General features: G+C 36.8%; 2 protein-coding genes across 3 annotated transcripts; one reads left to right on the forward strand and one right to left on the reverse strand.

Annotated features, from left to right (window-relative positions):
- Positions 1–3,168: 3,168 nt before the first annotated feature.
- LOC127092286 (uncharacterized) lies at positions 3,169–4,997 on the forward strand. The gene is made up of 3 exons (XM_051031452.1): positions 3,169–3,695; positions 4,519–4,570; positions 4,682–4,997. Exons 1-3 carry the CDS (start codon positions 3,303–3,305, stop codon positions 4,792–4,794), a joined length of 558 nt encoding a protein of 185 aa, XP_050887409.1. The 5' UTR covers positions 3,169–3,302; the 3' UTR covers positions 4,795–4,997.
- Positions 4,998–18,654: 13,657 nt separating this feature from the next.
- On the reverse strand, positions 18,655–29,028 carry LOC127093173 (DNA mismatch repair protein MLH1). 2 transcript variants are annotated; one of them, XM_051032394.1, is made up of 16 exons: positions 28,580–29,028; positions 27,894–27,966; positions 27,296–27,430; positions 26,958–27,168; positions 26,639–26,787; positions 25,641–25,739; positions 25,491–25,523; positions 25,107–25,176; positions 24,879–25,014; positions 23,877–23,971; positions 23,049–23,157; positions 22,669–22,834; positions 20,686–20,847; positions 20,157–20,328; positions 19,328–19,488; positions 18,655–18,957 (listed from the first exon to the last, which is right to left on the reverse strand). In XM_051032394.1, exons 1-16 carry the CDS (start codon positions 28,966–28,968, stop codon positions 18,913–18,915), a joined length of 2,205 nt encoding a protein of 734 aa, XP_050888351.1. In that variant the 5' UTR covers positions 28,969–29,028; the 3' UTR covers positions 18,655–18,912. The 2 variants fall into 2 exon arrangements, with proteins under 2 accessions (XP_050888351.1, XP_050888813.1); XM_051032856.1 differs by lacking the exon at positions 25,491–25,523.
- Between the last annotated feature and the right edge of the window lie 43,061 nt (positions 29,029–72,089).

The following is a 72,089-nucleotide window of genomic DNA, read 5'->3' on the forward strand; positions in this document are numbered from 1 at the left end:
AAAGATTCTTCTTTGATCCTGGAATACAAGGCGAATTCACTAATTAAAATTTCAAGGTCAATGGACACTACCCAAAGCTACTACATAAGAACCCGACTTTGGAAGAAGAGAGTTTAGAAGAACTCTCTTTGGGAAAGTCTAATTATGCAATCACTTATTCGCTTTGACTCCTCGGGTGTGTTCTTTCCTTTCTTTCACTCTTATTTTATATTTATGCTTTTTCATTGAGGACAATATATGTTTTAAGTGTGGGGGAGGGAACCATTTACTGTTTTGTTTTCTTTGTTTTTTCTCTGTTTCGGTTTTGGTTTGCTTTCTTAAAAAAATTGCATGTTTTTTCCTTTGGTTTTTGAGTTACAATTATGAGTATTTTTCTTAGTTCTCTTGACTAAAGTCTTGCGTTGTGATGTGAAAAATTTGCTGTGCATTTTTAGTATGATAGAAATGACTAAACTCTAAATTGTACATCATTTGTGGTAGATCAATTAACCTTGTGAGATTTTGAGCCTTATATGGATAACATACAAAAATCCATCTCGTTATTTCTTGTGTGGTTCACTCATGTCTGTTAGTCTCTAGAACTTGAATTGACTCTTGTTGATGCTATTGTTTACTTGTGCACACTTATATGATAAAGACAGTTTTGTTTTTTGTTTTTTAGCCAGTTAGCCAAAAAACCAACCCTGAAATAATATCATCCCTTGTTTGAAACCCCCTTGAGCCTATTATCCTTTTTTTGTTTAAAACCCATTATAAACCGAGAAGTGAAAAACAATATTATATCAACTTATTCAAAGGGTTGAAAGAGTCTTGTTTGGAGTTGTGTGGGGTTGAATAATTATGTTTGCAATACTTCAGAAGTTGGTAGAAAAAGAAAATAGAAATAGAAAAATAAAATAGAAAAGAAAAGAAATGAATGAAAACAATAGAATGATGTATACATGTCAATACATACTCCTTATGAAAAAGAAAAAAAGAAGAAGAAAAAAGAGAAAGGAGAAAAAAGATATGAACGAAAACAATTAATATAGAGTTGTTGAAGTGAATGAAATATTTTATAAATTCAACTCCCGCAGTTTCTTTCAAGTCTCTTTTGTCTCTTTGAATTTTAGCCTAGTACCCCTTAGGATTTATCTCACCCTTACCTTGGCCAGTTACAACCAAATAGAAGTCCTTTTGTTCTTTGTGTGCATGTATTTCAATTATGGATGTTAGAGTCATTTCAAGCTTATGGTAGTACTAAATTTCATGTTGTGCTTTGAGTGTAAATAGTTAATCTAAATACTTGAGAGTTGAGTGAGTTATATCTTGTGAGGATCTTACTGCTGTTGATGTATTTTTTGGTAATCTGTTTTTTTATCTGCTTTGAATGTCACAAAAAGTTGCTTACTAACACCATATTCTTGAAGCTTAGACTTAGAATTATGCTTATACATTGTATCTTGAAATTTTTTGGAAGTGCATGCTCTGTTTTCTTTCCTTTTGTTTTGAAATTGTAATTTTACTCGGAGTGCAAAAGTTCAAGTGTGGGGGAATTTGATCAGTGCATTTTGATGTACATTCTTCTATAATTATACTTAAGCATTTATCTAATTTATTTTGCTTATTTTACTATTTTATTATGTTTTTAGATTTAAGTTCATGTTTGCCTTTAATCTATTTTCGTTTGCTATTTTCAGTTTTAGCGGTTATTTGATACATATCCACTGTTCTGATCATAACTTGAGCTACGGAATGCCGTTTTGCAAGTTATGATATACGTTAGAAAGCTAAGAGAAAGAGATATAACTTTTATGTTGAAGCCAAAAGCTGATTCGGAGTGCAGACGTCTCAAATAATTCGTTGAAGTTTTGTATTTTAGGAAATATTTTCTTTTGGGCCATTTGTTAGGCCGAATTTAAGTTTTCCGGCCCAGTTTGAATTATAAGTGAAACCCTTATTCTGTTTAAAAGGGCAGCCGCGGTACTGTAGCAGATACACATTATTCACGATAACTTTTTGCTTTTGTGCAATCATGAAGAGGAACTAATCTCCTAAAGTCAATATGCTATAACCGAATTTCCAAGGCTTTGAGGTTTTTATTCTATCAATTTAATTTCATTCTCTTTCAATTCTATTCTATGAAATTTCATTTGCTTAATCTGTATTTTGTGGAATGGTTTTGATTAAATTCATATGATTGCACTCCTAACTATTAATCGCCGTTTTCGTCCCTTTGTCGTTAAATTGCGTTTGTAAATCGTGTTTGCTTAATTCACGATTATATTTATCCGTTTACTTAATTTGGAATATAGGAATATAAATCTGTCATATATCTATTGCGGTTGTCAATCGAATTTGAAACGAATAAAGATCAAAGCCGCTTAGGGAATTGGTAGGTAAAAACCAATGATTAGCCGGAAAACGAAAATAGTAGATTGGCTTATCTTATAATCACTTATTTTAATCACTTATTTTACTTTGTTTTCTAAATCGACCACTAAAACATAAACCCCCTTAAATCGATTTTATTAGGATAAGAATAATATAAGAATCCTTGTGATACGATACTCGAGGTGTCGCTTCCTGTTTACTATATTTTATTACTTGTTTTTGACCCGTGTGCGACAGCGGATCACACCTCCTCTTGATCCACAAGGGATGCGCGGGTTTATCTGGCGCATCCTCTTTTAAATATGGTTATTTTAGAAAAAGATTTAAAAAAATTATTATTTTAAAATTAATTTTTGAAAATGTTGGTTATTTTAAAAAAAATTGTGATATAATATTCATAGAATGAATCAAACAATATAATGAAATCATATTTCATTCGGCTCTATTCCATTATAATGTGATATTTCATTGTGTCTTGTTATATCTAACTTTAATGATCTTTTTTTCATTTAACACTAATTTTGGAATTCATTTTGATTTTGTTAATAGAGCTTAATTGTTATGCATTTTTAGTGTAAAAATTACACGGTCAATGCATCACAATCATTTGTTTGATTACTTTTTAAGTGTTTAAAATAAAAATTAAATATTTTAAATAAACCAATGATTAAATGACTGTGTAAACAATTTTTACACTATCGATGTATATTAATTAATCTCATCAATTATAATTTTTTAACTAATCATTTTCCGAACAATAATTAATGATTTCTTTTTAATTACGAGATTAAAATGAAACGACCGAATAGACTTTCTGTCTACTTCTTCTCTCACTTTCTTTCCTTCCCATTTCCATCAAACAAAGCAAAGGATAAGATTCAAAAATTCCTAGAAAACCCATCATCACCGACAGCACCCAAGAGAGAAAAATGGCAGAACAAGGTCCACATCCACCACCAAACGATCTATGTTCAATCTGCCATGGAAACTTCCAAATCCCATGTCAAGCAAATTGCTCCCACTGGTTTTGCGCTAACTGTATACTCCTTGTTTGGCGTCACACTTCCGGCATTCAACCGTGCAAATGTCCGCTCTGTCGTCGACCGATTACCCTCCTGGTTCCGACGAATGACATAAACAACGATTCGCCGCAAATTCTGTCGGAGATTCAGATTTATAACCGGACTTTTGGTCAGCAATCGAATGCTCCTATTGCTCAGAGAATCCTTGATCTTCCGTTTCTTTTGAAGAGGCTTTTTAGGGATTTTGTTAACCCTAATAATTCGCTTCCTCTTGTTATCAGAGCTAGGGTTTTCCTTTCGGTTAGTTTTCTTCCTTACTCAACTGTTTAATTGATTATTGTTGTTGATTGTGTTCAAATTCATGTCTTGATTTGAAATTGAATGAAACAAAATCGATTAGATTTAGGGCTATGAAGCACGGACACGGGAAACACGTTGACACGTCGAGATTAGTATTAATTGGAAAATAAATAAATAAATAAATGTAATGTAATCACAAGTTTCTGATTTGGACACTGACTCTGTCACTTTTTTTTCCAGATGTGTCGGTGCTACTTAGGGATTTTAGAAGTGGAAAATTGAGTTTTGCATGTTTGGTTTCGCTAAAGTAGAATTACTATTGTCTTCAGAATTGATTCTATTCAAAGTTAGGATTTATAATTTGTAGTTTGAGTCTAAATGTGATTTTAACACCGTAATTTATTGTTCAAATCACTTTTGCACGAATGTATCCAATTATAGATCACCTGACCTTCAACTTATTCTTATAGTATGTTTGGTTTAACGTTGAATTTTAAAAAATCACGGTAGCTTTTCACGTTTACACAGAAGCTACCTTTTGGAGCTTCTAGAAAATCACGGCAGGGTGGCATTTGAACGTGAGCTTGATTGGTGAAAAGCTAAACAAAATATGCTATAATCGAAATTAAGTTTTTAGAATCAATTCACTCAGAATCAATATTTGTCATCACAGAACCAATGACTAGCTGAATTGATTTTGTAAAACCGATTTTAGTTTAAATGATGATTTATGTGTTAAGATACAGCAAAAAGTGATTTTTGTTTTTGATGCAACACATTTGTAGTGTGAATCCTGGCACTGACTTTGTCTCTTTTTATACAGATGATACTGAGTGTCATATACATCTTCAGCCCGATTGACATCATTCCAGAAGGTAGTGTAACTAAGCATATTGATGAATGATTTCAATTACTTGTTATATCTTTGCATTTTGTTTAATCTGTGAAATTGTTCATGTTAGAGTTTTCTTCTGTTTTTTCTGCAGGAATATTGGGAGTGGTTGGTCTCTTGGACGATGTTCTAATTGCGCTAATCTTCTTCCTACATGTTGCTACCCTGTATAGATCAGTTCTTTACAACCGTCATGGAGGTTCATGAGTAAAGTAGTGAAATGAGATATTGTTGCATTTACATCCCTCGTGTGAAAATTGACTATAGTATACCCTGTTTTGTACATAAGATAGACAAGCTTCGGAACGGTTTCAAATATTGGATTTAGCAAGAGGTAAATCCAAAAGCTCTTTAAATTTCAAATATCTTGTAGAGCCAAAAGAAATATCAAAGTTTATCTTTCTCAATTACGATAGTTCTTACATGTTGCTGGCTATATAAGTATGTTCATTTTTTTGCATTAAGTTACCTAGACAAAGCATAAAATGATGTGAGCATGGAAACCTGACTTTATTAGTTAAGTTCTAAAAAAATCCGAAGAAAAGTATGTTGCCTAACACCTGAGTGATTCATATTTTTTTTATATAAATTGAATATCCTCTTCATGCAACTGTAGAGATTGATTAATCTTCAAATTAGCTCTGTCAAGAGAATCATAGTTGCAATATGATCATAGTTGCAATACGATCGAGATGCACAATCAATCACGGTGTGATGTCCTGGACTAGGTGTTTTACTTTAAAAAAATGTTGATCAAGTTAAACTAAATGGGACTAAGTGAGTATTAAACGAGACTAAGTGAATATTTATTGCTTCTGTTCCTTCCAAATCACTTTTCTTTATTTTTAACTTTGAAGAATTCTAGGGTTGATTCTCCTTTGATTGTTTAGTTCACTTGGTCTATCTTCAAATTTATGACAATTATCAATTTTTATTAAAATTATGGGTTCTACCACAACATTGTTTTTGGGATTTAAGGTTGAATAATTAGGGTTTATTAGAATGAGTTTTAATTTCTTATTTAAAAAAAAAGTTTTAGAAATCAATTTTAAAAAGAAGAAAACTTAGATATAATTTTTAAGTGTGGTTTTTACTATTTTTCAATGAAAATATGATAATATATAATTTCCTCTTTTCTCTCTCCCTAAATGATATTTAAATACTTGTCATATTTTCATTGAAAAATAGTAAAAATTACGAAATTTTATTCAAAATAATCAATTTTTTTTTAAAAAAATCGAAAATAATCAATTTTTAAAAAAATATACTAAAATAACCAAGTTTGGTAGAGGATGCGCCAGACGAATTGGCGCACCCCCATACCAGTAAGAGGAGGCGCCAGAAGCATTGACGCACATGCATTGGGCCTCATGAGGAGGCCCCAATGTTTGTGGCACCTGCATTAACCCTCTATGAGGAGGCGCCAGTCTATGCGGAGGCGCCAATGCCTCTGGCGCCTGAGTGTCTTTTGTGTGGTGGGTGTATGCGTCAATTCATCTGGCGCATACACACCCTTATAATATTTTTTTTTTATTTTAATTTTTATAGTTATTTAATTTTTTTAAATATTTTTATTTTTAATATTTAATATTTATTATTTAATACATAAGAAATAATAATGAAAAAAAATTAATTCATTAAATATATAATAATTGGTTACATTGGAAAGACCAAAAACCTAATGACCCGCCCGATTATAACGTCCTCCAGTTCCACATCCCGGTGCGTTAGTTTGTCTCTGAGGTCTCCCACGATTTTCTTGAGGTGCTTGTGGTATTTGGGTGCTGATCTGATCGAGCGATGGTTGGTTGGAAGTTCCGGCGGTATTTGACAGATGTGTCATCATTTGCTCCTAATATCCGGAGGGGCTCTGGCCAATGACGCTTCCGTAATGGAGTTCGGTGCCCATGTCATCGTAGTTAGGGCGTTGGGATTGGGTGAATTAGGGTAGTTGTCCAAATTGGGTCATTGAGTCATCTTGAAAACGAAGCAATGATTCCTGGGGCGTACTATAGTTAAATAGTGGTTGGTTGTTCATTGATGGGGGGGCTACGATGACGTGACCCATATGAATCATCTGGGCTATAGACGGTTGTGGTTGGGGGGTTTGATTCTTGGTTTTGTGTTTGGGTGGGTGGTATGAATGGATTGCGACGTTGGATGGTTGGTTGTTGGGTGGTTGGCATGAACACGTTGCGATGTTGAGTGTGTGGTTGTTGTGTGTATGTGATCGGTTGATGTTGTGTGGTTGGTTGTTGGTGTTGGGTGGGTTCACATTGGTGTTGGGTGGGTTCACATTGGTGTTGGGTGGTGAATTGATGTGGGGCATACGATGACGAAGCAAGTTGGCGCAGATCCATCAAATACCGTGGCTCAGATACAAATTGTTGAGTTGTTACAGACCTAAACCATGCCATATATTGTTGAGTCGGTCTTGCACCTTGGATGACTGGTTCGTTCAAGATGTGTTGTCGTCGATTCCTCCATTGACGACACATGTCTTTTGCAAAGTCTCTCCAGTAAGAATAATCCCACTGTTCATCGACCCTTTTTTAATGCCAATTCCCCAAACACGTGGGAGATTCTGGAATATGTTGTAGCATTCTGAACTGCAGTTTGACCCGGTCACTTTGGTGCATTTCAACTGTAGTGAATCGGATAATCGGTGTCTTCGCTGTTCAAACTGTAACATCGTCATGGTTCACATCATGATTCAGACCCATATATGGCCTCCAAACAAACTGGAAGAAAAACCAAATCGTTAGATGGAAAATAATTTGAGAAGTATTTTTAAATTAAAATATAGTTTGGTAGGAGTATTACATCATCATGTCCAATGTGGTCCAATAGATTTCGATAGACTACAATAGCGTGTTTCAGACACCTATTGTAGTTCATTCCCCTTACTGACCACCTAAGATAATAAAAAGAAGTGAAAAATATTATTTACTGTTAATTTAAATAATAAATATAATTAACTAAATGGTGAATTGTAAAGTGTTAGACTTACTTGGTTGTAAAGGGGAACACGAATGGACGCTCATTTATCGGGGCGAGCGACGACATTCTAGACCACCCCCAAGCTTGAAGCAAATAAGCACATGAAAAAAAGTACATGTATTCTTTTTTGCAGTTCTACACATCGCACTATATAGATGGGCCAGCACAGCTGAACCCCAACTATAAGTGTTTACCTTATTAATGTTGCGTAATAAAGGTAAATACATTATATTCACAGAATTACCTATACTTTCTGAAAACAAAAAGTTACCAAATAAAATCATAATATAACACCGAGCTTTTATTATTTTCTCATACTCTGTTGAATCGTCGGACAATACTATACTGGCATAATATTGTTTAAGATATTTTAAATTTATACCTTGCCCCCTTGCTTGACCGGATGTGTCTCTCTCAGTTTCGTCGTCTAACAAAGGGGCACCCAATAATTCATTGCATATATTTTTGTCTTGGTTAACTTGCACATTCACTGCCTTTCCGTCTATACGGAGACCCAACAACATGTACACGTCCTCAAGTGTGACGGTACACTCACCAATCGGAAGGTGAAATGTGTGGGTCTCGGGTCTCCACCTCTCCAACAAAGCCAAAATGAACTTGTAGTCCACCGAGTACGAAACAATGTTTAGTAGATTTCCAAATCCACATCCTCTAATATATGGTTCTATTAAAGGATTGTGTGATACATATTCATGTACACAGCATCTAAACTGCTTCGGATCCTAATAACAAAAAAAATAAGAAAATACAATTAGAAGAAGAAATACACACTCAACAAACACACATCTATAAAAAGTAATCCAAAAATAGAAACTAAAAAGAGAGAGATTACAAAGGTGTAACACAAAGAAGATATGTATTAGAAGTAATCCAAAAATAGAAACTAAAAAGAGAGAGAGATTACAAAGGTATAACACAAAGAAGATATGTATTAGAAGTAATCCAAAAATAGAAACTAAAAAGAGAGAGATTACAAAGGTATAAAACAAAGAAGATATGCATTAGAAGTAATCCAAAAATAGAAACTAAAAAGAGAGAGATTACAAAGGTATAACACAAAGAAGATATGTATTAGAAGTAATCCAAAAATAGAAACTAAAAAGAGAGAGATAACATACAAATGCCGAGATATTCTTGATTATGCCTCTGTGTTCATCGCCCATAGTCAACAAAGACATGATTTAAATTTGCAAAGCTTGAGTTTGGTAGATGAAAGAAATGTGGAAGAAGAAAATACTTGAGTATTGATGAAGATGATTTGATACTGTTGATATGAGAGACTATTTATAGATGAATGAGTGAGTAGGTTTGGAACCTAAAAAGAGTGTGATTGGTTGCATGGAAAGGCAAGAGGAGACAAGAGAATGACAAAATTCAGCATGGAAGAGAAAGTTAGCATGTGAGGAATCTTCTTGGCGCATGTGAACAAAGCACATGCAAGGGAAGAGGAGCCCTTGAGTTTGGCGCCTACATGTGATTTCTCACATTCAAGAAAGAGGCGCCCTTCCTCTTGGCGCCTTAGTGTAGGGCAATTGGAAGGGGCGGCCTTCATAGTGGCGCCTAAGTGTTGTTTTGTGAAGAGGCGCCCAACCCTTTGGCGCCTCAGTTACTTTATGGCGCCTAGGGAGTGGGCGCCTAGGTTGGAATCTTATGGCACAGAGGTCAGAGATTCTTTGATTCCCGTGCGCTTATGTATTCTTTTCAATCTTTTCTCTGCGTGCTGGATTCCTTCAACTGTATGCATGGTCAAGTCTGAACAGACAATTACCAAGTTATCAATGCAATGACCAACTTACCAATGACCAACCTATTTATGATGTGCAGTTGAACAACTTAGCAATGCATTCAGTTTCAATTCCATTCAAACTATCTACATATTTAATATTTCAACACAATGTCTTCCACACAACATTACACGATCAGTGCACATGTCGAAGGTGAAATATTTGATCATCAATTGTTCGGTTTTTGTTTTCGAAACACAGAGGTGACTCGGTTTACAATAAACCAACGATCAAATTTTTCACATTTGAAACAAAGAATAGAAAAGAAATTGCAGTGCAATAATATGGGTCAGATCATCTATAAAAATCCGGTTTGGTTTGCAGAAAACCAGGTAAAATTTTATCAGAAGAAGATTCCAGATGATGATGATGTTCAACATATGTTTGACAGTCACGAATAATCCGGTTACAACTATATAGAGTTGTATATATAACCATATCAACAACAGGAGTCTCAGTACATTGATCAGTCACAAGTGTTTTGTGAGACTGATGACGAACAAGCTGAGGTGAATGTTCCAAACGATGAAGAAGAGGAACCTGAGATCATGGTTGATTCGATGGTGAACGCTGAAGAGGAAGAGGAGCCAATAGCAGCAAGTCATGTATATTGCCCACCCCAACACATGACAAGGTTAAATTTGGGTTCAGATGAACCTGGCAGATGTATGGTACAATCCTTATGTGCAAATGCAAGGAACTCTGAAACAAGGAGACATATTTCGCACAAAAGAGGAATGTGTAAAAGCCATTAAGAAATTCCACATACAACTATCAGCAGATTTTAGAGTAGACAGAACCGACGCATAGAGGTATAAAGTTTATTGTCCGAATGAGCACTGCCTTTTTAGGTTGTCAGCTTCGTACCAGAAGAGGAGCGAGTCTTGGGAGATTGGATTAATGGGTCCAGATCACACATGCATGCTAACAAACCCAATGCAGGATCATCGTAAATTAAGCTCTCAACTAATATGCGATGAAATATTGTCTGTCATTGGCGATAATCCGTCGTTAAAGGTGAGTACAATAATCTCGCATATTAGGGCAGAGTACGAGTACACTCCATCATATAGGAAGGCATGGATAGCTAGAACAAAAGCTGTTGAAAAAATGTTTGGCAATTGGGAGGAATCTTACAAACAACTTCCAAAATATCTGTTGGCTCTAAAATACTATGCTCCCGGGACAATTTTCAAGATGGAAACATTGCCCGCATATACACCAGATGGTATGTGTGATGTTGGAAATAAAATATTTCACCGTCTATTTTGGGCGTATCAACCATGTATCATAGGTTTTTCTTTCTGTAAACCAATTATACAAATTGATGATACATGGTTGCATGGAAAATACAAAGGAACGTTACTGATGGCAGTGGCACAAGATGGGAACAACAATATTTTTCTGATCGCCTTTGCCCTAGTTGAAGGGGAGACTGCTGAGGGATGGAGTTTTTTCCTAAGAAATATCTGATTGCATGTTGCACCTCAGCCTAACTTGTGTTTGATCTCTGATAGACACCCCTCAATCATCAGTGCATATAATAACATTGACAATAGCTGGCAAAATCCTCCTTCGACGCATGTGTTTTGGATTAGACATATTGCTCAGAATTTCATGCGGGAAATCAAAGATAAGACGTTGCGTAAGAAGGTTGTCAATGCAAGTTACGCATTATCAGAACCTTCTTTCAAACACTACCGCGAGGAAATAAGATTGTCGAACGAAGATGCAGTTCGGTGGATCAATAGTATTCCGTTGGAGAAGTGGACTAGGGCATACGACAACGGTCAGCGTTGGGGCCACATGACAACAAATCTTGTGGAATCAATGAACTCTATCTTCAAAGGCATCCGTAACCTACCGATAACTGCTTTGGTGCAAGCTGCATATTTCAGGCTAGGGGCATTGTTTGAAACCAGACGCTCAAAATGGAGTCCAGTGTTGCAATCTGGACAGTTGTTCAGTGATGCTTCAATGAAATTCATCAGACATGAAGCTGCCAAAGCAAACACACACGTGGTTACGGTATTTGATCGAACTAAAGGTTGGTTTAGTGTTGTCGAGTCCATGGATCGCAATGAGGGCATGCCGATGGGAAAATACAAAGTCGAACTAGATAGAGGTTGGTGCGACCACGGAAGGTTCCAAGCCTTTCGTACCCCCTGCTCCCATGTCATTGCGGCGTGCTCAAACGTTCGAAGGGATCCATCCTCTTTGCTATCTGAAGTTTACAAAGTCGCCAGCCTTTCAAATGTTTATAAAATTAGTTTTTCGGTAGTGGCAAAAGAGGATTATTAGCCAGAATATCAAGGGGACATCGTCTGGCACAACGAAGTTATGCGAAGGAAGAAAAATGGTCGCCCTAACAGCACCCGGATTTGAACCGAAATGGATACGGCGAACAAAATGGTTAGGCTATGTAGTTCATGTCGTCAACCAGGTCACAATCGTAATAATTGTCCTAGTGTTGGAACGAGCACAACCAGATAAATTCAGATGTACCTCTGTTGCTATATATGGAAAACTAAATTTATTTCAAAGTACCTCTGTTGCAATATATGGAAAACTAAATTTGCTTCATAGTAGACGTCTGTGACGAAAAGACAGCTGTTCATAAAAAATAGCACAAACAATTAAAACAACTAGAATACAAAAACTATGCGATTACAACCATCAAAACAATTTTGAACATGTAATGCATCATCCTACGAGCGTCTTGGTTGGTCTTAATATCCACCCATTCGCGCACTTCTCCGTGTTGGTTGAACGTGGACACAAGTCATTGTATTCTTCTAATCTGTTCACCCTCTCCAATTTCTCCCTCTAACCAACTGTACAACGTCCGATTAAGACGTTCAAACGTATCTGTGTTCCAAAGCCGAACCTGTATCAGAACCGCAACGGCAGAAAATATTACATCAACATTTCGTTTCTGAATGTATGTAGACATTGTTGAAACAAAGAAAATTGAAATTGATGTTTGAACTAGACTAGGAGATGAATTTGAGTGAAAATAATTGTATGCAAGGCGTGGTATTTATAGAGACGGAACATCTATTCGATAAAACACGTGGGCGCCAGTTGAATTGGCGCCCACCATACAAAACACACTCAGGCGCCAGAGGCATTGGCGCCTCCTCATGAGGGCCAATGCAGGCGCCACAAGCATTGGCGCCTCCTCATGAGGCCCAATGCATGTGCGCCAATGCTTCTGGCGCCTCCTCTTACAAACTTGGGGGTGCGCCAATTCATTTGGTGCACCCTTTACAAACTTGGTTATTTTGGTATTTTTTTTTGAAAAATTGGTTATTTTCGATTTTTTTTTGAAAAATTTGGTTATTTTGAAAAAAAATTCAAAAATTACACCTAAAGTATTGCATATAAAATTTCTCCTTTTAAAAAAAAAGTATTTGATTGCATTATTTTTAATAATTATTTTAAAGATGCATAATATTATAAATTTGTCGTCAATGAAAAATATATTATTTTTTTCTTTTCTTAATTTTCAAAACTACAAATAAAAAATAAAAAAATTTAAGACATGCGAGGGTTGCACAATACGCATCAATGCGATGGGAGAAGAGTCAGCAGGTTTTAGATGCTCATGGTCCCTCTGACTATGCAGAGTCATCTACTTCTAGGGTTCATGCTTCTCCTCATGCTTCTCCATTATCTTTTTTCCGTAGGAGACGAGTTTCACGAACCGACACATTTATCCCTCAATCCTCCAACATGCGTCAGGTTTCACTTAGTCAGGCGTCTGAGGTACCTGAGTCACCAATGGTACCGGAGGTACCAGATGGTTAGGTTGTTGATCCCAGTGCCACCTCTGAAGGATGAGACTGATGCGAATGTTGAACCAGAGGCATTTGGAGGAGACCTGTAGATTTGTCATTACTACCTCTATACACATACCATACTATCAAACATATCTGGTACGAAAAAGTAGCATTAATTGGATTCATTCTTTTTTATTTACGTTAATTTTAATTGAAAAATGTCTGACATTGATTTTTTATTTTTTCAAGAGAGTGATACGCAAAAGTTTATTAACCACGTGCATAAGATTACTAGTTTGTCTCAGCTGAATGAGGATTGGTTTCAGGTAGTTTTGTCCTTATTTGGCCTGAAGGACTTGTGCATGATCGGTTATACTATAGTCAATCACGGGAGACCTCGTCATTTCATCTCCCACTTGGTGAGATGTTTATCATACTCGACGATGTCTCGTGTTTGCTATATCTTCTGATTAAAGGGAGACTCCTAGATCATGAGAGGATTACCAAAGACGAGGCACTCGAGGTGATGGTAAACTATCTAGGGCTGACCCAAGGGAGGCGAATGAGGAGTTGGATAAGACCATGAAGGGTTCATGCTAGATTTGAATACCTGAAAAAGGTATATACATAGGAGATCCAAAGAGCACATCAAGCTACAGATGATGACCAACATGTGACACTCCACAAAGCGCATGCTATGAGAGCATACTTGCTATATTTGGTTGACACTGCGGTTTTTATAGACAAGAGTGTCACTTATATAGATGTCGTCTATCTACAGTACTTCCAGGATTTCAAGCGGATCAATGAATACAACTGGGGGGTTGCTTGTTTGGTCTACCTCTACTCGATGTTGAGAGAGGGTTGTATGTGAAAGACGAAGCAGTTCAGCGGCAACATCACACTACCGACGGTAATAATTATCGGTCTTTTAACATTTCTGCCATTTTCATTTCATTTTTGCAAAGTCATTACTAATAATTCATGTGTTCCAAAGTTTTCATTTCCAGGCTTGGATCCTTCAGCACTTCCCGCGCATCTTCGGTTGGGCGAGTCTTGACACTTACACTGAGGATATGTCGTATGTTACTACTTTTTTCTCGCTCAGATGGAACCGGGCGACTGAGCCTTTCAGAGTGTATCTTGACCATTAGGTTGTCGAGGACATGCATCTCAATAGCTATGTTGGTCACCGTCATACGCGACCATTTGACGAGATAGTGTTATACTTTGAATGGTTGGCATACAGATTGCGTCTCACTACTCCTCATCTGTCAGACCGCGTCATGCGGCAGTTTGACTACACTCAGACCATTCCCAGACACCCTGTTGTCTTTACTCCTCTTGTTTTGACATGTAGACAGATAGATGACATGTTTGATTATTATGAGAGTAATTTGGTACCTGGGCGACTAGAACTACGTCGAAGGGTATATCAGATGGTTCTTTAGGGTGTCACATTTGTACGTGGTGCATGCTACTCCATGAGATTCGTCAAGACCAGCTCATCGGGAGATACTATAAGAGGAACAGACACAGTTAGATCATGCTGAGGATGTCTTGCCTAGATGTCGTCACATTGTGGAGATTGCGCAAGCAGACATTGACAAAGGTATCTTCCTTGATGGGTCTGATGTGAGGCAGGTTATAAATGCCATCATGACGGAGGCACGAGGGGCATTGATGTATCAGAGACAGCGCCGAAGGACGGGGGGACTGATGGCCGAGGAGGCAGATGCAATGTAGTTCGACATACACAGTAGTGCATTAGTATATAATATCAATACTATGAATTGTATTATATTTTAACATCATACTACTTTATTGTTGTTATCGACTTTTTTGTCATTTGTTGGTCTTTTATTTATATATGTCATTTTTGAACCATCTGGACTTATGTACGTCATTATTTGTATATCGATTTTAGGGTTTATATTGTGTCACATAACAACAATAAATCTTCATCTGAATACACGTAAATAAGAAATCAATTAGGATTCATTTTGTGCTGATACATTACGGAGATGTATATCCGACATTATTACGGAGATGCATCTCTAGAATATTCTAATGTTCAATCAGGATTGGGTGCATTCGGAGATGCATCACCGAAATCTGGGGGCATTTTAGAATTTTTACATGGTGGCTGAGAAACATATAAGGTTCATTAAGAAATCCTCTTCATTTTGTTGTCTTTATCAAAACTATATAAAAACTAAACTTTTTAGAAGAGAAAACTTTTCGGTAAGAGTGATTGAGCAAGATGCCATGGTTATGTCTAAGCTTGACTTCAATACCTAAGAGGAAAAGATACAATGGAACATGTTTTTCAGAACGTATTGCTGTATTTGAACGAAGAAAACCAAAGTTTACTTGCTATCGAGCTAATGTTTATTGTAAAGGCCCTATTTACCACTGAGACAGTAAGATTTTGTCAAACTTATATTTTTTCTTCTAAAATTATGGTAATAATATATTTTTTAAAGACTACTTAAGATGAATTTTTCTACCATTTGCAATAGATTTAAATATGTCAAATGATGATAGTCAGAAATGTGGGAATGCAAGAAAGACATATGAAAATATCATCAACGATTTGATTTAGTAAAAAAATATTATAAAAATAGTTTACAAATATTGGATTTCTACACTGCATTGAAAAGATGTTTAAAAAGAACTAGAGAGAGCCAATTCTTATAACAATTCTCCCGTTGGAGGAAGAACTTGGATAAGAAGATAAATGTTATACAAGAACATTAGGAGAATAGAAGGTTTTTAAATCAGCGGATGATCTTTTCATTGGGGAATTCTTTCAAAAAATTTAATATAGACAATAAATACTAATGCTTGAGTTCCTACATGTTAGAAGGAACAAACTTGATATTTGTTAGTTGTTTTGATATGTTTTGTTGTGGTGATATCTGTGGGTGGCAGGAATGACATATATATGTCTTCACACTCAAATAAAAAGAGAATAAAGTGCAAATTGACATACGGTGATTCTCTTGTACCGAACAACTTTATATAATAAAATCTCATGTTATTTGAGTTGCATTTTGTTTGAGGTTAATATAACATATTAGCTCTATTTAATTTCATGGGATCCTTTGGATTCGGTCCAAGATTTTTTTTTTTAATTTTACATTTAATATTTTCTAAATAAATATTTTAAAAAATTTAATTGAAATTATTAATTTATTATATAAAAAATATTAAATAATAAATTATCCTAATTATTATTATCACGTTATTAAAATTAAAATTTGTATCTAATTATCAATGTTGCATATGCAAATCTAGAAAGGAATTAACTATATCTAACTTTTAAAATTCAGAGATCAAAAACCTAATTTTTAAATTTTAAGGACTAAAGGTTAAAAAGTATCAAAATAGAGAATCAAAATGCATTTAAACCTTTCTATTTTTATTAAAATTGTAGGGTTTTTTCTTATATTTTCATTAAAATTGCATGTTTTTTTCTTCTGTTTTCATTGAAATTATAGATTTCTTTTTTTTTTTTCTATAAATTTTTATACCATTATAATTCACTTCAATCCTCTATCGTAAGCAAGGCTCTTTTCTTGATAAATGGGATAAAATCCATAGAATCCACATGTCAAATCCTAAAGTAAAGGATATAATAATGGATTGTTTCAAACGGATCTTCTGAGATGAAAGTGCTAAAAAGATAAAAAAAAATATGATTTTTAAATATTTCTTCCCTTCTCCTATAAAATTAAATAGTAAATTAAAATTAAATTTTATATCCTAATCATCAATATTATGCATGTAAATTTGGAAGACAACCAACTAAAAATGATATAAAATTCTTAAACCAAAAGACTAGTTTTAATTTGGAGGAGAACCAACTAAAAATGATGTAACATTCTTAAACCAAAAGACTAGTTTTTAAAATGGAAAAATTAAAATTTAAAAACCATCAAAATTGTAGTTTTTTTTCTTCTGTAAATTTCAATACAAATAACTAATAACAAAAAAGTCAATTCCACTATTTAAAAATATATTTTTTTTAGGATAGAAAAAAAAATCCAATCTTCTAAATTTTTGTTTGAAAGTTGGGAAGTAAATTTTGTTTCAAAGTTAGGAAGAGGTTTCGATGGTTAAAAAAAGTATTAGGTGAAAATAATAGAACTATTTTGATAGAGTAATTTTCCTAATTTAAAGAAAAAAATATTCTATTACAGAAGATGTTTGGATTTTTTTTTAATTTAGACAAATTATTTAGATATAATTTATGTTAAGATAGAATTTCAAAAATTAAAAATATATTAATGAAAAATATTCTTATATCATTTTATATATAAAAAAAATTAAAAACATCAAAATTTTCTTTATAGTTTTAAATGTCATTCTTCCCTTCCCTCCAAATTTCAAAAGCTGAAATCCATAATTTTCTTTAATATTTAAATTAAAGTAATCTTTATTTTACTTGTATACTGAAGTTTATTATTAGTATCCTATAGGAAAAAGAATAAGGGCCCTCTTTGGATCTCTTCTTAATTTTAGTTTTTAAAATCTGTTTTACAAATCTATTTTGTAAATTTGTTTTTGAGAAAATAAAATAAAAAGAATTTATTTAGTTATTCAATTTTTGAAAACTGTTTTAAAAATTAAAAAATGAAAAAATATGTTTGATAGTATAATTTGTAAAAACTGTTTTTTTAATAATCTATATTTTAAAAATCTATATTTTAAAAATCTATTTTACTAAATAAAAATAATTGTGATATATTTTTTGAAAATATTAAAATTCAACTAATATACATTTAAGTTTATTAAAATATTTTTAATAATTAATAATAAAATATACAATTCACTTAATGTATAAAAGTTATATTTAAGTGTTGGTTTGAATATATATACGCAATTCATTTAATGTATAAAAATATACTATTCACTTAATGAAGATTAATTAGAGAGAATAATTGAGTGAGAATTTTAATTTTCATTAACAATATATAAGGATTAACAATAGATTGAAAGTGAAATATTACAAATTAAAAAATATTGCAAGTAATTATTATAATCCGATTAATGAAACCGTATTTTTTTTCCAACTTACCTCAATTGAAAATTAAAAAGTAAAACTGAAAATTGAAAATCAAAACATATTTTGATAGTTTCAGTTTTTTAGATTTTAAAACACTGAATTTTGAAAGCGTTTTTAGAAATAGTTTTGAGAAACAAATGTATTAAACAAATTTTTTGTTTTTCAATTTTAAAAAATCATAAAACTGTTTTTTAAAACCTTTTCAAACGGACCCTAAGTATTTGAAAAAACATATTATACGTAAATGAAGATAAAACTGTGGGCTTCTCAAGTGTTTTGGAAATGGGAAAAGTTTCTCCCCCTATAATTCCAGTCCATGTAGTTTGAAGCCTAATACAATTACTTAAATCATGCTAAATTCATCAACTTTTCCTGAAACCAACTGAAATTCATCATCACATACTATGTATGAGATACTAAATTCATCAACTTTCCATGAACCAACTGAAATTCATCATCACATACTATGATATACTAAATTCATCAATTTTCCATGAACCAACTGAAATGATGCCTATACATTTGGAACTGCTTAACAAAAAACATGAAGGATCACTAGGTCAAAAAATTCTCTAGAAGGCACTTGAATCTAGTTTATAGATAGTAGATACATATTCACATGTGTGAGCAATAAAAGTTTGTAGTTTCACAAAACCAACTTGGTTGGCTAGCATCTTTCAAAAATCTTGTATAGCTTTTCCAATGAAGCAACCTGTAAAAAAATAGAAAGGAGAAAATGAAAACTTGCATGTTTCCTCACTCTACTTCACTAAGATTATATTAAAAATAAAATCAGTAACTCTTAGCTTAGTGGCTCATGCCAAGCATAGGAAAAAGTAAGAGATTGGTAATTGATCCGGTGCTAGATTATTTGATGTTTCATAGAAAATTTAAAAACAAGAGGCTAGATTATTTGATGTTTCATATAAAATTTAGACACAAAACTTCGCTGGCTCAATTTGAAATTTTGAAGTAGCATTGGTAATCATCAATAATATAATTGAACCTGGCCTATAATTAAAATTTTATAATCAAACTAATAGCAAAAGCATTTTTTTCTCGAATAGAATCACACACATTACCTTAACAAATGTTCCATTAGTAGCCATAGAAGCAGGTGGTTTGAAAAAAAGTCTCAAGGACGGAAAAAGCACATGTTGTACTGACCATTCACGCTGGGCCCATGCTGTTTCAGCTTCAGAAAGTAGTTCTTGTTCAACATTGTTGTCAATAACATCACTCTCTGAAAACAAAATTCACTTCCTTCATAACCAAGTAACATTCATCAAAAACTTTAATGGAAGAATAGTCTATTTTAGAACATCCCCTGATGAAGTTTTCTCAATAAAAGTTTCCATAGATCTTTCCCAATTAAGAACCAACAAGTTTGTAGGTTTTGTGATGAAAATTTGAATCAAGTTGAATTGTTCAAGCTTTTACAATCCAACAAACATGGTAAATGAGCATTAAATCACAGCATGCAGTATCGGAAAAAAAAATATATGCAATATGCTGAGTACAAGGTTGAAAAGCATTGAGAGTGAACAATGTGTGTTCTGTTCCTAATATTTTTGTTTTCCATTTTGTTTAAGTTATAAGAAAAATAGAATTGATAAATGAAGAGGCGGATGTAATTGTGAAGAGAGTTCTATAGAGTGGAAGCAAAATATTGTGATACAGCATAAAACATCTGCAGGTTCGTATGAACTCAGCAATTATAATGTGACACACCGCATCCAAAACTTAATAAGAATAGTTCCAAAACTTATCTCCCACAAAACCTAGTTAGGTAGGTTATTATTTTTCTCTACATTGAGAGTGTATGTATTTCAATGATAATGATGAGTGTGGATATGTATGCACATATATGAGTGCGGGTGATCTAGAAAGTGACAAGCATAAAGTCCATACCAGTAATATCACAGGTATTCTCCGGAGCACAAGTGTCGAACAGTTTCCTCTTCTTGTAGAAAAGCATTCCCTCACCAGATGGATTGGGCAACAACGGTGGATGCAGAGCATAGAAACTTCCTAGAGCAGCTGAAACTGCCTGAATGCAGTTCCTTTCATCTTCCCAATCAACCTATCATCAAAATGCATACCACAGTTTTCAACATCTGAAGAAAAAAATGTGAACGGAAAACACTGCCTGTTCAGAATTAGCAAAAGGCATGCACTTAAATGTTTGGTTGGCAAAAACTCTAATGGAATAACAGCTAGATTAAAAAGATGTTTGCTCCCAAAAAGTGTAATCAGGATGCAGAGACAGCGTGCAGATGGTGTGACAGTATTTATCATTTTGGAGCAAAACTGAATTCAGGCAACATATAAATAGCTGATAATATTACCAACATGACAGACATTTACATGAGGAAAACAAATTTGCGGAGAATTCTCCATAAACAGCTTAAGAGATGGAAGATAGAGTTTTATGACTAACATCATTGCCTAAACTAAGCACGAACTCAGGGATGCGATCCATGTCAGGAGTATACTGATCAAGTATCACAGGAAGTCTACAGATATTTCCATGATCATCAATATTAATGCCAAAATACTCCTCCAGCATTGCAGCCTTTTCTTTCAGCAGATCTGTGTTCATCTGGAAAATAGGAAAAAAGATACCCATAAATATGCATAAAGGAAGATACAAAAACAAAGTATCAAATGAAAATATGCATGTCCAAGATGTTAAATTTCCAACATTGACATTAGCAATCGAATTGCATTAAATAGTCCACCATTAAATTTAAATTCTAAAGGAGCCGGAGTAGTCATCTGAAGATAGATGTAAAATAATTTTTTTATAGTGAGACCAACATAATTAAAAGTAGTTGATGTGACAGTTTGAGCTTTGAGGTGCCAAATCTGAGGATGGTGCATCAGACGGTCTGAGGTGCCTCAGGTTGTCACATGAGGTGAGGTTGAAGCACCCCATTTCTGAGATGGTATGAAGAAGCATTTGACACTCCAACTAATAACTACCAGTTGTGCAGTGTTCATTTGATATCCATTGATCCTAAGTTATTACATACTTTTTGACCTCTAAAGGACCTATATTCTCAATGAGAAACACTGGAGCTAGAACTCTGCAAAATTTCAAGGGTCTGCAATAACACACAACCTAATCTAACTAACTAAATGAATAAGGGTTTATTTATCACTATCCTAAACTACAGGGTAAACAAAAGCTACAATTACTGGAGATATATACTATTCATAAAATTATGTTTGAAGATCAAATCCTAATAATTACTAATAAGATCAGAATTAGCAAATCATATCAATCCACATTTATTGTATTTATTCTGTATGCTATTATAAATAGAAGTGAGTGTAGTCTGATTTAGACACACGAATCCCAAATTTAACATGGTATCAGAGCAGAATTCGATCATGTGACTCGTGGGGTTCATTGTAGCAGCTTCCGGCGGCAAGTTGCAGCCACCAAAAAAGTTTTCCGGCAAGTTTTCCATATTTTTCAAGCGCTTCTGCATCTTTTTTCTGTCAGCCTCCCAAACAGTCAATTACTTCTTTACAACGACCCTCTTCAGGTTTTTCGTTTCCCAACTACACATCTTTTCTCCGGTGGACCTTTCTCCGGCATTATCACCAGTCACCGCCGTGATCATACTGTTGTCTTGTCATCAATCCAGCCACCTAAACTACACCATCATCGTTGCAGCCACGTGCCGCCCAGCTCTCTACTGCTGTCATCCTTTTGGCATGTCTTCAATTTCTGTCGTGCCTTGCTTTTGGCATGTCTTCAAATTCTCTGCCGTGCCATCCTTTCTACGTGTTTAGAATTTCTTCTGCTGTCATTCACTCTCTGCCAGTCAACATTTCTGTCCTGCTTATGTCAAGTTGTGTATGTTCACTGTAATTCATCCAGTTATTCTCTTTTCCATCAGAGTGTTTCTCCTTGCATCCAATTGTGATTCAACCAGCTGCGCCTTCTTTGATGAGACTCGTCTCCAAAAGCCATGGTAGTTAAAATCCCAATTCAAATTGTCAAATCCCACGATTGTGACTATGCTTTCCCTCAACGATTGAGTAGACGCGTAATCTTATTTTGGTCAATCAAAATCGGAATGGGGAAGTAAAATCGTAAATTGTGGAAGTGTAAGGGGCACCGGCACTTAAGGAATTAAATATAGTAATAACGTCTAGGAAATTGCGTAATCAATTCTTTAAAAGTCTAAAAAAATGTTATTTTCAACGTAACTTTCTTTTTTTGATTCCTAACAAGTGCCTTAGCATCACCCTATTTATTATTAGAATTAGAATCAGTAAATCATATCAATTAGCTTTTATTGTATTATTCGATATGCTACTATAAATGGAGGTGAGTGTAGCCTAAGTTGGACACACATAATTACTATTTCAACAAACTAGAAGTAATAAAAAGCCAAAGTGAGATTACTTCTGCAATCTTCTCTTTAAATGTGTCATCGTCATTACTTTCTGAATCTAAATCCTCTTCCTTCAGTGCCAATATAATCAAGTCTTTCACGGGGGCTGGATCACTAAGCTGGATGGCATTGAAATGACCAAAACGGCTCAAAACTTGCTGATACATAAGCTCTTTGCTGCAAATGAAATAAGGACAGACTGACAATGATCAATTTTCAAAAGCAATTAGATAGATGGCAAAAGATATTTATGTCACAAACATGCTCCATCATATAAGAGCTCATTGAGTCTGGAGTCTGAATACTGACAGGCCTGTTAACCTCGTTAACTTCCTTATTAATAACAAAAACTGTCAATAACAGAATAAATTAACAAAAGCAAAATGCCTACCTCAAGTTTACAACATTTGCAAGATAAAGATGAGTTTTATGCTGAAGCAAAGCAAAAACATCATCTGCCATTCCAACATATGTGCAGTGCTTTACAATGTCCAACATTCCTACAAGGTAGATCTTTGTTAATAACATTTTCCAAATCAACCTACATCACAGAACAGAGTTGGTGCAGCGGAAGGAGAGATTTGACCTTGAACCAGAAAATATTTGTTTCAGACTGATCACAAACAATAAGACCTCAAAGGTTTTAAATAGAATGCATAATAATATGGAAACTAGTAGTAAGCCAACATAAAAAGGGAAACTATTTTCAGAACATAAGAAAATACCTTATAATATCTTGGGTTTATATTAGAGCATCTTAGTTTATCTCTTAGGATTAATCTTAGAGTATCTCTTAAGATTATTGTCCATATTTCTTAAGTATTATCCCAATGAATAGGGGTTGGCGCTTAGTCTTTTGTATCAAACTAGTATTAAATCGTCATCAATAATATTACATCATCATCATATTCAAAGTTTTATTATAAAACCCATAACTTCAACAACTATGAAACTAACTAACTCGAAACATCAAAAGAGAACTCTTAGAATTTAGGTAGGGTCTAACTCAAACCTACAAAACTGGTTTGTATGGTGAGGGATGCCTCCCAATTCTAAACTCCTATTCAAGTCATATCTCATCCAATTTGGGACTCTTAACACGAACCAAAACTGAAACTAATTATAGGAAACTAGGAAAAGGATTATCTTATAACAGAGTAGAGATTAATGGTCACATGCCGCATCAATAGTCATCATTATGATTAATCTAGAAGCATACCAGGGTCATAGGTCTTATTGATCTCTTCAAGAAGCTCTTCTACGCTAGTGAGTTCTATAGAATCTTTTAGGTTCCTTCTTTGTCTAACTGAGGACCTGACAATGTACAAATAAAATTCCAAATTCATACACTCCAATAATTACATAGGAGTCCAATATTTACGTATTACTAGCGCAATTGAGTGCACAAAATAAAACATGAATACAGTCAAATAATAATTATTTATCACAAATATTTAGAAATAACCAACTAATTCTAAAAGGATGACACTATACATGAGTCCCAGCATAAGTCTACTAGTTAAACATCAAATATAACCCAATCTCCCAAATAAGGGGAAGAAATTAGTTTAATAATTTAGTTGTTCTTTTAGTTAAAGTGTACAGTTGAATATATATATATATATATATATATATATATATATATATATATATATATATATATATATATATATATATTATATATATATATATATATAATATATATATATATATATATACTGTTTACTTTATTAGCTCATTGGGCTAGGAGTTCATTAGAATCAATTTACTAATCAATAGATTGATTGATAGATTATGCGGTTGTCTTTCCTAGCATACGCAAACCTGTACTCTGTAAATATTCTTGAGATATATGGAATAAAGCAATTCAGATTTCTGACCGTTTTCAATTCTTCTGTATTGTACCTCTCCCATTTCTATTTTTGCTTAAATGGTTTGTTTGCTTCAAGTTTATATAGTTTGTATAACTTGTAGATTCTATGCTTAAGAATGATAATAATTGCATGGATCAGTATAAAAAAAATGTTGAGATGCATAAAGTGCGTGAAGAGCACAAGAAGTTTCAATAGCAGACAATAAAAATAAAAGGGCATAGAGAAGCTTAAACATGCTGAAAGAAGTAAGAAGTTACAGCAAAGTGCAATTTGTGCATATGAAAATCAATTTAAAAATGAATATTATCTTGTTAGATACAAAAATGTACAAGAAAAAAATCAGTCACCTTACTGCACTCAACGTGACATTCTTTTCTAGTTGTCCACTAGGCCTAACTTGCATGTAGGCATGTAATCTTCCTGCAGGATCTAATGAATCTGTTCTAATGAACTTATTCACTGGCACTTTCGGTGCTCTTGAGCCTATCATCGATAAAAGATGAAACACATTAGGAGTATAAACCGAAAACAAACATAAGGTATGCAATACAAAATGACAGGAACATTTCCCATACCCGGTGGGGTAGGGCTGAGATTATCCTCCTTGCTCTTATTAGTATGAGAAATAGAAGATTGTCCAGCTGTCTGCCACAAGTATGAGACAATACACAGAAAATACAAGTACTACATAAGACTGTGATTTAATAAAACATGAAGAAAAAAAGCAGAATCTGCACTTGTGTTTGACTCAACTAATTATATTGCTATAGTGCAAGCTGCAATAGTGAAGTTGAAAATGGTTTTGCATTCTAATCATTATCAAGGCTTCTAAAAAGAGACTACACTGTACATCCATGGTGTCGAATCGAGTAAGCACTAGTGATGAAAGTTTGGTGAAAGGAAAATCGTGGAAATTGTAAAAGTTGATTTGCAAACAGTTCAAGGAAAAGTTCACTCACTGCCAGTTTGTAAAAAAACAATTTCGCACCTGCCTTTTTTATCCATGCATCCAATTCAAGAAGGAAAAAGCAATATACTCAAAATCAGCAACTATTTCTAACTATATACTAAAAAAATAGAAAGTGTTGAGCATTATGGTGTAAACATACTTGATCTTGAAATGTCCGTGTTTCATTGGAACTTCTCAATGTTGATTCAATCACCGATTGTATCTTCTCAATGATAACTTCCTGATTTAAGAGGCTCACCTATATGCAAACAAACACACTGTTTTCCATAACAAAGAAGAAATAACTAATAAATGTAGTGTTTACAATTTTAACAAATGCTTAAACTCAATGCTAGTTACATAGTAGGGTAACATGGTATCAATCCCTTGGTAATAGAACTTTTATCCACACAATTTTTTAAATAAGATTGTTCCCTAGCTTGTTTAACAACTATCACTCTAGATTGTGTCTTTGTCCAACCTGTAAAAAGTCAAATTTCATAACAAGGTAAAGTGGGCCGGTGGATGCTTTTGGAAAAAAATGGGCCTATTTGTTGTCTACGCTTCAAGCATAGAGGGTTCTTGCAAGAGAGGATGTTTGATATAAACCCATTCATGAGCCTTTGTATAACAGACTAAGCTCTTGGGAGAGTTGGTTCATGACATGATATATCAGAAAACAAAGACTACCTAAAGCTTTATTCATTGTCTTGCAACATAAATTAATGAATAAATAAATAAATAATAATACAAGTCAGGAGAAAAAATTGTCACTAAACCAGTATAAAATATGAGTAATTATGTTGAGAAAAGACTAAACCAAAAATCTGTTCAAAATTACAACAAATGAAAAAGAAAGTAAAAAAGAAATGGTTAACCAACTTGACAACATCATAAAAGATAAACGACATTGCCGGCTACATGGAACTTTGTTTGGGCAAGAAAGTGACTTCATAAATAATTATAACAAATAAAGAATGTGCTCTATACACAATCATATTCTTGATTACGCTCGTACCAACTTGACAACATCATAAAAGATAAACGACATTGCCGGCTACATGGAACTTTGTTTGGGCAAGAAAGTGACTTCATAAATAATTATAACAAATAAAGAATGTGCACTATACACAATCATATTCTTGATTACGCTCGTACCTCTCTTTTTGTTGGATGCACATTGACATCAATATTCTCAGGTGGTAAAACAATTGAAATATATATAAAAGGCTTAGATGCTTTAGGTAGTGTAGCTGCATAAACAATTTCTATAGCTCGCTTCAACGCAGACCACTCAACCAGTCTATCTGAGGAAAATAGAGAAGAAAACTTTCATGAGAATGTGTAAAGAATTAGTCATTAGCTTTCAGATTTCAGATTAAATATTAAACATTCTTCAATGAAAAAATTCAAGTAAATAAAATTAAGTACTTGAGCAGAATAGCTCGCTTTGATGTTTTATATAGCTAATGTATACCATTGATGAAAAGCACCATAGTGATTTTCTTGGCAGCATAGTTAGCATTAGACGCATAACCACTCATCTCAAAAACTGAAGAAGACGGATCATTGTCTGAAGCTTCAACTTCAACCAGATTGCGAGCAGCTGAGACCCCATAAACTGTTCTGATGGAATCAAGCCTTGAAGATGTGGCCATGGTGTGAACATCTGCTTTAACAGCTCCGTGCTGATAGTAACAGTAGTCGCAAATGGTCAACGAAAATTAATTAACATATATAACTCACAACACATGTGGCGATAAGAATGTATTGGTAAATAAGCTTAGTTTTATCTTTCAAGATACAAAAACCAACCTTTCTGCAAGAGAAACTGACATTAGTATGATGAATCGCAAACCGACTGACAACGTCTACTATCTTTGAGTAATCGTCTGAAGAATTTTGTAGTGTCTTCTTCCTTGCAGCCATGTTATAGAATAGATTCTCAACCTGACAGCACAAGTGCAGGTAGGCACGAGAACCTCAATCATTTAAATTCAAAATTTAATTCCAAATTGAGTGAATCACTAAATTAATCCCTGATATTGTAAAAGTCAGACAATTCTCAGATCTTAACAAAACTTCAAAAAGATCCTTAAAATGAAAATTTCCTCGATCACATTATCAGGAACTGAACTGACTAATCTAAAAGAACAAATGTGATCGAGATTCGAAAATTTCAAGAACCAAATTACTCGCCACCTAGAATTGACGATTAATCTTATCTCAATTGCTTATTTAGAAGAGCATGAGCACTTAAGTACAGCTTAGTTCCAAAAAAATCCTAGCATTTATAACAATTAGTAATCAACATACAATATCCTAATAAACTTCTACTTTGCTTTATTATATAGACCAATAATTAAAATCAAACATTAATGACAATATATAATATAAAGATAATATAGTATACCATTATTTGTGTTCCTTTTACAGCAGCACACGGTCTAGGTTCATGCTCCATGACGCCATCTCTATAGGATACTCTAAACCATAGTAAACAAAACTAAAATCATTAATCAATACTCAATATCATCATAATCAAACACATTATTCAAGCATATCTATTGCCATAAGATTTGTGACACTGTTTGGAGACTTAATTAAAACAGCTTATGACATTTTTCATAAACTTTTTCTAACTCATTTTTATAAATTCTTCAAGATAGCTAATGGAAATAACTTATAACATGTATAAAAACAATTTAAATTCATTTAATATTTTGTCATAAAAATAGCTTATGTGAACTTATTCATAGGCGTTTATTTTGATAAGCATCTTTACTATAAGCTGCAAATAAGTTGTTTATCCAAACAGGTCCTTTATCTATTGACGTAGAAACATGTGAGACTATTTACAAGAGCTTATGAAAACAACTTATGATACTTGCAAATGCTGTTTCCAGCTTATTTTCAAAAACTCTCCCTTATAATCTATATGAAAACAGCTTAAAGCTGGTCTAGAAGCCGTTTTCGATTCCATTGTATCTATTATAGAAATAACTTATACATAAGCATAAGTGATTATGTTTTTAAGCGCTTAATTTAATTGTTCATCCAAACAATGTCTTATTATACATGATTGAAAGAGAGAATAACCTGTAACCATGCAATTGGCCTTTGGTAATGGTAGTGACGGTTACGTGAGCAACATAGGTCATGCTAGCGAGAGCTTCTCCCCTAAACCCCATGGACTTGATGCTCTGCAAGTCCTCAAACGCAGATAACTTGGAGGTCGTGTGCCGCTCGCATAATATCGGAAGATCCTCGTACCGGATGCCGTGACCGTCGTCGGAGACTTGAATGAGTTTGAGGCCGCCGTCTTTGATGGAAAGGTTTATGGAAGTGGATCCGGCGTCAAGGCTGTTCTCGACGAGCTCCTTGACGGCGGAGACGGGACGCTGAATGACCTCGCCGGCGGCGATTCGGTTAACCACCGACTCGCTGAGTCGCTGGATTTTGGGTTGCTCTTCCATCTCCTCCGTCATTCGTACAGACAGGAAATGAAATTAGTTCGCGCGCGTGAGAGTGAAGCTGGCGGGAGGGAATCCATATCAATTCATATATATATATATATATATATATATATATATATATATATATATATATATATATATATATATATATGGAAAATACAGTGGATAAGAGCTTCCAATGCGGCGGAGCCGGAGTGTACTTGTAAGCGGCAGAGCAGGAGTGTACTTGTAAGTTAGCACTTTGACGCTCACGTCAATAAATGAACTAATAGAGAGTATTTAAATTGTATTTGAAACTTCTGGTCTGAAATTGCGACATTAATAACAACTTCGCTATCTTTCACCCACAGAATGCGGACCATTAGATGTTCATGAGGCGTAAATCCCTTGTTGCAAGGTATAGGATAGTCCTATGGTAAGGAGAAAACTCTGAAAGCATAAACATGTACCTGGTCAAGGGGTTTTGACTTGAGACAAACTATCTTATGGTGGTCGGTTTAAGGGGATTATTGTTGGCCCATAATAGTTGCCCCTTAAAGCCTTCATGGTTGGGACAAATAGCTTAATCAGTGGACTGATAAGAGATTAATTCTTATTTAAAGAGATTGATCATTGTTAATCAGAACATGAAAGCACATTTTAGTAACATTAATAATTGATCAATTGATATAGTAGTAAGAAATATCAAAGCAGATATTTCCTCTCTAACTTCATTTCCCAACTCTGTATGTGTCTTCATGTACTCGAGGTGAGTTCCTGGTTAGATTATCCTTAGGGGGAAAATTCGTGTGTGGAAAACTAGGGTTTTGTGTACTAATAGCATGATCATGAGATTAGATGCTAATATTTATTCTACTTTCTAATTAATGTTGTATTGGAACTATGATTTGTGTTGTTGTTTTTTGATTGCGGTGTGAATGCTTGATGGTGTTAGAATATGATTGGATATGGTTTAGATGATTAGAGGTAGAAAAAAATGGGTTCAAAATTGAATTTTTTTTGGAAGAAAACTGAGAATTTCGGTTCATCCAGGTTTGATTCTAATAAAGTGTATTCTCTTATTCGAATCATAAAGTAATATTCTGCAGAAAAACATTTTGTTGGGATTGATTCGAATCATAGAGTAAAATTATGCAAAAAAACATTCTATCATAATTGATTCGAATCAGGAAATACACATGATACGAATCATAAGAGACAAATTTTGTCCTTACCCTGTTTTCGTCATAACTTGAGTTTTATAATTCGGGATAAGGCACGATCAATTGCGTTGGAAAGCTAGTTTAATGCTTTAATTCTTGGTGAGATAAAATCATGATTATATGTCAAATTTCACTTGTTTGGTGATACTATAATAGCATGTATGCTTATGACTTGTTTTCCTGTTTCCACCATAAAACGATACTACCAACAAAATCAGCAAAGACAGAGAAAGCTTGAGAGAAGGTTTGACCATGTCACAATGCCATATAGTTGTTTGCTTTCGTATTTATTGCATGGATATTTGATGTAACTAAGAGAGATAGGACCTCCTCTAGCAATTCTCCCTCACGGTTATGACGGGAATGCTTGGTGCGAATTCCATTATGGGGCACCAGGTCATTTTGTTGAAAACTGCAAGGCACTAAAGTATAAGGTGCAAGAACTAATCGAGTCCAAGGCTATCACGTTCACTCCGAACGGTCCAAATGTGAATAATAACCATATGCCTTCGCATAACAAACCTACAGTAAGCATGATAGAAGAAATTGAAGGAAAGAAGTTGGTGTCCAATGTAGATGAATTGGAAACTCCTTTGTTTGATGTTAAGAAACAATTACTGATGAATGAGCTATCTCCCAGTTGTAACGTTGCTTGTGAACATTGTTTGATGAATCTGCAAACTTGCGAAGTTTTAAGAGATGGTGTGCAAAAACTGATGAGTCAAGGGGTTGTATTGGCAGAGCATCTGTCTACCATTGAAGAAGTTGCAACTTTGGAAACTCCTTATGATCAAACTCAACCATTGGAAATCCCTTATGACTTGACTCCAATGACAATATCAGTTGACCCAATCACTCCTCTGACAATAAATGTGTCTACTCCTTTCCCGTATGAAAATACAAAGGAAATTTCGTGGAACTATGACTTTGTAGTCTACATCCATGGACGAAATATGGAGGATGAGCGTGGTCCAAAGAGTCAAGTGTCAACATTGCTGAAACAGGGGGATCAACTCGAAGTGACATAATATTTACACCAATACCTCCCACAAATGACAATAGTGGAGCCTCAAACCAAGACAAGGGAAAGCAAGTTGAGAGCAATGAGCAAGGGTAAGATCCCACTCAAAGAGCAACTCCGGTTAGTGAAGTAGAAGAATTCATGCGTATCATCAAGAAAAGTGATTATAAAGTGTTTGATCATCTCAACCAAACACCATCCAAGATCTTGATGTTGTCCTTATTAATGTGTTATGAAGCTCATATGGATGCGCTGGTAAAATTCTTGAGAACAACTCATGTTCCCCGAGAAATTTCAGTTTGCCAATTTGAAGGAGTTGTGAACAACATTGCCTCCAGTATCAGCTTGGTTTTAATAGCGATGAACTCCCACCCGAAGGAAGAAATCATAACAAAGCCATGCACATCTCCATTGAGTGTGTGGACACGGTCTTATCTAGAGTTCTGGTGGATACGGGTTCATCTTTGAATATTCTGCCGAAGAGTTCTTTATCGAAGTTAGCCTCAAGGGATTGGTAATGAAGCCCAATGAATTGATAGTGAGAGTTTTTGACGAATCTATAAGAATAGTAATTGGAGAAGTAGACCTCCCTGTTAAGATTGGACTGCATAGGTTCTTCATCACCTTCTACGTGATGAACATTTATCCAACTTATACCTTGGATTCATTCGGTTGAGCAGTCACTTCGACTCTCCATCAAAGGCTTAAGTTTCTAATCAACAATAAGATGGTGGTCGTGGAAGGTGAGGAAGACATTATGGTGAACCATTTAGCATCATTCTGATATGTCGAGGTAGGAGGGAAAATTCATGATACCCCATTTCAGGCCTTTGAAGTGGTAAGCATGGTGATGGTTCCTCCTGTAAAAGAAGCCAAGAATGTTGAATTTCCCATGGTCTCATGGAAGTATGCAAAGACAGTGATCGAGACTGGACACCCTGAAGGTTGGGGTAGGGTTCTTGAATTTCTAGTGAACATGGATCGTTCTGGTTTGGGGTACCATTCCCAACAATCAACTCTCAAGAAGACAATGACAAATGCAACTGAGGGAAATGTGATCCCACTGCCAGACATTTTCACCAGTGTTTGACACCTTGTTGATGGTCAGATCAGTGTGGTGGAAGAGGAAAACGGTGTCGCTGACACAGTAGGTCTTGTGTATCAAAAGATTGAAGGCCAAGAGCTCACCAATTGGAGAAGTATACTTCCCTGTTAAGATTGGACCGCATAGGTTCTTCATCACCTTCTACATGATGAACATTTATCCAGCTTATACCCTGGATTCATTCGACTGAGCAGTCACTTCGACTATCCATCAAAGGCTTAAGTTTCTAATCAACAATAAGATGGTGGCCGTGGAAGGTGAGGAAGACATTATGGTGAACCACTTAGCATCATTCTGATATGTCGAGGTAGGAAGGGAAATTCATGATACCCCCTTTCAGGCCTTTGAAGTGGTAAGCATGGTGATGGTTCCTCCTGCAAAAGAAGCCAAGAATGTTGAATTTCCCATGGTCTCATGGAAGTATGCAAAGACAGTGATCGAGACTGGACACCCTGAAGGTTGGGATAGGGTGCTTGAATTGCTAGTGAACATGGATCATTCTGGTTTGGGGTACCATTCCCAACAATCAACTCTCAAGAAGACAATGACAAATGCAACTGAGGGAAATGTGATCCCACTGCCAGACATTTTCACCAGTGTTTGACACCTTGTTGATGGTCAGATCAGTGTGGTGGAAGAGGAAAATGGTGTCGCTGACACAGTAGGTCTTGTGTATCAAAAGATTGAAGGCCAAGAGCTCACCAATTGGAGAAGTATACTTCCCTGTTAAGATTGGACCGCATAGGTTCTTCATCACCTTCTACATGATGAACATTTATCCAGCTTATACCCTGGATTCATTCGACTGAGCAGTCACTTCGACTATCCATCAAAGGCTTAAGTTTCTAATCAACAATAAGATGGTGGTTGTGGAAGGTGAGGAAGACATTATGGTGAACCATTTAGCATCATTCTGATATGTCGAGGTAGGAGGGGAAATTCATGATACCCCCTTTCAGGCCTTTGAAGTGGTAAGCATGGTGATGGTTCCTCCTGCAAAAGAAGCCAAGAATGTTGAATTTCCCATGGTCTCATGGAAGTATGCAAAGACAGTGATCGAGACTGGACACCCTGAAGGTTGGGATAGGGTGCTTGAATTGCTAGTGAACATGGATCATTCTGGTTTGGGGTACCATTCCCAACAATCAACTCTCAAGAAGACAATGACAAATGCAACTGAGGGAAATGTGATCCCACTGCCAGACATTTTCACCAGTGTTTGACACCTTGTTGATGGTCAGATCAGTGTGGTGGAAGAGGAAAACGGTGTCGCTTACATAGTAGGTCTTGTGTATCAAAAGATTGAAGGCTAAGAGCTCACCAATTGGAGAAGTATACCTCCCTGTTAAGATTGGACCGCATAGGTTCTTCATCACCTTCTACGTGATGAACATTTATCCAGCTTATACCCTGGATTCATTCGGCTGAGCAGTCACTTTGACTCTCCATCAAAGGCTTAAGTTTCTAATCAACAATAAGATGGTGGTCGTGGAAGGTGATGAATACATTATGGTGAACCATTTAGCATCATTCTGATATGTCGAGGTAGGATGGGAAATTCATGATACCCCCCTTCAGGCCTTTGAAGTGGTAAGCATGGTGATGGTTCCTCCTGCAAAAGAAGCCAAAATTTTTGAATTTACCATGGTCTCATGGAAGCATGCAAAGACTGTGATCGAGACTGGACACCCTGAAGGTTGGGGTTGGGTGCTTGAATTGCTAGTGAACATGGATCGTTCTGGTTTGGGGTACCATTCCTAACAATAAACTCTCAAGAAGACAATGACAAATGCAACTGAGGGAAAGGTGCTCCCATGCCAGACATTTTCACCAGTGTTTGACACCTTGTTGATAGTCAAATCAGTGTGGTGGAAGAGGAAAACGGTGTCGCTGACACAATAGGTCTTGTGTATCAAAAGATTGAAGGCCAGGAGCTCACCAATTAGACATCAATGGAAGTGCCTGAAGTTACAATGATTAAAGAGTAATTTCCTTTTGTTTTTGCTTTGAAAAAGAACCATGCTCTGCCCAAGGCATGGGGAACAACTTGTAGGGTCCCCCTTATTTTTCAAATCAGTTTATTAATGAAATCATCATTTTGCATTCAAATTGTGTTCCTTATTTTTCATTATTTTTTATTTTCACAAAAAAATGGCAATGTTTTCCTTTTTATTTTTTAACTTTTCATCATTTTTTATCCACTCTCATAAAAATGAGAGCATGAATCATGAATCATGCAGATTCGTCTCGGTTTCCATCAATAATGATATTGTTATGGTCCCCTATGACTTTGATAATCCCATTTATCATGTTGACGAAGATTGTGAAGAAGATTGTGAACTCTCTGAGGAGTTAGTCAGACTACTACGGTAGGAATCAAAAGTCATCCAACCACACCAGGAATCTGTAGAAGTTATCAACCTTGGGACAAAGGAGGACTCAAAAGAAGTCAGAATAGGCGTTGCCCTAGAAGATGAAGTGAAGAAAAAGATGATTGAGCTCTTGCAAGAATATATGGATGAGTTTGCCTAGTCTTATCAAGACATGGCCAGACTTAAAACGGATATTATAGTGGACATACTACCCCTCAAAGAAGATTGTCCTCTAGTGAAGCAAAAGTTGAGGAGAACTCGACCCGACATGGCAATGAAAATCAAAGAAGAGGTTCAAAAGCAGCTTGACGCATGCTTTTTGGCAATAGCAAACCACCCCTAATGGGTTGCAAACATTGTGTTGGTACCCAAAAAGGACGGAAAAGTGTGAATGTGTGTCAATTATAGAGACTTGAATAGAGAAAGCCCAAAGAACGACTTCCCACTGCCTCACATTGACATGTTAGTGAACAATACGACTCAGTTCCATGTGTTCTCTTTCATGGATGGCTTCTCCGGCTACAACCAGATCAAAATGGCCCCAGACGACATGGAAAATACTACCTTCATCACCCTGTGGGGAACCTTTTATTATAAGGTTATGCCTTTTGGCTTGAAGAATGTTGGCACAACATATCAACATTCAATGGTAATGCTCTTTCATGGTATGATTCATAAAGAGATTGAAGTCTATGTTGATGATATAATTGCAAAATCCCAAATCAAAGAGGAACATCTAGTTTATCTGGAAAAAAAATTTTGCACGGATAAGGAGTTCAGATTGAGATTAAACCCCAACAAATTCACTTTTGGGGTAAGATCCGGAAAATTGCTAGGATTTATCGTCATCCAACGAGGAATTGAAGTCAATCCTAAAAAGTCAAATCCATATAATTTATTCCAGCACCAAGAACTGAAAAGGAGGTATGTGGATTCCTAGGGAGATTGAACTATATCGCCAAATTTATATCTCACCTCAAGGTCACATGAAAGCCAATATTCAAGTTGCTCCACAAAGATCAGGCGATCGTATGGAATGATAATTGCCAAAACAAATTCGAAAAGATCAAAGAATATTTGCAAGAACCGCCGATCTTGATGCCTTCTGTGTCAGGCAAACCTCTAATCATGTACCTAACAAGGATCAATGGGATGTGTTCTCAATTAACATTATAAAACGGGTAGAAAAGAGTAATTACATATACTACCTAAGCAAAAAGTTCACTGACTGCAAACAAAGGTATTAAATGCTTGAGAAGACATGTTACACACTCGCTTGGGCTACTAAACACTTAAGGAAGTATATGCTGACGCATAAACCTCTTTTGATCTCCAAGATGGACTCTATCAAATATATCTTTGAAAAGCTTGCTCTCATAGGAAGAGTCTCCCATTGCCAGGTGGCCCTGACTGAATATGACATCCAACATGTCACACAAAAGTTGTCAAAGGAAGTGTCTTGTCCGACTATCTTTCCCATCAACCTTTGGAAGATTATCAGTCGATGCATTTTGACTTCCCAAACGAGGATATTATGTTTATCAGGGACTGCAATATTCCAAGTCCAGAGGAAGGACCGAAACCAGGATCACGTTGGACGCTCGTGTTTGATGGTGCTTCTAATGCTCAAGGCAAAGGAATTAGGGCAATTATTACCTCACTAACTGGTTTTCATTTACCATTCACTGCAAGGTTATGTTTCACTTGCACAAACAACATGGCGAAATATGAGGCACGCATCTTCGACATTGAAGCAACCATTGATTTAAGGATCAAGATCCTTGAAATCTATGGAGATTCAGTCCTAGTAATCGGCCAGGTTAAAGGAGATTGAGAGGCTCATGATCACAAGTTGATATCGTACAAAGAGCATGTCTTAAAGCTAGTCCCATATTTTTATAAGATCACATTCCACCATATTCATTGAGAGGATAATCGATTGGCTGATACCTTAGCCACTCTGGCATCCATGTTTAAGGTTAAGTGGAAAAATGAAGCATCATCTATCTGCATTAACTACTTAGACGAACCATCATACTGTTTGGCAGCCGAAGAAGAATATGATAGCCATCCATGGTTTAATGATATCAAGAGGTACTTGGAGAAGAAATAATATCCAGAGAATGCATCCATCACGGATAAGAAGTACCTCTGGAGGTTCTCAACTAAGTTTTTCTTAAGTGGAGATGTACGTTACAAGAGAAATTACGACTCAGTTCTACTCAGATGTGTGGATAGATACGAAGCAGACCGAATCATAATTGAAATCCATGAAGGATCCATTGGGACGCATGCCAATGGGCATGCAATGGTTAAAAAGATCTTGAGGGTTGGCTATTATTGGATGACTATGAAGGTTGATTGCTACCACCACGTGCAAACATGTCATAAATTCCAGATTTACGCTGATAAGATACATGTGCCACCAGTTCCACTAAACGTCTTGACGATCACCTTGGTCTTTTGCCATGTGGGGCATTGATGTGATTGGACGCATTGAGCCTACTGTCTCAAACGGACACCATTTCATCCTTGTAGCCATTGAATATTTCACCAAATGGGCGTTTGTTTACCCTCAAAATTGGTAAATAAGCGTTAGTCTTCCAAATTCTATATTTTTTGGATACTCACAGGATCGACTAGATTTATCCTAGGACATGTGTTGTTATTTAGTTTATGGGTTTGTTAATTATGAACATTTAGACAATGTTATTTAAAGTTATTAATGGGAATGTTGCAATTCTTTAACAAAATACAGAAGTAAAGACTTGTAAAGTAAATGACTTCAAAATAAATGACGAAATCTTAAATATTGAAATTGACTTTAAAGTAAATTGTAACAAATGTAAATGGCACAATCTTAAATGACTTGGTTAAAAGTATAAATCTAGAATTCACACGTACATTTTCACACAAAAACACTTGTTTCTAACGCATAGGTACTTTGAGTAAATTTAGAGTTTTTTGTACAAGGTTGAACACCTCTTTCCTAATGGCTAAGTGTCATATTTATATTAAATCGAAAATAACCACTATTCAACGGTCTCTTCTCCAGAAGATGCCACGTCTTTGATTTGCATGTGTTCCACTGCTAAAAACTCTCCATGTGTCTTCAAAAAATGGATAAGGCCAAAAAATAGTTACTAGCCTTGATTTTGAATTATACTGCATCAAACGTTACTCCAGGTAAGCTTTGTTGAACTTCAGTCTTGTCGAACGCTACTACAGGCCAAAATATTTCTAAGTCCTATACCACAACTTCCTTCGTCAAAATATTCTCATTAATCTGTTTGTCGAAGTCAACATATTCTTCTTCAGAATATTTCTTTGAATCCTATGATAAATTCCTAACAATGATGTGTGTCGAAATTCCATCCAATAAATTGTCCCCCTAAAATGTCATTTTCGACAGTATGAAGAAGAAGACATTTTTTGAAACGTTTTGACATTAAAGCATATTTACTACTATGACGTCACAATCATCATGGCCACACTATTTCGGACGTATCATCGAGACGTGCAAAAAACCTAAAACTTAATCATTACACCCATATTTCCTAGGAGATAGTGGGCTACGCAAAATGCAATCGTCCCATCAATCTCTATCCGATCAGCATGTGCCCCACGATCTTGACAATTGTCATAGTGGTGTAAAATGAAATGTTTTTCTTACTCAAATATAAATACTTTATTTCACTTTCTTCTATACTTTTCTAATCTCCCGGACCCTTTTCTTCTCTCTAAAGCGCAAAAGCAAACCCTTCATTTCTTCTTAGGGAAACTCCGAAAAATCAAAGTTTCTTCACTTCATCACCAATGGTGTCCAAGAGTAAAAATCCTAAAGATTCTAAGAAACAATCATCTCTCCCCGTTGTTCACAAAATCTTGAAGGTGAGAAAAACAAGAAAGGGGGGGTTTGAATTGTTTGAAAAATAAGCGCTTTTGCAAAATGAAATCACACAATGATTTTATACTGGTTCGCTTATAACACAAAGCTACTCCAGTCCACCCGGCCAAGGTGATTTCGCCTTCAACAAGGACTTAATCCACTAATCTTGAAAGATTACAAACAACCCCTAAGAGAGAAGAAAATCTCTTAGTCCTCTCAAGTCTACAGACTACAAAAAGTCACTTGAGGAAATCAAATAAAAAAGATACAAGATGTGTAATCTAGAGTGCTTCTAAGAAAGCAAATATTACAAACTTAAGAACAAATTTTTCACTTGATAAGCAAAAGCTTAGTGAAAATCTTTGAAGATCAAAGATGTTTTTCTTGAGCGTGATATGATTTCAGTATAGTTTTGGCTAGTGATTTCTTCGTGTCTACTGAATGAGATTTCTTCTCTTATTTATAGGAGTTGAAGTAGAGTTGAAGTATCTGTTGGATATTGAGATGTAGTTACGCCATTCCATTAATAGCTTCTGCAGTAGACTTTTTCACTTAGAAGTGACTACTTACCACAATTAGTATCTTCTCTCTTGGAAGTGGAGATTAACGTCTCTTTCTAATTGAGGAAATCCATTTGCAGAACTTTAACTTGGCTTAAACGTTACTTCATCATGATTAACAATTCTGATTAGAGTCTTCGTGTATCTGGAGAAACTTGCTTCTGATGTTATTTCTTGAATGTTCAGATGGCGCTGATAACTTCAGAGTTTGCAGAAGGCATATGTTCAGAGTCAGAGCTTCTAGACTTTACTTCATATTCAGATGCTTCTGATACTTGCAGTTTTGTCCAGAGTCAGAGCTTCTTAAAACGAGATTTCTCTTTAGATGCCTCTGATACTTGAGATTTTGCATCTGATCTTGTTTTGCATCTGATGACATCATCAGATTTATTTCTTCTTTCTTTAGAACCCTGCACACTTAGAAACTTTTCGTTAGGGTGCCATTTTTGGTTTCATCCTTTGTTATCATCAAAATCATGGAATCTGTTGTAGAACAATTTTTGTTCTTACAATCTCCCCCTTTTTGATGATGACAAAACAAATAAAATTATCAGATGAAACATGAAAAATATTAGATCAGATAGACAAAAGCTCCCCCTGAGTTAGTACTAGGGAGTTCAGAAATTCTTACCAGAGCTTTCCAAGCAATAAGATTTCTGAAAACTTTCTGCAATTTCTTATTTTAATGTTAGAGTTATTTAATCAGAGCTATTATTTAATCAGAGCTAATTATATCAGAACTATTTCTATAATTGTTGCAGAATGCTTAAGGTTTTAGACATAATTTTCATCAGAGCTATTTAATAATTTCTCCCCCTTTTTGGCATAATCAAAAAGGCATAAAACATAAAAAGAATAATAGAGAGAAAAACACTTCATTAAACAAAAGCACAAAGGCAAGCAGCAGTCAAAACATCAGATTCAAGAGAATATCAGAGCTAAAAAAAGAAAAGACAGAAGCAAAAACACTAGGCAACCAAAAAATAAATCCTAAGTGCCTAAGGGTTTGGAGGAGGAGGAAGTCTCTGTAGTAGCATAGCAAACATATTCTGGAGGTTTTCATTCAGAGCGTCTTGCTTGTCCATCCTTGCCCGGAGCTCACTCTGATCTTGCTTGATCTCTTTCTGATCTTGCTTGATCTCCTTCAGAGTGTTAAGAATCAGAGGGATCGCAGAGGAAGACTCCCCCTGAATCAGAGCCTGCTGAGCTTCAGCTTCAGCAGCAGCTTGGGCTTCTGCATCTGCCTTAGCCTTGGCTTCAGCTTCCTGAATCCTTAGAAGTTCTGCTTCCTTTGCCAGGCGTTCTTCTTCCAACCTATTTGCTTCTTCTTCAGCTTCCCTAGCCAATCTTTCTTCCTCTAATCTCTTGGCCTCAGCTTCTCTAGCCAGTCTCTCTTCCTCTAATCTTTTGGCCTCAGCTTCTCTAGCCAGTCTTTCTTGGAGTCTTTCCTCAGAGTCTCTGATGTAGCCATTTCTGACTTGTTCAGAGATACTCTTCAGCCTATAAGACTCAGAGGTCATCCAACTAATAACTCTGTTCCAGTGTGTCCTAACAGATTTAGGATCATCACTGACTTCAGAATTTTTAGCCAGAGACTTGATCTTCTGGACTGAGGATTCTGCAACCTGTATAATGGCCTCCTCAAGGGTAGGTGTGATAATTTAGGTTCAGGTTCAGGTTCAGGAGTATTAGTTGGAGAGTTTGGGGAGCTGAGATTCAGAGAGGGAGTTTCAGTTTCTGGTTCTGGCTGGGGTTCAGATTCTGCTTCTGGTTGAAGTTCAGAATCTGGGGAAGAAGCATAGAGTGGGTTTACATCTAAGGGGTCAGAGTCTGGTTCAGGTACAGCGGGAATGATTGGTGGGGTGATATAAGGATCAGATGGGCGAATTACAGATGGTTGAGCTTCAGAGGGTGTGGTGGTGTTTGTGGTGGAAGGGAAGTTTGATTTTCAGAGGAGATGGTGGTTGTTTGTTGTGGAATAGAAGTTCGGAGGGGTGAGGTTACTTCAGATTGTGTTTGAGTTTGTGGGGCGAAATTTTTAGCATAGATTTCAGCTATTGTTGGGGAGTTTGGGTCAGAGTGTTCTTGATCAGAGGACTCATGATCAGAGAACTCTTGGTCAGAGGAAGGTGAATGTAAGGGGGTGATTCATAATCAGAGGATGAGGAAGAGCTGTGGTGATATAGTTGATTAGGGTCAGAGGTTGTTGTAAAAGTACGAGCAATTTTTAGAACAGGTGGAGGTTGAGAGGTTCTGGTGATTGAAGGTGGTATTTCTGAGGTTGTAAATATGGGAGGTGTTGGGAGAGGAGTAGAAGAAGCCATTACAGGTACAGAAGTAACAGGAGGAATGGACTTACCAGAAGAAGAAGAAGTTTGCAGAGGAGCTGGAGATTTGGTTCCAGAGGTTTCTCCAAGTCTGGCTTTCTTTGCCTTCCTTGCTTCCTCAGCTATCTTCTTCTCAGAAAGGCCTCTTTTGTATCTGACCAGATCTTCTACAGAGTCCAGACAGTCTTCAAGGCGGAAATCAGAAATATCAATACCTTCATCCAGACGATCCTGAAGGTAGATAGCAATGGCATCTCTGGGTTCGTTCTTGAAGAACCTTTCAAGGCCATGAGGCATCTTCCTCTGATCCTTCAGAGCTTCCCAGGTCACATTCATAGTGGGCTTGACTCTGATGTCTTTGATGATTCCCATACTCCTCAGATTTTTGGCATTCAGAGGCTTTCCAACGTCAATTGCCAGATCATCCATACATCTGGTCTTCTCCAGAGCATCTACCAGCCCATGCTCAATGAAGATGTCAGAGAGCAATCTACCCAGAGGAATGTAGGATCTGGGCTTCATATTATTCCTTGTTTCTCTGACTGAATCCCTCAGATATCTGAAGAGGAGAACAGGGAGGTTGATAGGGATACCCTTCTGAATACAGTAGAGGATGCATTTCTGATCAGCATTAATATAATCTGAAGAGTTGGAGGCTGGACGATGATGGATTGTTCCCAGGATAATCTTCAGCCAAACTCGGAGGTTCTGATGAAGCTCCTTGTTCTTAGAGGGGTTTCCTTCAACATTTGCTTTGAAGATTGTAGGGTTAATGACTTCTGTGATGCGCTTGGACCTTGGAGGAATGTTGTAAATCCTTTTACCTCCAGCTTTCTCCATATTCAGCAAAGAAGCAATAGACGCTTCTGTGATAATGATCTTCACTCCCAGAACAAAAGAAACAATGAACTCATCATCAGCATCTGCACATCTCCAGAATTCCTTCACCAGAAGAGGATAGATTGGACCATAAAGCTGTTGAAGTAGGTTTCCCAACCTTGCTTGCGAAGATCTTCAGTTAAATCAACGCCATTTCTTCTCAAATTCTCAAAATCCACCAGCGATTCACACAGTACATCCAAACCTTCAAAGGGAGTTGAAAGATGAATGTGTTGTTCACGTTCCAAAATGTGAGGTTCTTTGTAAACTGGGGTCGTGGTAACGTCTACAACCATGGGTGTTTGAGTGTTTGAGGTTTGGGGGTTAAAAGCGGCTTCCATTTGTTGGGAGAAGTTAAAAACTGCTTGCTCTTGAGGATTCATGACGAAGATTGATGAAGAAGATGAAGAACTGAGAAGGTTGCAGAGAAAACTTCGAGAGAGGGTTTAGGGTTTAAGAGTGAGTGAGAGTGATAAGTGTGTGAAATGTGAGAAAAGTGTTTATATACTAAGGGTAAAAACACATGCAAAACGACACAACATACCAGCGTTAGCACAAAAACCAAAATAGCACGTTTGGGGAAAAATGATTACAGCTCATTAATGAATGTCTAATCCCAACAGTAAGCACACTGCTCGAGGAGATTTCAAGCGTTCTGACCTTTGATTTCTTTTGACAGCTGTCTAGAAGTTCTAGGGTTAGACGCATGTTCCCCACGTGTTGATGTTTCTGATCTTCAGGAATACCAAAGGATTTCTGAAGATTTCTAACTCAGATATCTTCTTAACTTGGTAGAAGTATCAGAGTCAGAGGCAGAAGTGTATTTGTTTTTATCAGAGTCTCATTTTACATGTTCAGAGCCAAATTTTACTCAGGACAATTTTTAATGTTCAGATTTTCTAAGATGAAAAGAAATCTATCTTCAGCTAGAGGCTTAGTAAAGATATCTGCCCATTGATGTTCTATATCAATGAACTTCAGCGTTACTATCCCTTTCTGAACATAGTCTCTAATAAAATGATGTTTTATTTCTATGTGTTTGGCTCTGGAATGTAGAATGGGATTCTTACTTAAACAAATAGCAGCAGTATTATCACAAAGGATAGGAATGTTACTCTCAAATATCTGAGATCTTCTAGCTGATGTTTCATCCAGAGCATCTGAGTTGTGCACAGTGACGCTGAGATATATTCTGCTTCTGCAGTTGATAGAGCAATTGTTGACTGTCTTTTGCTAGCCCAGGAGATTAAGTTGTTTCCCAGAAGCTGGCAATTTCCAGAAGTACTTTTTCGTTCTATTCTATCTCCTGCATAATCTGCATCACAATAACCAGAAAGCCTATACTCTGATGTTTTCTCATACATCAGGCCCAGGTTAGGAGTTCCTTTCAGATACTTAAGAATTCTCTTAACAGCTGTTAAATGAGATTCTCTAGGATCTGATTGGAATCTGGCACAGAGACAGACACTAAAGAGAATATCAGGACGAGTAGCAGTCAGATAGAGAAGAGAGCCTATCATACCTCGATAGAGCTTCTGACAAACCTTGTTGCTTACATCTTCCTTTTCCAGAATGCAAGTTGGGTGCATAGGAGTCTTTGCAGAATTGCATTCAGACATATCAAACTTCTTCAGAACGTCTTTAATGTACTTACTTTGATGAATGTATGTGACTTCTGGAGTTTGATTGATTTGAATTCCCAGAAAGAACTTTAGTTCTTGCATTAGACTCATTTCAAATTCTGCCTGCATTAACTTAGAAAATTCTTGGCAAACAGAGATATTAGCAGAACCAAAAATAATGTCATCAACATAGATCTGGCATATCACGAGATCATTTTTATGGTTTTTACAGAAGAGTGTAGAATCAACTTTCCCTCTGATAAAATTTTGTTCCAGAAGAAAATTACTTAAGCGTTCATACCAAGCTCTGGGAGCTTGTTTAAGTCCATATAAGGATTTCTTAAGTTTGAAAACATGTTCTGGAAAATTTGAGTTTTCAAAACCAGGAGGTTGATTAACATACACTTCTTCTGAAATATAACCATTTAGAAATGCGCTCTTGACATCCATTTGGTATAATTTGATAGAATGATTAATAGCAAAAGATACAAGAAGACGAATAGACTCTAACCTTGCGACTGGAGCAAAAGTTTCATTATAATCAATACCTTCTTGTTGACTATAACCTTGAGCTACCAGTCGTGCTTTGTTTCTGACAACTTCTCCTTTCTCGTTCAGTTTGTTTCTGAAAACCCATCTGGTTCCAATGACATGAGTGCCTCTGGGTTTAGGAACGAGATCCCAGACATCATTCTTGGAGAATTGATCTAACTCTTCTTGCATAGCTGCCACCCAATCATTATCTTGAAGAGCTTCATCACAGGACGTAGGCTCAATCAGAGACACTAGTCCCAGAGGAATATCTTCAGAAGTTCTGAAGGTAGATCTGGTTCTAACAGGTTCATCTTTGTTTCCCAAAATCAAATCTTCAGATACGTTGCTACGACTCTTGACTTTCCTTGGAATTTCTGGAGATTTAATTTCTTCAGAGTCTGGAGTGACAGTTGCTTCTGGAGTTTTCTCAGATTCTACCAGAGTGATCTCTAAATCTGCAAACTTTTCAACTAGCTTTGACTTTTCAGGGTCAAGCTTATCATCAAATCTAACATGAATTGATTCCTCCACAATTTTGGTTTCTGTGTTGTATACTCTATAGCCTTTAGAGCGTTCTGAGTATCCTAACATAATACCTTTCTGTGCTTTGGAATCAAACTTGTTCAGATGTTCTTTAGTATTTAATATAAAGCAAATGCATCCAAAAGGATGAAAATATGAAATGTTGGGTTTTCTTCCCTTACACAGTTCATAGGGAGTCTTATCCAGAATAGATCTAATAGAGATTCTATTCTGAATGTAACACGCTGTATTTACAGCTTCTGCCCAAAAGTGCTTTGCTACATTTGTTTCATTGATCAAGGTTCTGGCCATTTCTTGGAGTGTCCTATTCTTCCTCTCTACAACTCCATTTTGTTGTGGAGTTCTAGGGCAGGAGAAATCATGGGATATTCCATTAGAATCAAATAATTCTTCAAAATCTTTATTTTCAAATTCTCCACCATGATCACTTCTGACTCTAACAATTTTAGAGTCAAATTCTTTTTGCACTTTAGAACAGAAACTGGTGAATACAGAGTGAGACTCACTCTTGTGCCTTAGGAATTTTACCCATGTCCAGCGGCTATAATCATCAACGATTACAAGTCCATACTTCTTTCCATTGACTGATGCTGTTTTCACAGGACCAAATAAGTCAATGTGAAGAAGCTCCAGAGGCTTGGAGGTAGAAACAACATTTTTCTTTTTAAAAGATGTTTTTGAAAACTTTCCTTTCTGACAAGCTTCACACAGAGCATCTGAAGAAAACTTCAGTTTAGGTAGGCCTCTGACTAACTCAAGTTTAGTTAGCTGAGAAAGTTTCCTCATGCTAATGTGGCCTAAGCGTCTATGCCATACCCATTGCTCTTCGTGAACTGACATTAAACATTTAACATTTTGATCTTTTAAATCAGAAAGATTTATTTTATAAATGTTGTTTTTCCTCTTGCCTGTGAAAAGGACAGAGCCATCGTTCTGATTAATGGCTTTACACGTTTTTTGATTAAAGATTACATCATAACCGTTATCACTTAATTGACTTATGGATAACAAGTTATGCATTAATCCTTCTACATAAAGAACATCAGATATAGAGGGAAGAGTACCATTACCAATAGTTCCGGAGCCTCTGATCCTTCCTTTCTGATCTCCTCCGAAGCCTACAAAACCAGCATCTTTAAGTTCCAGGCTTTGGAACATAGACTTTCTTCCCGTCATATGTCGCGAGCATCCAGAGTCCAGGTACCATGACTGGTGTCTGAACTTTGCTGCATAGGATATCTGCAACATAGATAATCTTATCTTTCGGTACCCAGAATCTCTTGGGTCCTTTCAGATTAGTTTTCCCAGAGTTTCTTACAACTTTGGGTCTTCTAGCATTTTTAAATTTGTGTTCTTGTGTGTGTGTATAGTGGTATGAAAAAGGTGATTTAATTTGGTTACTGGTAGAAGTTTTATCAGAATCAGAATCATACCCAATTCCCCTTTTATTATTCTGACTTACTCCATAAATCATGGATGCCATAATACTCCTATCTATTCCATTCTTCAGAAACTTCTGAAAGGCTTCTTCATATTTATAAATAATTTCATTTGAAGTTTGTGGTGCTTGAGACAACGCTTCTTCTAATTTTAAGCTTTTTGTTTTAGCTCCATCTCTTTCTAACGTTAAAGATTTGATTGTATCTTCATGTGCTAGAATTGTTGTCTCAAGTTCACTACATTCTTCAGATTTTGCTTTAAGAAGGCCTTTAATGCTTTTAACTTTTTGTTTTAATTTCTGAAGAGAGGTAAGAGTTTCTGATAAACATGATTCTAAGTCAGATCTAGAAAGTTCAGAAAATACCTCTTCAGATTCTTCATCTGAGCTGCTGGATGTGGTAGCCATGAATGCTACGTTGGCTTGTTCATCAGAGTCAGATTCTGATGATCCTGATTCACTATCGTCCCAGGTGGCCATTAATCCCTTCTTTGTTCTGAAGGCATTTTTCTTGAAGCTTTCTTTCTTAGAGTTATCTTTCTTCAGCTTGGGGCATTCATTTCTATAATGACCTGTTTCTTTACATTCAAAACAAGTAATATCTTTATTAGGTTTACCTTTTGAAGTTGACTCTGATCTATCCCCTCTGGGTCTTGATCTTCTGAAGTTGTTGTTGTTCCTTCTTTTCCAGAGTTGCTTAACTCTTCTGGTTAGTAGGGACATCTCTTCTTCATCATCAGAGTCTTCAGGCTCAGAGTCATCAGTGTCTGCAGTTTCTGCTTGAAGAGCCTTGGTTCTGTCTGACTTCCGTCTTTCAGGTCTGGACTTCAGCGCCACTGACTTGTTCCTTTTCTGAGGCTCATCCTCCTCTAGTTCTATCTCATGGCTTCTGAGAGAACTAACAAGTTCTTCAAGGCTGATATTGTTCAGATCCTTTGATAGCTTCAGAGCAGTAACCATTGGTCTCCATTTCTTTGGCAGACTTCTGACTATCTTCTTAACATGATCTGCAGTAGTGTATCCTTTGTCTAGCACTTTAAGACCTGCAATAAGAGTTTGGAATCTGGAAAACATAGCTTCTATAGCTTCGTCATCTTCCATCTTGAAGGCTTCATATTTCTGGATCAACGCCAGAGCCTTCGTCTCCTTGACTTGGGAGTTTCCTTCATGGGTCATCTTCAGAGAGTCAAGTATATCTTTAGCCGTCTCTCTGTTGGTGATCTTTTCGTATTCGTTGTATGATATAGCATTTAGAAGTATTGTTCTGGCCTTGTGATGATTTTTGAACTCACGTTTCTGATCTTCTGACATTTTGCTTCTGGGAACTTCAGCTCCATTTAAGGTTGGAGGTTTGTATCCATCTGTGACAATGTCCCAGAGGTCAGCATCATAACCCAGAAAGAAACTTTCGATTCTATCTTTCCAGTAATCAAACTTTTCTCCATCAAAAACAGGAGGCTTGGCATTGTAAGAATCTTTCTCATTTGAGTGGGCCATTTGTTTTTCTCGCACTGGATCTCTCTACACGGTTAAGTGTTTGATTTGAAAATCAATAACAGAGCCGGAGCTCTGATACCAATTGAAGGTGAGAAAAACAAGAAAGGGGGGGTTTGAATTGTTTGAAAAATAAGCGCTTTTGCAAAATGAAATCACACAATGATTTTATACTGGTTCGCTTATAACACAAAGCTACTCCAGTCCACCCGGCCAAGGTGATTTCGCCTTCAACAAGGACTTAATCCACTAATCTTGAAAGATTACAAACAACCCCTAAGAGAGAAGAAAATCTCTTAGTCCTCTCAAGTCTACAGACTACAAAAAGTCACTTGAGGAAATCAAATAAAAAAGATACAAGATGTGTAATCTAGAGTGCTTCTAAGAAAGCAAATATTACAAACTTAAGAACAAATTTTTCACTTGATAAGCAAAAGCTTAGTGAAAATCTTTGAAGATCAAAGATGTTTTTCTTGAGCGTGATATGATTTCAGTATAGTTTTGGCTAGTGATTTCTTCGTGTCTACTGAATGAGATTTCTTCTCTTATTTATAGGAGTTGAAGTAGAGTTGAAGTATCTGTTGGATATTGAGATGTAGTTACGCCATTCCATTAATAGCTTCTGCAGTAGACTTTTTCACTTAGAAGTGACTACTTACCACAATTAGTATCTTCTCTCTTGGAAGTGGAGATTAACGTCTCTTTCTAATTGAGGAAATCCATTTGCAGAACTTTAACTTGGCTTAAACGTTACTTCATCATGATTAACAATTCTGATTAGAGTCTTCGTGTATCTGGAGAAACTTGCTTCTGATGTTATTTCTTGAATGTTCAGATGGCGCTGATAACTTCAGAGTTTGCAGAAGGCATATGTTCAGAGTCAGAGCTTCTAGACTTTACTTCATATTCAGATGCTTCTGATACTTGCAGTTTTGTCCAGAGTCAGAGCTTCTTAAAACGAGATTTCTCTTTAGATGCCTCTGATACTTGAGATTTTGCATCTGATCTTGTTTTGCATCTGATGACATCATCAGATTTATTTCTTCTTTCTTTAGAACCCTGCACACTTAGAAACTTTTCGTTAGGGTGCCATTTTTGGTTTCATCCTTTGTTATCATCAAAATCATGGAATCTGTTGTAGAACAATTTTTGTTCTTACAAATCTTAGGTCCAAAAGTTGTTGGAAATCAACAGTATATCCCAGAACCTCCTCTTGAAAAAGAGAAAAGGCGCATCTAACAATCCTAGGTATTAATCTCAATCTTTATTTCTAAAAAAACACATGTTGTCGCTGGTCCTTTACCGGATATTAGCACTGATCATGTAAAACTTAAAGAATAATTACCAACATATCACTGATACAAACCCATATCTAGTAGGAGGAAACCCAAGTCTAGTAATGAAGCTGTAGGTGTAGAACCAACTACTATAGTTGATACCCAGGTAAATCCCTCAATTGAGCCTAAAGAAACAACCATCACTTTAGATTATTTGAGCACTAACCTTAAAGTGTTTCATTCTTGTCCTTTATTTAAAGAACCTGAAAACTATTTATCCTGGCTTGCAAAAATAGAAAAACAAAAAGCCTAAGTTTGGAAGGAAATGGAAATCTTCTATATGAACCAATTATCGAAGGTTTGCCCTAGCTATTGCCAAACCATGTTAATAACCTCCATATACTTTTGGAATAACACCCATAATAACTTCCACTTTCCTTGTGGAATGTTAACTCCAACTCTCTTTGATATAGCTGCAATTACTAGTCTTCAACCAACTGGAGAAAACTTCAATCCCAACTTTATGACTGAAGACTCCATTGGCTTTGATGGTAATCGAGACACCTTTACCAATTATATCTCAGATCATCATAACCAAGATACTGACGAAGTCTCAGATGAAGAACACATCGCCTTCTTAGCACTCTGGTTGTCCCAATGTGTTTTTTCTCGAAGTCTCTACAGGTGGCAAAGAAGTGTTTAACTATGGTGAACCAACTTCATGTTGGACATAAAATGTGCCTTATCCAAATGATTCTAGGTTGCCTCTATGAGTCCTTAGGAGAAGGTGTCGAAATCCTCAAACACTTTCGACTAGGATCCAATCTTCTACTATCTGGCCCATACTGGTTGCTCCAATTATGGTTGAATGCCACTTTTGATTCATCTTTGTCAACCCATAACATAATCAATGAGGATGCTGACGAGATCAAAAACAGACGGGTCGAAGGGACACACCATAGTGATGAAGGAATGAACCTCCCACAAACTTTCAATGGGTATGTGATGATGTATGCTAAGCGCTACAATTTCACCCCTTCCATGGCTCCCTTCACCAATAGAACTTACGACCCTTAGTGGTTTACTAGAAAATTACATGATCCGTCAAAAGATCAAGAGGCAGGATCTCTATCCATATGGGAAGCATCTCTCACCCCAAAACTAATTGCTATAAGGCTCATACCATCAACGAACCAGAACATCATTCTCAACTATCAACCAAATCTCGTTTCTCGATAATTTGGTCTTAACTAGATCATGCATAAACCACTTTTCAACAAGAAAAGCTCTGTTATTTTCTATAATATGCATCATACTTAAGCCTAATGCAACGAGGAAATATCTCGATATGCTGGCATTACACAATTCACTACTGTCTCATTCAAACCATCATTTAACTTTACCCAAGAATATGATACTTGGTGGAGAAGTTATTACTCCACATAGATGTTTGATGTTTATGCTTTTACTCAACATTTAACCAACAATATCTCTTCTATATAGGACAAATCAAAGAAAGGTACTTTGACTCATATTAAGGAAATCCAAGCATTCCAAAAGTACTTTGAAACTGCCTACAAACCTGATAACCTTAGTCGAACCATCCGCGAGGACAGCAATCACTTTGAGAGAGAAATTTACAAAGAAACTCGAGGATTTAAAACTACCTCCATACGTTAAACACAAATAACAATATGAATTGACTTTTAATTTGCACCCACCAAGGATCCATCGACTACCATCTGTTGATTTTGGCATGGCTTTTAGTCCTCCATTTCTAGATTGGTTTGTCTGTAGGGATTTTGTGAAAATTCTTTGACAAGACTATCAAAAGCTTGCCAAACGGGTGGTCCCGACTAAGCAAACTCTTGACAGTTTCAAGGGTCATCTCCATATTGGCATAGAGCATGTTCAATTACTCTCTCACATACTTGAAGGTGTGGAATAGGAGGATTTTTAGTTTATTTTCTCTTTTAACAGTTTCTTGATGTTTTTTTTACTTGTGGCAATTGTTTTTGACATGTTCCTTTTAGTCGTCGAAAGAAAACAACCAGCAAAAGCTCTAGCAAATAAAATTGTGAGTCTGGCCAAAGATGAAAGTCACAAAGAAGAAAACACTAAAGCAAAAACAAAGGTACACTTTGGGTCTTTATTTAATTTGATGTACTATTTTCATATGTTAATGCTTATGTTATTTGCAAATGCATCGAAAACCACCTAAACCTCCCAAGAAATGAAAGGCTAAAGAACCTCAAGTTCAAGTAGTCGAATCAGATGATGATGGCCTTTCACTAGATACTTCGAAGGTTACCAAGAAAAAGAAGAGTGTGAAGACTTCTGACGCCATTTCTCAGCAAAAAAACACCATAAAAATCTAACCTAAAAAGCATGATACTCCCAAGGTGATAAATGCTAACCCTGACCCTGTGGCCAAGGGCACTCCTGAATGGACCGAGAGTGACAACTCCAGCCCAGGTCCTGAAGGTCTTAAGGTAAACTTCACTTCAAAATTTAAACCATTTTCCTCTTTTCTTTATTTTCGACTCATCATAACTCGACTACCTTTGCAAGATGGTGCGGAATAATCTAGTATTAAGCACATTATTCTCGGGAGTACCAACACTCATTCACATTAACCCATCTCCAACAAAGAACCAACCAAAGGATCCATGGGTGAAGTGAATAAGCCTGTCGAGGAACAACAATAAACCTCTCCTCCAAAAGACACTACCCAGCAACCCCAAACTATTGATTCCGATCATGAAGAAGAGAAAGAAGAAGAACATCAAGCCATCAGATATGAAGACCAAGAGGAAGAAGAATATTCAATATGAAGATCATCCCATGTTCTACTATGTAAACAACCCTCCAGATGAAGAAAAAGATGATCAGAATGATGCAGGATCAGGTGAAATGCTCAAAACCAATCCAACCTCTGAAATTGTCAAGCATATTAAAGCTCCTTCGAATGGAACAACCATTTCTCTTTCCCAAGAGGAATTAGACAACTCGAAGAAGACCAACCTAACAGAATATCTAAAACAATTATGAGTGCAAGAGAAAGTTCGACTAACAAGTGCTTAAGTTCTTCAACTGTTTTTGGTGACCAGCCTGTTAGTGATCCTACTGATGAATTGTTAAAAAAGATTTAGCAGAAAAGAGTTTGATGTTGATTTACTTCAAGTCCTCGAACAAAATCCCTCAGTCAGTTTTGGAATCAAAGATTTGTTGAAACAAATCAACATCTTAACCACTCCTCTTGAAATCGCAGATGTCATCTTAGAGCTTGGGCTGCTTATTGACGAAATCACACCAGACTTCAATCGCATGTGGGAAGCTTTGATTAAGATTCATAACAAAATGGAGACCCAATTAGCTGAATGGGATGATGCGAGCGAATCTACCAACAAGGTTGCAAAACTGGAACAGAGCCTCGAGCAAAACAAAGAAGAATTTGAGACTTGTGCCACTAATATCACCTTATGGGAACAACAGATTGAAGAGCTGCAAACCAAAATCCAAAAGGCCAAAGAGCGTCAAAAGGAAATTCATAAGCTCTACCATTCAAAACTCAAAACTGAAATCCAGGTGGGAGTGCATCATGTCGAACGGACTCAGACCTTGGAAAAAGAAATTAATGTTCTCAATTCCAACAAGAACGTGCTCGATCGACGCCTGTCACTCTTAAAGACAAAGCATACGCGCATGAAGGATCTTCCTTTATAGATATTTCACTTGATAATATTGTGACTTGTTCAAATTTAAATTTCCAAAGATCTGTAATGTAAGAATTCTAGCCATTTTTTGGCGCTTCCGAATTGTATTGATTTTGGCCATTTTGGCATTTCTATCCATTTTCATTTTGGCTTCAATTTTACATGTAAATTAATCTGTTAGTATTTTCAACTCCTGGAGTGCGGGCTTATATTTTTTTCAAATATTTACCGTCTACTTTCAGGACTCGTCGATCCTCAACTAACATTTCGATCTCATACGCATTATTAGAAAACAACTGAACAATTTGGAATGGACCCTCCCATTTTATGAACCATTACCCAATGTTCTATCTCTTTTATCCATGGGCAAAATCACTTTCCATACTAAGTCTCCAATCAAAAATGAATTGAATTTGACTCTTTTATTATACGCTTTTTTCTACCCTATTTTTTTGCCTTTTCAATAATTCTAAGGCATTTAACCTTTCTTCATCCAAATCGACCAGTTCATTCAACGTCATGTTCCAATAGGCTCCAAATGGGATTTCATTTTGTATTTGAATCCTAGTTGACTGGATATAAATTTCAACTAGTAACACTGCATCGTGTCCAAAAGTCAGCTGAAAACACGTAGAGTTTGTAGCCTCCTTAGGGGATGTTCGACAAGCCACAAAATTTGGTCCAATGTCTTATGCAAATTTCTTGGCTTTTTCCCTACACGTTTCTTTATTAAACCAATTATAACTTTATTTGCTGCTTCGACATGACCATTCACATGAGCATAATAAGGCGTAGATGTCAATAGCTTGATCCCTACTTCAGTAGCAAAATTCTGAACCTTTCGACCAGTAAATACTGATCCTTGATCAATTGTAATGGTCTATGGGATCCCAAACCTAAAAATTATATGACTTTGGATGAATTCTATCATTTTATCCTGATCAACATTCACCAAAGGTATGGCTTTGATCCACTTAGTAAAGTAGTATATACCCACTAGGATGTACTTATGGCTTTTTGAAGATGTTGGTCAAATCTCCCTAACTAAATCCAATGCCCAACCTATGAAGGGTTAAGGATTCATAATTGAGTGTAATTCGCTTGCAAGAACATGTTGTATACCTGCATGCCTTTGGCACTTCTGGCATCCTTTGGCGAACTCGATGTAATCCTTCAACATAGCAGCCTAATACATCCATTGTCAAAACAAAATCCATTTCATTTTTTGACCTACTTGGTGACCCCCACCATGGACATCCGACAAAGCCACATACACCTCAGCCTCACTAAGGCACATGAGTAAAACTTCTTCAGGTGTCTTTTTAAATAATTCATTTCCCATAAGGCTACAACTTAAATATCTATACATGACTTTCCGCTCTGCAGATGCTGTTAGGTTTCCTAAGTAACCCACTATTGGTTTTCTCCAATCTACATCTGTCAAGTTGTCGATAGCCAATATTTCAAAGTTCTCGTCATCTGCATATCTCAACTTGGTTGCTTCTAAATCTGTTGGAGACAATCTAGTTGCCATTACCTTCCCTCGAACTTCGATCATATATTTCACTTTTTCTTTCGAGATCTTATAGCCATAAGCAATTTACGCCAAGTCATTGGCCTCTTGGTTCTTCAGTCGAGGAATGTGTCTGATATTCACCATTTTGAACTTTCATAGTAGTCGGCTTGCTATCATAAAGTATATTATCAAATTCTCTTTGACACATTTATATTCCTACGTCATCTGTTTCACGACCAGTTCTGAGTCACCCATTATTTCGACTCTAGTTGCCCCCAATTCTAAAAGAATCTCAAGGCAAGCTATCAAAGCCTCATATTCAGCCTCGTTATTCGAACAAGTCCCTTTGATACTATACTTAAATCTTGTTGGAATTCTATTAGGGGATATAATCAGTATCCACATACCCGTTCCATCTCTGTGACTCGAACCATCAAAATACAATTTCCAAGATTCAAGCTCCAAATAGTTTAAGGATAAGGAAATTTCCACGAAAGAGCGATCGACTATGAAGTTTGCAATCACTTGTCCCTTCATGGCCTTTAAAGGCACTGTAAGACCCTAATTTTGACCCTAAGATCCCTCGTGGCATTATATCATTGCATATTGCATTTGCCTCAAGGATCATAGCATCTTGACTCCTTAACCCTAGGGTTAGGACTTGTGTGAGTTGGTTTGAGACCATCAAGCATGCTTGAATTGTGTATTATGTCTTTTATTATTTTGTTTACTAACCAAAAGCACAAAAATATGTCACTAACTTTGTTTGTTTTGAAGCTTGAGCAATCATATGATCCAAGGCTCATAGGAGGCCCCTATGCTCATTGAAGTGGCCAGATGAAGTTGAAAGCAAGCATGGCAATGGTTCACAAAGCTCTCACTCATCATATATGCCTCCCAAGTATCTCAACTTGCCAATTTAATCAAGATAAACCAAAGGGCTTGAGGATTGTTTCCCAAGGCAACCCTAATTCAGTTGTGCATTGACTGTGCCTTGCTCATGAAGCAACCTCAACCCATGATCAAATAAAATCAAGGGAAGTTATTTCATTCACCATTTTATGCATATTTGAGCTTATGTGAGTATCCTAAATCATCAATTCATTAAGATTTGAGGTTTGGACTTGAGAAGTTGATCAATCAATTCATCTGACTATTTTGAAATCCACTGAGACCTAATTTTTGATGTGTTTGTCAAATGAAGATTACCCCAAGATAAAAAATGTTCTTAAGAACCATATGAACAACTTTAATGTTCATCAAAAATCCATTTGAAACTTGGAAGGTCATCATTCATTTCAGAACATTATAAGTCATTTTGACTGAAACCCTAATTTTAGGTCAACTTCCCAAAGACCTAAATCCTTCATTTTTATGATTTTTAGGTGGGATCAAATGCATTGGAAATTTTAGGATGTATAATTCAATTGTTATGTTGGACAAAATTTCATAATCCTAAAAGAAACACATGTGATAATACAAAACATTATAGGTCACTTTGGACCAAAGCCATTGAGATGTGAAAAAGTCCAACTTCAAGTGCCCATAACTTTCTCATCAAAAATATAAATGATGCAAAATTTAAGTTCAAATTGATTTTATTGGAAAGATCTATAACTTTTATGTTGAAGATTTTATAATTTGAGGCTTGCATCATTGAAACAGAAGGACTTGAAGTTGATCCATTTTGACAAAATTCACATACACATGTTTTGCACCTTGAACTTCATGATCAGTTTTCAATATTTTCCCAACTCCAAATGGATTTTTGTTAAACATGACATTTTTTCCTCATGTCAAGACCTTTCCAACCATTACCCACATGGCTATTTTTCAATTTTGTAAAGGGCATTTTCGAAGAGGAGAAGTTCTTGATTCAATTATGCATAACACATCAAAATTCCACGCACAAGCCAATTCAATCAAATCTACACGTCCAAATTCATTTGGCTAATGTTTAGCTTGCATTTGCAATTGCACTTGGGCCTCCCATGCGCCTCTACAGGCCCATGCATGGAGGACCCAACTTCACATGCACATGAGAATTCCATTGCTTGCATCATCTCTTGCTATAAATACACATGCCTAGCTTCATTCAAGACCAACCGCAAGGTGCCTGAATTGCTGCAGAACTGAATCCCTAACCTTCACTCAAAGGAATTTTGCTTTTCTCTTTCAATTTTCAAGTTCAATTTTCAACTACACTGGTTGATCATTGAGCTTCAATTCCTTAGCCTAGCCTCTTTGTCATCTTAAGAACACACTGCATCAAAGAATTGAAGGAGATCTTGTCATTGAAAGTTGCACTTCAAAGGTTGTTATTCAAACTTTTTTTGATTCGAAACTCCTTGGATCTTGCTCATTTCTTGTGTTTGTTGGTACCTCTGAAGTCCTCATGTGAGAGGCAATTGATTTGTGCATTTAATTTCATGAATTGATCAAGTTCAGTTTGAACACCATAAATTTCTATCTCAGAATTCTCTTCATATAGTGATCTTGAGTAGAAACCAATGGCACAGGGGTGGTGTACATCATCCCAGCTTTCCAATGATATAAGGATCGTGCAAAACGATGAAGGTTTGAAAACCTGCAAGTTTGGCCGGAACTGTGAAGCTCACCGGAGAAGACGGTGGTTTCCACCACCATCCCCACGTGGCTGAGTTCTTTGCCCTTGGATCCATGGGCTCTGATCTAATCTGGACGCTCCAATGTTATGACTTTCATTAATGCAATGTGTTTCTCTTTTAACCAAGGCCTATCGTGCGCGCGCGTTTACCATCCTTCAGATGCGCCACGCCAATTAATGAATCCATATCTGACGCCTCTGGATTTTTGACATTTTTAATTTCTGATTTTATTTTCTTTTATTTCAATTGTTTTCAAAAATTCATATTTTCTTCATTTTAAATCCAAAAAATATGGGACCAATTGCATTATTTCTCTTTTTAATTCTAGTTTCTAAAAATGATTTTTAATCTTTTTTATGAGTCCATTTAATATTTTTAGTGAATTTTCTCTTTTCTGATCATTTTTAATTCATTTAAAATAGTTTCTAATATTCAAAAATGCCAAAAATATTTTCTTAACATCTTTGAATGATGATGAATCTATGAAAAATATTCTCATCAATTTCTTAATTTATTTGAGATTTATTTGAGATTTTAGTTTAATTATGTTATATTTTCTTCATTTTTAATTGTTTAAAATTAGTTTCTGGTTTCTAAAAATGATAAAAAAAATTTGTCAAACCTTGTTTGACCTTGTTGAACTTAGGATGATCCATTTGGACTTTTCCAAGTTGATTTGAAATGGATTTGAAGTTTGACCTTTATTTGTTTATTTTAATTCAAGTATTATTTTAATTCCAAAAAATACCAAAAATATTTTTATTGTTTCTTGACTTCTAAGCTTCATCTCACTTTTGTTTACCATTGATTGACTTTGATTCCATTCATGTGTTGATCAATGTGAGTTGCTTATGTTATTTGAATTTCATTTATGTACATTCCATTTCTTCTTTTTCTTCTTCTTTTTTCTTTTTGATCAATGAGTTAAAGATTGGTGGTTAGCCTTGACATATGAGGGGCTTAACCTTCTTTGATTCAATTCAAATTCATCTTGATCCAAGATGAAGTGAATTTATTTGCATTAAGGATAAGTTGCTTCTTGGTCAAGCAAAAAACCTAAATCCATACAAGATCATCCTTCTTTTCTTTTGGCATGACAAGTTGTAGGAGCTTGACTTACTAGTCATGGTCTCTAACTTGTGTTTGTTGCCTATAGTTTTATTGACCGGCCTCAGATGTAACACCCCGATAATAATAAAATAATTATTTGAATTGAGTTAATAATTTAATTATTAATTTAATTAAATAATTGGAAATTTTATTATTATTATTATTTTTTTTGAATTATTATTATTTTGGAATAATAATTATTATTTGGAAAATATATATAAGTTGGAATTAAGGAAAAAGCCCAGGGGGAGTAAAAACATTTTCACGTGAAAACAGAGAAATCGTGAAAAAGGAAAAGGGCAGAGAAGAGGAGAAAGGAGCTGAAGAGCAAAGGTTGAAGAACGGAAAGGCTTGAAGCTCAAAGATTCGCCGGATTGTTAAGGTAAGGGGGGTTTATCGTCGATTAATGGGTATTTTGGGATAATATGTCATGGGTAGTGATAAGCCGTTAATTTGACCCTAATTGGGATTTGTAAATGTTGAAATGTTGTTGGATGAACTGTGTTGAAAGTTGAAATTAAATCGGTATTTGTGTGAGTAATGTTTTCCCGATCGTATAGCTGTTTACGGAATCAGAATCGGAGGTCCGGAAGTCTTCCAACGGCGGAATTCTGCATTCTGCCGTGTGTTAGCGCAAGAATTGTTGTTTGGTCTGCGTTAACCGGTTAACCCAGGGTGTTAACCGGTTAACACTGTATTGAAATGTGAAAATATTGAGTTTTGCCTGCGTTAACCGGTTAACCCAGGGCGTTAACCGGTTAACGCTGTTGCGTTTTGCCAGAAAGTGAGTTTTGCCTGCGTTAACCGGTTAACCCAGGGCGTTAACCGGTTAACACTGTTGCAGAGTGAAAAATTATTGTTTTTAAATGTGGTGTACCTAATTGAGGGTTGGCCTATGTTGCCTATGGTGTAATAGGGATAAATTCCCGCTGTTTTGAGCAGTATATGCAATATTGAAATGTACTAATATTGTGGTTGTTGTTTGGTATAATCTGACATGCTTATGTGATGAAAGATTGATGATGTATAATGATGTACATGATGCTGTGAATGTATATATTATGCATGTATGTGTGAATGGACTGTTGTATGGCTCAGAGTGTGAGCATATGTTTATTCTTGAATTATTGTTGATGTTGCATTGCTAGATGATTAGCATGCATGGCATAGCCTTCGGGGCTGTAGCTAATTCCCATAGTGAGGAATTAGTGAGTGAACCATTGTGGGTTGTTGTTGATGTTTGCATACTAGATGATTAATGTGCATAGTCTAGCCTTCGGGGCTGTAGCTAATTCCCATGGTGAGGAATTAGTGAGTGAGTCACTAGGTCTCAAATGAGTGGGACTAGTGAGCTTAGTAGCCGTATCTGGAGGGATCGGTGAGCTTGAACTATATGTTCGAGAATAGTCGGTACCGCATGTGTAGAGTCTCATTGCATAAAAATATGTATGGCGTATAATATGAATGGATGTGTTCCAATATTATACGTGTGTTGTGTTGTTGTTAAGTATGATTTGAGATTATACTGGTATTGTATATTGATGTTGAGTATGATGTTTAAGCCAATGAGCTATTACTGAATGTGTATTGCAATTAGGGTGATTGATGTGTTAATTACTTGGCATTACATGTTGTTTTATAATGCTTATTATATTGATTGAGGAACTCACCCTTACAACTATTTTTCAGGTAACGAGAAATGAGTTGAGTAGAAGCAAATGCTTGGAGTCTAGTGTAGTCTCCCTAGTGGGTCATGCTCTGATAGATGTAACATCGGGCGGGAACACTTTGATTATTATTGTTGTTGTGGTTGAACTAAATTACATGTGATGTTACATGTTTTGCATGATTGAGTTGATCTCTATCCGCTGCGTAATTGTGCAAATACTTTATATTTAAATTAAATAAAAGAGCATGATTGTTATATTGTTTAAATGGTGTGGAATGTTTGTGTGACACCCTTGGTGCACTATTACTCTGATTATATGTTTATTATTTTAATTAATTTTTGGGGTATTTTAGAAGGGTGTTACATTAGTGGTATCAGAGCATAGTCGGTCGTGTCGAGTCGTAATTATTCTGTTTTCCCTGTACGGGATAGGAGTTGTGTAACCCTATCAGTACTTATTGTTTTAGTTTGTTGGGTTTTCAGAATAGAGATGGCTGGAAGAGGCAGAGATGATGCTGCGATTGCTGAGGCTCTGGGTATGCTGGCTGGAGTACTTGGAGGGAATCCAAATGTTGTAGGAATGGGAGCTGCTCGTCAACTGAGTGAGTTCCAGAAGAACAATCCTCCAATGTTCAAGGGAGCATACGATCCAGATGGTGCTCAGAAGTGGTTGAAGGAGATCGAGAGGATCTTCAGAGTAACTGAGTGTGCTGATAACCAGAAGGTCAGGTTCGGTACACATATGCTGTCAGAGGAAGCTGATGATTGGTGGGTTGCTACCCGCACTGAGTTGGAATCTGCTGGGAATACTGAGATCACTTGGGCTGTGTTCAGGGAAAGGTTCCTGAGAAAGTATTTTCCAGAAGATGTCAGAGGAAAGAAAGAGATAGAGTTTTTGGAATTGAAGCAGGGTAACAGGTCGGTTACTGAGTATGCTGCGAAGTTCACCGAGCTGTCAAAGTACTATACTCCCTATAATGAGGCTGCTGGAGAATTTTCGAAATGTGTGAAGTTTGAGAACGGGTTGCGTCCTGAGATCAAACAAGCTATTGGATATCAGAGGATCAGGGTGTTTTCTGACTTGGTTGACTGTTGCAGAATTTTTGAACAGGATTCCAAGGCTAGAGCAGAGAGCTATCAGCAGAGGGTTGATAGGAAGGGTAAGAATCAGATGGATCGTGGAAAACCGTATGCAGCTGGCAAAGGTTTTCAGAAGCAGAGTGGCATGAAGAGGCCTAGTGGGGGAGACTCTAGTGCTCCTGCTAAGTGTTATAGATGTGGTCGGGCTGGACATCGTGTTCATGAGTGTACCAGTGCTGAGATGAAGTGTTTCAAGTGTGGGAAAGGTGGTCACTTGGCTGCAGAGTGTCGATTGAAGACTGTAACTTGTTTCAACTGTGGAGAGTTGGGTCATATCAGTCCCCAGTGTCCTAAGCCGAAGAAGGAGAATCAGTCAGGAGGCAAGGTTTTTGCTCTATCAGGTTCTGAGACTTCTGCAGATGATCGTTTGATCAGAGGTACGTGTTATATTAATGGCTTTCCTCTTATAGCTATTATTGACACAGGTGCTACTCATTCTTTTATATCTGTGGATTGTGCTGTGAAGCTTAAATTAGAGATATCTGAGATGCGTGGAAGTATGGTGATTGATACTCCTGCAAAGGGTTCAGTGACTACTACTTCGGTTTGTTTGAGTTGTCCTTTGAATATTTTTGGTAGAGATTTTGGGATAGACCTTGTGTGTCTTCCATTAGTGCAGATTGACGTTATCTTGGGTATGAACTGGTTGGTGTTTAACCGAGTTTATATCAACTGTTTTGATAAGACGGTGATATTTCCTGAGACTGAGGAAGGGCAGAGTCTGTTTCTATCAGCCAGGCAGGTGAATGAGGAAGTGGCAGATGGGGCAGAGTTGTTTATGCTGTTGGCAACTTTAGAGGCTAAAGATAAACTAGTGATTCGTGATCTAGCAGTGGTGTGTGATTTTCCTGATGTGTTTCCGGAAGAAGTGAATGAGTTACCGCCAGAGCGTGAAGTTGAGTTCTCGATTGAATTGGTACCTGGTACTAGACCGATATCGATGGCTCCGTACCGTATGTCTGCTGTTGAGTTAGCTGAATTGAAAAGTCAGTTGGAAGATTTGTTGGATAAGAAGTTTATTCGTCCAAGTGTGTCACCGTGGGGTGCACCAGTGTTGTTGGTTAAGAAGAAGGAAGGTACTATGAGGTTGTGTGTGGACTACAGGCAACTGAATAAAGTGACGATCAAGAATCGGTATTCTTTGCCGAGGATTGATGATTTGATGGATCAGTTGGTTGGTGCGAGTGTGTTAAGCAAGATAGATTTGAGATCTGGGTATCATCAGATACGTGTGAAAACTGAGGATATTCAGAAGACTGCTTTCAGAACGAGGTATGGACATTATGAGTATTCTGTAATGCCTTTTGGTGTGACTAATGCGCCTGGAGTATTTATGGAGTACATGAATAGGATTTTCCATCCGTACTTGGATCAGTTTGTTGTGGTGTTTATCGATGACATTTTGGTGTATTCGAAATCTGAAGAAGAGCATGCTGAGCATTTGAGAGTGGTTTTAGGAGTGCTGCGAGAAAAGCAGTTATTTGCTAAACTGTCTAAGTGTGAATTTTGGTTAGAAGAAGTTAGTTTTCTTGGTCATGTGATTTCAAGAGGTGGTGTTGCTGTTGATCCTTCTAAGATAGAAGCGGTATCTAAGTGGGAAGCTCCGAAGTCTGTTGCTGAGATTCGAAGTTTCCTTGGTTTGGCTGGTTATTATAGGAAGTTCATTGAGGGATTTTCTAAGTTGGCGTTACCGTTGACGATGTTGACTAGAAAGGGGCAAGCGTTTGTTTGGGACTCAAAATGTGAAGAAGGTTTCCAAGAGTTAAAGAGAAGGTTGACTACTGCTCCTATTTTGACGTTACCGAGTTCGTCGGAACCATTTGAAGTTTACTGTGATGCTTCATTGTTGGGTTTGGGTGATTGTTGACAGGTTGACAAAATCGGCTCATTTCATTCCGATCAGAATGGATTATCCGTTAGAGAGATTAGCCGAGTTGTATATTGAGAAGATTGTAAGTTTGCATGGTATTCCGTCTAGTATTGTTTCGGACAGAGATCCTAGATTTACATCGAAGTTCTGGGAAGGTTTGTAGAAGGCTTTGGGAACTAAACTGAGATTGAGTTCTGCATATCACCCGCAGACTGATGGTCAGACTGAGAGGACGATTCAGTCACTGGAGGATCTTTTGAGAGCTTGTGTTTTAGAAAAAAGAGGTGCTTGGGATTGTTATTTGCCTTTGATTGAGTTCACCTACAACAATAGTTTTCATTCGAGCATTGGTATGGCACCGTTTGAAGCTTTGTATGTGTCGCATCGCGCGAAAAACCGGCGGGAAAAGAAAGAACAACAGAGCCGCCACCGTGCGTTATTTATCCCAAAAGAGGGAAAGGAAACGCTCAGAGTAAACCTGGGAAAGAACATGGTCTCGCGACCAAAGAGGATGGGTTCGGGAGTCGGTTATGCGAAGGGAAGGTATTAGCACCCCTACGCATCCGTAGTACTCTACGGGATCCACGCACAAAAGGAAGGAAAATGGTTGCTAAACACTGCTCAAATATTCACACACACTGGCTGAAAGAGACACAAGAAACTGACTGAAACTGACTCGGCAGGATGTCGCATCCTGGGCCTACTTAGTCTATCAGGCATAGACATCAGAGTCGAAGTAGTTCGGACTGGGGAAAACACATGCTCGCTAGGATATCGCGTCCTATGCATACGTATCTTCTCGGACGAGAGAAGAATCAGAGCATTCGTAGCTCGGCTGACACGCACACAAACAAAACAAGACACAGGCAAACGTGGAGCCCGACTGCCAATCACTGGACTTATGTCGGCATCCGAACCAAAACAACACAACAGATAGATAGGGAGTCGGGGACTCAGCCTATAACTGTCAAACACACACAAACAAACAGACAGCAAATGCTAAGGAGTCACGGACTCGAGCCTAGCAAAGGTCAGACAGCACACACAAAAGAAAAAAAAGGGCGCCCGGAGAGATCAGCTCAATCTCCTGCCTACATACTTCATCTGGTATGAAGATCAGGGCGATGTAGTTCCCCTACGCAGGGATAAAGGACTAGCCTAACCAGATAACAGAGGGAGACACAACACTAGGGAGACTACGACTCGAGCCTAGATGTTGTCATGCAAATCAACCCTAAGTTATGGTTTCTAGCTAAATGGCACAAGGGCCAACCTATCCTAAGTATGGCTCACACAGGAAGCAAGCCACACACACACTTAACTTGCACAGGAAGCAAGCCAAGCAAAACCTAACTTGCACAGGAAGCAAGTCTAAACTAATCCTAACTTGCACAGGAAGCAAGTCAAACTATCCTAACTTGCACAGGAAGCAAGTCAAACTATCCTAACTTGCACAGGAAGCAAGTCAAACAATCCTACAAGCACAGATAGCACACGCTATACACAAACAAGTGGCTCAAACAAGGGTTAGGTTTTAGTCAAGGGGTCATATCAACCTCAACAAACAAACCTCTGGAACTGGGTGAATGTTGCTCTTAACCTTGCCATTGAGGGGCTAAGGTGAAGCAGATGAAAGGTGAAGTGAGGATGAGACCTCACAGCTCTTATCCCTGGCCTGGGAGAGCTCAAGACAAGAATGTGTGGGTTCAGAAAGTGGGAACCCTTCTACACATTTAAAACTGACTCAACTGTACAGTTTGTACAAGATCTTGGGTTTGTATCTGCAATGCATCAACACAGTGGTGTGAGCAAAGCAGATGACACACTGAATAGTGGGGGATAGATTGCATATCCCTACCTTCCACCAATTGCCTCTTCACTTAGGAGGACTTTGACTCTATGCAAGGACAAAAGTAAACAATCACAAACATTGCCTCTTAAGGAGGACTTCAGACAGTTGCCTGGCCAAGTAACAGGCCAGGTCTTCCAGACTACATGAAGAAAAGGAGGCATACCTCAATGCAAATTGCTTATACAAGCAAAGCAAAGCAAAAAGTTCACAAGGAACTAAGCAACTAAAGCACCTGAAACAGTCAAGCAGATGTTAGTATGCAACTTCAAACAAGACAAACAGAAACAGACACCAATAGTTAATTGGAGGCACATGGATGTGCAAGGCACAAGGCTTAAGGCATGTGAGCCAAGCCACCTACAAAACAAAGAGGTTAGACAACAATATTCAAGCAAGCTCAGTCAAATTAATTGGTCTCATTGGTCACTTGATGGTCAACCTGAAATCACAGACTCAAAGGTGAGTAACAGGACCATTAGGGCAAGCCTAGGGTCAAAAGTGAATGAGAAAGTCAAGACAGCAAAGGGGTAAGTATCCAAAATCATGTTTAAACATTCAAGAAACAAAACCAATTGGGTTCACATTCATATCAAACACTATCATCATTTCATGAACAGATTAGGTCAAAACATGGCAAACAGAAGCTCACAGAAGTCAACAGCAAGACTTAACTCAAAAGCAATCTAAACATTTTCCAAAAATCACCAAATAAATCATGATCAAACCTAACACATAGCATGGTAAGCATGTCAAATTTCATCTCATTTGGACAAGTGGAAGGCAGTCAATGAAAATCAGAAAGTCAAAACCAATTTGAACATGCTCAATGAAGTCAACCAAACATGCATCAACTTAGAAAAATCATAAGTCAAGAATGGTGTATGATAAATGAATGGGACCAAATCCATGGTAAAGATGAGGATGTCTAGTTATCTCATGTAAAATTTCATGTCCATCCAATAAAGTATGAGAATTTCACAAATGAAATGGGAACATGTGTCACACAAAGTCAACATTTGACTAGGCAGGAAGGAAAAATCTCAAACAAATGGAAAATTGTTCAAATAAATCCAAGAAAATTCACAAGTAAACTAGACATACAAGAGTAGGCTCATGCAAAAAATCAAGTCATTTGGAGATAAGGAAGTATGGCAATGAAAATTAGGAAAATGCATGATCATGGTATAGAACCAAATGTAACACATAACTTCAAAAATTCAAAGCTCACAATCCACAAATGATAAATGCACAAACTTTATATGGAAATGAAGGTCAATGTGTCTAGTTCCACCGCAAAAAATTTCAAGCTCATTGGATGCATCATGACAATTTCACAAAAGGAATGGCTCAAGGTATCATTTTGGCATACATGTCAAGAAAATATTTATCATTTAAAATCCAGACCATGGAAAATTAATTAAAAATTATGATTAAATAAAGGACACATTCATGAACATGTGGAAAAATTTCATAATTTTAGGATGAAAAATGAGAGAGAAATTAATTGTGGAAATTGGATGAATAATTGGGATGAACATGAACAACTAGCATGGCAATTGGTCAAAGCAAGGTTGACCGAGTGGCAAAGCTGTAAATAAGCATGCCACTTATCAAAACGACTGAGTTTTGGAGGGGCACAGGAAATGTTCCTATTGGCTCATTTTCAATGGAATAGTGACTTGAGCAACCACAGCCAATAGCATTTGAGTTTTCTGGTTTTTTCAAAAAGAACTTAGGGTTTAAGCATGGCAACATGTGATCATCAACATCCAAACAAAATTCAATCAGCACACAATCATCATGGTAATGACAGCATGTTCATGCAATAACAGCAAACGTGACTTTGGAAACAAACTAAGGTTTTAAAATAACAGCAGCATGTATGTGCATCAAGTTCATCATATAACATTTAAACAGCAACAACCAAACATGACAAGCACAATTCAATGGATTTTTCTGAACATAATCAAAACAGTAGCAGGGCATTAACATTCATCATCCATCATGAACAAAAACGCATCCATCCATTAGCAATCACACAACGGCCATGCAACACTATCTTCATGCAATTTTAACCAACAATAAAATAAACATTAACCATGAGAAATTCTGGACAGGGTAAGTTTAGACAGCATGGTTTCAACATCAATATTCTTCATTCAATCCAAATTCAAATGGCATGGATCAACACAGCATGGTAGTAACGAGGTAACAATGTTCATGCAGCATCATTATAAACAACAAAACATCACAAACATGAGGGATTCGAGTTCTTACTTGGTTGTGAAGGAAACCAAGATGCAGTGTTTGTTCTGATGTTGCAGCCTGAAATAAACCTTCCTTATGCTTTAGAATGGAGGGTTCTTGAAGTCTTTTGGCTCAGGTTTTGACAGAAGAATGCAAGGCAAGGCTTGGTGCTTTTCAGTTTTGACAGGTTTTGCAAGTGAGGCGAGTTTTTGTTGGTTAGGTTATTTTGAGGAATGAATGAAGAGATGAGACTAAGTCATTGCCCCTATTGTTTTGAAAATGCAACTGGCCAAGGTTTTTCTTCCTTTTCTGCTGCAGTTTTATTTCATGACTGGTGGTAACTACAACCTCTGCTGTCTTGTGTTTCTAACAGGGTTCGGTTTTGGATGAGTGTGGTTTTGAGCAAGGGCCAAAGGTTGTGCTTGCTGCAGTGTGTAGGACAGAAAATGGTGCAAATGGCAAGGCTTTTGGTTGGGAAATGCAAGTGAGGTTTTGGTTGGAAAATGGATAATGGTTCTTTGTGGTCTGCTCCTTTGACAGTGAATGCAAGTGAGGGCAAGGTTGGCCTGTAGGTTTTTTCCTTGAGGGGTGGCTAAGGGTGTGTGTGTTGGTCCTGTTGGCTTGGCTGTTACTCATGACAGGAAAAGGGCAAGGCTGCTATGTGCAGTACTAGGCATGGCCTCATGTTGGTTTTCTGGACAGAAAAAAAATGTCAAGCCAGGTCAGGGTATGGTTGGCCAAAGAGTGAAGTTGTTGTGGTATGCTGTAGCAGTGTTTTTGTTTTGGAGCAATTGCCAAAGTGTTTTCTGAGGTATGCTGCCACTTTAAAAATGGTTACAGGGTTGTGAAGGCAAGGCAAGGTTACAAGGCTTTTTGAGAGTGGATGAAGAGTGTTTGGTCTGTTTTGAGGTTATTCAGTTTTTTTTACAGCCAAAGCCTAATGCCAAAGATCTTGTGATGCTGCTGTTGGTTGGCTCATGACAGAAGATGATGCAAAATGGCAAGGGCTTTGTGGTGAATGGTTTGGTTTGAATGTAGTGCCAATAGCCAGGTTAAGTTTGAGAGTGAAAGCTCACAAGTTGGTCTGCTGCTGCAAAGTTCTTTTGTATGACAGAAAATGGCTCAAATATTGGTTCCTCATGCTTGGACAGAAAATGCAAAAACAAACTGAATGCCACACTTGGATTTTCAAGGCAGGTTTTTGTTCTTCTTCTGGTACAGGGTGTTGTAACTGGTTTCCTTTTTAGAAAAAAAAAAAAAAAATGGCCAAAGGCTTTTGTTTAGGTGCTTTTTGTTCTTGACAGAAAAACAAGGTGAGGGCCAGGTGAATGAAAGATTGGTTCCTTTTCTCCTTGCTTCCCAATGATCAACATGCCATGCTTTTTCTCCCTGCTGCAGGGTATGGTTACAGACCTTTTTTAGGGGAATGGCCAAAGGTGTTTTGTCTTGTGGTAGGGCTGCTGCAGCAGGGTTAGGTTTTTGAGCAATTGCCAAAGGTTGTGCTTAGTGTATCCAAACCATGACAGAAAAAATGCTGCACACCATTGCCACTAGGTCTGCTGTTGTAAGTACAAGGTATGGTTCAACAATTGGATGTTTGAAACAATGTCCTTTTTCCCATGTTCTAAGCAAGTAAGCATGGCCATTTGTACCATTGGTTTTGGCTGCAGAATGTATTTATAATTGACAGTAAAATGGCCTTCTAATCTTCTGTTTTGAGAGTACAAACCATGGTATGGTGGATGCATAAACAAGTATGGTGCAAGTATGGTCAAAGGGTACTTTTCTTGTAATTCAAGCAACCAAACAAGATTCACATGTTCTGCATAATTTGGCTTTGCAAACACACTTAAAATGATATTTATGAGCTGTTCCAATTGGCCAAATGTTGAAAAAATGCTTGAGTCAAAAAGTCAACTCTTGGTCAAACTTTGAATTTAAATGAAAAAGGTCCAAAAATGCCATTTTGATTGGTAAGGTTTTAGGTCATGAAATTTATATTTTTGGAAAGAGGATGAAAAATGTGGTTTGTAGGAAAAAACCCCACCAAATTTGGCCAAACGGTTTGGGAGATATGGCCCTTTGAAGTTCAAGATTTTCTGAAATCGATTCGATCATAACTTGCCAACCACACATGGGAATTGAGAGTTCTAGGACTTTTTGGAAATGGGAGAACAAGATCTTCAACTTTCATGTTGGGCAAAAATTCATTTGAGGCTTGTATCAAAATGTAAGTTTGAGGATCAAGACTTTCCATTTATGGCAGTTTTCAGTTACAGGCCCAGTTTCCATTTTGGGAAATTCATGATCTGGCTTCAAATTCTTCCATGATGGTGTTTGGCATGATGTATGATGACTATTTGGACATGAATGAACTCTCACAAACCAATTCCAATCATCCAATCACTGATTAAACAGACAGTTGACCAACAGTTGACTTTTAGGGTTTTTGTCTGATTATGCATTGACTGATGAATTCCAAACCCTAATTCCTTGAGAACTTGACTTCAAATGATGTCCCAAGTTGTATGAACTCTTGATTATTGACCATGGTGCCCAAATCCCACAAGAATGACCACCATCCATTGCTTTGACTGACAGTTGACTTCTTTAGGGTTTTTGACTGTCTGGGCATGAATTGCTGACCTCTGAGCCCTTAACCCTTGACCAAAATACTTCAAATGGATCCCCAAGTCATGTGAACTTGTTGGACAAACCCCAAGGTCTTGGTTCAATGAAAAATTCCTTTGCTTGCTTGGTTGACTAATCAGGAGATTAGTTTGACCTAATTCCTGATTGCTTGCTCTTGAGGCAACTGAGGGCAATGCAAATGCTATGCAATGGATCATGATATGCTATGACCTATTATGAAAATGTATGCATAATGATAGGTGCAAATTTGAGGTGCTACAGTATGGTAGGAGATGTCGGACACCTTTATGTTGGTATGAGTCCGGTGAGAGTGCTGTGGTTGGACCGGAGATTGTTCAACAAACTACGGAAAAGATTAAGATGATTCAGGAGAAGATGAGAATTGCTCAGAGTCGTCAGAAGAGTTATCACGATAAGAGGAGGAAGTCACTTGAGTTCCAAGAGGGAGATCATGTGTTTCTTCGCGTCACTCCGATAACTGGTGTTGGTCGAGCTTTGAAGTCGAAGAAGTTGACACCTCGATTTATTGGTCCTTATCAGATTTTGGAGAGGATAGGAGAAGTAGCCTATCGTATCGCCTTACCGCCGTCGCTTGCGAATTTGCATGAAGTTTTTCATGTGTCTCAGTTGAGGAGGTACATTCATGATCCGTCGCATGTAGTCCAAATAGATGATGTACAGGTGAGAGATAACCTGACTGTTGAAACATCACTTATGAGGATCGAGGATCGAGAGTTGAAGCAGTTGCGGGGTAAAGAGATTGCCTTGGTGAAGGTAGCTTGGGGGGGGCCAGCAGGTGGCAACGTGACTTGGGAACTGGAGAGTAAGATGAAGGAATCTTATCCAGAGTTGTTCGCTTGAGGTATGTTTTCGAGGACGAAAACTCTTTTAGTGGGGGAGAGTTGTAACACCCCGATAATAATAAAATAATTATTTGAATTGAGTTAATAATTTAATTATTAATTTAATTAAATAATTGGAAATTTTATTATTATTATTATTTTTTTTGAATTATTATTATTTTGGAATAATAATTATTATTTGGAAAATATATATAAGTTGGAATTAAGGAAAAAGCCCAGGGGGAGTAAAAACATTTTCACGTGAAAACAGAGAAATCGTGAAAAAGGAAAAGGGCAGAGAAGAGGAGAAAGGAGCTGAAGAGCAAAGGTTGAAGAACGGAAAGGCTTGAAGCTCAAAGATTCGCCGGATTGTTAAGGTAAGGGGGGTTTATCGTCGATTAATGGGTATTTTGGGATAATATGTCATGGGTAGTGATAAGCCGTTAATTTGACCCTAATTGGGATTTGTAAATGTTGAAATGTTGTTGGATGAACTGTGTTGAAAGTTGAAATTAAATCGGTATTTGTGTGAGTAATGTTTTCCCGATCGTATAGCTGTTTACGGAATCGGAATCGGAGGTCCGGAAGTCTTCCAACGGCGGAATTCTGCATTCTGCCGTGTGTTAGCGCAGGAATTGTTGTTTAGTCTGCGTTAACCGGTTAACCCAGGGTGTTAACCGGTTAACACTGTATTGAAATGTGAAAATATTGAGTTTTGCCTGCGTTAACCGGTTAACCCAGGGCGTTAACCGGTTAACGCTGTTGCGTTTTGCCAGAAAGTGAGTTTTGCCTGCGTTAACCGGTTAACCCAGGGCGTTAACCGGTTAACACTGTTGCAGAGTGAAAAATTATTGTTTTTAAATGTGGTGTACCTAATTGAGGGTTGGCCTATGTTGCCTATGGTGTAATAGGGATAAATTCCCGCTGTTTTGAGCAGTATATGCAATATTGAAATGTACTAATATTGTGGTTGTTGTTTGGTATAATCTGACATGCTTATGTGATGAAAGATTGATGATGTATAATGATGTACATGATGCTGTGAATGTATATATTATGCATGTATGTGTGAATGGACTGTTGTATGGCTCAGAGTGTGAGCATATGTTTATTCTTGAATTATTGTTGATGTTGCATTGCTAGATGATTAGCATGCATGGCATAGCCTTCGGGGCTGTAGCTAATTCCCATAGTGAGGAATTAGTGAGTGAACCATTGTGGGTTGTTGTTGATGTTTGCATACTAGATGATTAGTGTGCATAGTCTAGCCTTCGGGGCTGTAGCTAATTCCCATGGTGAGGAATTAGTGAGTGAGTCACTAGGTCTCAAATGAGTGGGACTAGTGAGCTTAGTAGCCGTATCTGGAGGGATCGGTGAGCTTGAACTATATGTTCGAGAATAGTCGGTACCGCATGTGTAGAGTCTCATTGCATAAAAATATGTATGGCGTATAATATGAATGGATGTGTTCCAATATTATACGTGTGTTGTGTTGTTGTTAAGTATGATTTGAGATTATACTGGTATTGTATATTGATGTTGAGTATGATGTTTAAGCCAATGAGCTATTACTGAATGTGTATTGCAATTAGGGTGTTTGATGTGTTAATTACTTGGCATTACATGTTG

Source organism: Lathyrus oleraceus, chromosome 1 (assembly GCF_024323335.1).
Source record: "Lathyrus oleraceus cultivar Zhongwan6 chromosome 1, CAAS_Psat_ZW6_1.0, whole genome shotgun sequence".
NCBI lineage: Eukaryota > Viridiplantae > Streptophyta > Magnoliopsida > Fabales > Fabaceae > Lathyrus > Lathyrus oleraceus.

What these genes read in the sequence shown, in the direction of transcription:
- LOC127092286 (XM_051031452.1), top strand. Translation starts at nt 3,303, where the DNA reads ATGGCAGAACAAGGTCCACATCCACCACCAAACGATCTATGTTCAATC. An exon ending in GAGCTAGGGTTTTCCTTTCG is followed by an intron (nt 3,696 to 4,518) that starts GTTAGTTTTCTT and finishes CTTTTTATACAG; the next exon opens with ATGATACTGAGTGTCATATA. An exon ending in GATTGACATCATTCCAGAAG is followed by an intron (nt 4,571 to 4,681) that starts GTAGTGTAACTA and finishes TTTTTTCTGCAG; the next exon opens with GAATATTGGGAGTGGTTGGT.
- LOC127093173 (XM_051032394.1), bottom strand. Translation starts at nt 28,968, where the DNA reads ATGACGGAGGAGATGGAAGAGCAACCCAAAATCCAGCGACTCAGCGAG. An exon ending in TATGGTGCTTTTCATCAATG is followed by an intron (nt 26,788 to 26,957) that starts GTATACATTAGC and finishes TATTTTCCTCAG; the next exon opens with ATAGACTGGTTGAGTGGTCT. An exon ending in CACGGACATTTCAAGATCAA is followed by an intron (nt 25,524 to 25,640) that starts GTATGTTTACAC and finishes TGGATAAAAAAG; the next exon opens with GCAGGTGCGAAATTGTTTTT.